Genomic DNA, 72089 nt, shown 5'->3' on the forward strand with positions numbered 1-72089 from the left:
AGGATCAAGTTGATTTTTGCTTCGTTTACTAACCGGAAATGCTTCTTGATCTTCTTCTTGTGGGAGGATGAAATCCCACATTCCTTGTAGTTCCACAACTTCTTCGTCATCGGTCTGCCCTTCAGTGGTATTCTCTTCTTCTTCAGATTCGACGTTTGAGATAGCGTTGGGCGGTTTCACCTCCATTGAAGGATTTCTTTTAAAAGCTCTATAGGGCTTTCTCGAAGAAGTTTCTGCTACTTGTTTTTTTATGTCAATCATCTCATTGGACATGGTTTTTAACACTTTTTGTAATCCCTCCAAATCGAAAGGATCTTTCGATTGTTTCTTCTTGGGGTCTTCCTTGTAGGAGACTTTCTTAGATTTGTGTTCCTCTATCGCAGATCTCTTTTCCAGGGCTACTACGCGTTTCTCTACTGCTATCGCCTCTATCAAATTTTCAACTAAGGTTGTATTATTTTCCCTATCCACGAAGATTGCCAAGTTCGATGGTAAGGCAGTAATATACCATTCACATCTCACTTCTTCGCTGGGCTGGGAAGCAGCAGGAATTTTGTTGAGGATTTTATTGAACCGTAAGTTAAAGTCTTTGATGGGTTCTCTAGCCTCGGCTTTGAGATTGGATAGGTCATTTATTAACGTTGCCGTTGATCTGTCATCACCAAATTTGGTAAGAAATTGACTTTGAAAAGTGTCCCAACTTGTGATAGACCCGGAAGGTAGTGAAAAGTACCATGACCCGGTTGTTCCTTGCATTGTGTAGGGAAAAAGCTGGACGACAGCATCCTCATTGGTAACTCCATTGAGATTAACAGAAAGCATGAAATTATTGATATGTTCTTCAGCTAGCATGCCTGCTTCTGGATTGAACTTGGGTAGCCATTTCTCAGGATGGGCCAGTATTGGGCTCAGAGGTGGAGGCATTAAAACTGCCCCAAGATTGTTCCATGGAGATTGGGCCATCGTTGAGCTCCTAGTGAATGTAAGTGCAGAGGATGATCCCTAATGCTGGGAAGATGAAGGTATTGTGATCTTTGATGATTGAAGAGGAGGGGTTGTGGAAGATGGATGAATGGTTTGAAATGAAGACGTGGGTGGCTGACTTCACGGTGAGGGAGTTGAGATGGACGACGTAGATGAAAGAGTCTCACTGTCAGACTCTGGTGGTGTTTTCATTGCTCTTTTCCTGGTGGGAAGAGGGAACTCAGTTGGCTGGATGCCAAATTTTTCGCTCTTTAATCTGGTTAGAGGATGAGCAGGATTGTACTGCGAAGTCACGCTGCTTTGAGATTTTTCAGACCTCTGATAAAAAATAGAAAATCACTGGAGTTTGCTAATCAGAGTTTGAACTTCAGGGGGTTCAATGATAGGTTGGTCTGAAATATTAGGGTGTGTAGCAGCGGTTGATACCCGAGCGACTTCTGACTCTGGATTTAATTGTACTAGAGAAGTCGGGGGAGTTGGTGAGGGCAATTTTACTTTCAGAATGGTATTTAGATTTTGATTTAGATGCCATTCATAGTTCGTGCCCTCCTTCTAGCGCCAAATATGTTGAAGCCCCGAAAATCGGGTCGACAACAAGGGGGATACCCACCCGGTCCGGACCTTGGTTGGCAGCTCCTTATCCGTTTGGTATAGCGGGTCCGACTGGGGATAATAGGACCAATTTCCCAATCTAAGGGGTGTGTGTGTGTGTAGAGTTGAATGATGCTGATCTAGGAGTGTTCTAAGCTAATTTAATTCAAACTTCTAAGCTAACTCTATGCTATTGTAATCTAATAAAGGAAAAACAACACATCTAATCTACACTAACCTGGGTGTATTTCTTCTATTATGTGATCTAAAAAGATTTCAAACAATAACTGGTAATAAAGATAATTCAACTATCATAAGAATATAAATCAATTAAGATAAACCATTCTGCATAAAAAGTTAGGCAAAACAGTTGTGAACAGCATATCGCATAATAATTTATTCATATATCAAGCACAAATAAATGACTCCACCGTATAGAAGTGCCAAATGGTAACCCACACATTCATGCATTAACGTATAAACAACTGAAACTGCATATCACTTTAAGAATATGAACAGAAACAGGTCAAGAGATAAAAGTACCATTTATGACTGGTTCCACTCATAAGCTTTAAGCAATAACGATTTATCTCTACTTGTTCTAACATCTACTAAGAGTACAAAAGTGCAACATCAGTAGCAGACATTAAATGCAAACATTGATAAATCTCGATCCATCCATTCACCAAAAACCCCCTCCGAGGGTGCAAAAGTGCATGTTCTGAGGACAAGTTTTTTGACAAATTTTCGGACCCTTCTCTAAATGCCCGAGAAGGGTTTAAATACTGCTAACTAATTAATCTTAATTACATAAATTTAGGACACAGTTTCAAATGACCGCCCTTCTACTAAAGCAAATTTATTTCTAAAAATTAAATCTAATTTCTAACCGTTTCTGTATTTTCTCCTTAGTGCTGTAAGAAATGCAACATTCGCCTGGGAAGAGTCGGCTGGTTGTCTTCTTCTTTCGTTTGAGTTACGAAAATAGAAACAACAAGAGCTGGCACCGCTTTTCTGACAAACTAGAAGATATTTTCCTCTGACTCGGTGTATTCGTTGCGTGTATTCTTGGTAATAACCCAAATTTCTCTCAAACTGATTGTGTTGTTGCTATTTCGCTTTCCGGCCTTGCGAATGACTGAATAAATCAGGGACTTTGCTCTCTAGACAATTTTCTGAATTGAAAACTGCTTCCGTTCTTTGTTCCAGGCTTTTCTGGAGCGCTTTCCCTCTTTAGCGTTTTTCTTTTTGCTTTACCCAGTCTAAGCTTCAGGATCTTTTGTGAACATGCTGCTTTTGTGCGCCTTTGACTCTGAGTCTTGGATAGTCTATTTCCATCAGTCTCTGTTGAGTGATACTCTGGAATCCGCGGTCCTGCTGCATGCAGCATCCGTTTGCGAAGGCATTTCTTCTCTGTTCTCCTTAGATGTTTCCTGCACATTGATTTATATTAGTTGCTGTCTTGCAGTTTACGCAAAGAAAAAGAGTAACGACGAAAAGATTGACATGAAAGCTTTAAGATCTAATGAATGCATAATCATGACACTCATAATGAACTGACTCTTTGAAAAACACAATACAATCCTTCTCGGATACTTTGGCGTACAATCATTAAATTCTTTTTAGGTGCGCGCTCAATTTGGTCTGCAGACAGCTTTCCTTGAACGCTGTGCCGAGGAAACTTTGCGATGAGTGATTTCTCCTGACTCGCATCGCAGTGTCGAGGATTGCGTCGTTTAAGATGTATCATCGCAGGAATTGGTGATCGCATTCATCGCAGATCGCAAATCGCAGATCGCAGTATCGTAGTATCGCAGATCGCAGTTTCATAATCATCGTGTGTTGTTTATGCGATGTTGCGATATGCGACGTCGCATGTCGGCCGTCGGCGATTCCTTAAGTTTTTCATTTAAGAGCGCTTCACAATATAAGCGATGCGATGAATTTCGTGTCGCTTCTTCGCAGCTTATTATGCGCATAGGAAAACGTCTCACTCTCTCTTCGCGATGCGATATAGCTTTTAGGGAGTTTAAAATACAAAATTTTTTGATAAAATGTTTTTTGGATTTTCGTTAAGGGTCCCCATTTGCTTGGTGTTATTGCTAATACCAATCAAAGAGGGGGGTTGTTGGTGACCACAACAATAACACATAGAAATACATCAGCGAAAACATCAGTTTAAAATTTTTGAAAAACATCATGGAATGTACCACATTTAATATTGTCTTATTCATTCTTTCATCTACTCCATTCCGTTGGGGATTATAAGGCATGGTTGTTTGATAATTGATTCCATGCTTGCGAATATAGTTTTCAAATTCATTTGACGTGTATTTTTTTCCATTATCATTGCGAATAGAGCCAATATGATATTGTGCATCATTTTTAATCCATGCATGAAATTTTTTGAATGTTTCAAAAACTTCAGATATGTTCTTCAATAAATAAACCGAACACATTCTGGTGGAGTCATCAATAAATATCATCATATATTTAATACCATTTGCAGAAGGAACAGGCATTGGGCCACATAAATCAGAATGAATGAGTTCAATTTTTCTATGTGCTCTGGAATAAGAATCATGAAAAGACTATTTTTTGTTCTTTCCTAAGATACAAGCATCACATTACTTCAGTTTCCTAGGAATAGTAGGCAAGCTAGTAACACCATCTTTCTTCAACAAACGAAGGTTTTCATAGCTCAAGTGTCCAAATCTAGCATGCCATAAAAGACTTGATGGAAATATTCCTTCATCATAGTGAGAACTGTGTGAAAATTTTTGTGCATGAGCAGAGGTTCCATGCAGCTTCAGAAGTCTTTCTTCTTCTATCACTGTCATGACAAGTGAGTGCTCTAATTCTTTTCTAACCTAAACTTTGCCATCAAATATATGAATGGAGTGTCGTTGCTAGTGGATGTGGACCAAATACAACGAGTTTCTCCTCAACTCCAGGAGGTATAGAGCATCATGAAGAATAAATTATGGAAGACCAGGTAGTTCGGGCCTGATGGTACCAAGCCTTGATGGTTGGAGTTTTGACTTATCTACAAAGTATACTGCTCCATCAATGTTTTCAGTGAATTCTTCAAATAAATCTCTCTTGAAAGTCATGTGGAAATTTTCTCCTAAATCAAGCAACCAATCATATTTCCATGAAGAAAGTGAAGCTTTGAATAAGTATTCAGTTACTCTAATGTTGCAATGTGCCACAATATAATGAGAAAATTTAGGTGCTTTACCTTTCCCTTTGTCAAGTGTTTTACCTTTTCCTTCATTTATTTCCTGCTCAATTCTGTCCCAAGGAGGCTTACATGTGGATGCATCATTTACATCTCTATTTCATCATATGCAATGAAGATCAAAATTTTCTCCTTCGAAATCTTTGCCCCCCTGCCTCTAAAATTCCTCCTTTCTCTTCCTCTTCGACCACCACTTCCTCTATAAGAATCTTGTGCTTGATTCTTCTCCTTTTGTGAAAGTCATACAACTTCTTCAGTAGACTGAGGAGCTATCTTCTTCCCAAAATCCTTCTCTCTCTCAGCAAACGTCTTCTCAAGGGAGTCAAAGGTAATCTCCTTAAGGTTGTTGCTTGCTTGCAATGACTCAAGATAATGTGAATAGATGGGATATAGTGCCTTGAAATAAGTTATGAGAGGAATATATATTTCAACACTGGTGGATTTTATATCATGCATAATGGATATTACTTTTGATGCTAAGGCAAGAGGGTCATCATTTTTCAACTCAAGACTGAACTTAATCATCAATTGAAGATATTCAAGTTCATAGTGTGAGTCATACAATTCCTTCAACTTATTTAGGGATTCAAAGGCATTTGAAAATTTATAAATATGTTGACTCACCTCTTCATTTGTTGATGCTGCAATCAAGGCATAGGCCTTGCTATTCTTGTTTTCCCAAATGGCAAGCTCCTTAGTTGAATTGGGATTTTTAGGTGCATTGTCTCTTTCTCCTTCACAAACCCCTTTCCACAACTCATTAAAAATGAGGGTGTGGTTTATCTTCTAGGACCACTCAAGATAGTTATCTTTGCCACAGAGAACCACTCCCATAATGGAAATTAGTGAATGAATCATAAAAAAATGATATGTGCCCAAAATAATTATAGTAATTGCAATTATTTGTAATAAAAATAATTGGTTGTATTAAAAAAAATCTTCAACTAAGAGTTTAGGCTCTCAATATTCCTCCATACATCATAAAATTTCATGGCTAAAAATAAAAATACCACATACCATATTCATATAAACAATATCCCATAAAATCAGTCACTTAGTGAGGTAGGTTCATATTCACACTCATAATTTGATATGGCTCTCAACAATAATAGAATCTTGTCCCTTCAGCCATAAAATCGACTCGGAACTAAGGTGATTCGTCCCACGATAAGTGTGTTTTTCGTTTGTTCTCAGAGAAACACGTCCAGAATGTAGGAAATAGTTGCGTTGATACAAGAGGGAGATCAAATTTCATTTAAGGAAGAACTAGTTCCATTAGAAACTAGAACTCAGCCTTGAAGGGAACGAAACCATGAAAAATATAGTATAATGGCCATGGAGTTTAACATATTTCAATGCACAGACCAACATCCAGCATACACAACAAACTGGCAAGGAGAGCATTCAATATTAAGTCAACTGAGCATTCAATAGGCAGGGAATATGGCAGGGATTTTAGGATTTATAAAAAGCATAAATCTAAATTTGGGAGCTGAATCTGATATCATGCCAGGCCAGGACGTAACTCCATGAATTTAATTGTTCTTTGCATTAAGATGGAACATGGATATATACATGGAGAGGGATACTATTCGATTTCATCTCCCAATGTTTGTTTGTCTTCCAATTCTCTTTATTTTTCTATTTACAATATTTACATGGATTTACCTAATCCCAAAGATTAGGTGTCAACAAAAATATTATTCTTATTTTATATTTTCTTGGAAAAGAATTATTGATATTTGGAAAGGGAAATAAGCCCTAAGTATCTAAGCAAAGAGAAAAATGCTCTATGTACTAGGTTCCTATGCATTCATCGTAGGATACCTATTGGCATGAGACCAACATTTTGTTTATTCAATTACACTTTTGATGCCAAGGCTAAAAGTAAATATGTTTGTTTCCTTTGAAGGCGATTTTTCTTTTGCTTGTTGCACAATTTATTATGAATACTATCATATGCCTTTCAGACTTCATGGGTAAGAAGACTAATCTGTGTGCAAATATGGTATCACTTGAGTAGAATTTATGTTTCCATATTTCAATATTCATCAACATTTGTATGGGTGCCAATATGTGGAGAAGAACTTGGTTCTCAGGATGCCTTAGCCCTGGGTTTAAAAAATTCCACTAGGTAATTCAAGCTCTTCTTCAAGCAAAAATAAAATTTTGTTCTTCATAAGAAGTGCATGTTCAGGTGAAATTTTGTATATGTGCAGTAAATTCATGTTCACAAAAGGTAATGAAGCACCACAACTACCAAATGAGGAGGAAATAAATGAGATTTGGCAAACAACACTGTTGGAGCATCTCTAATAATATATTTAGCTTTCACTTCTCATTTTTAAAATTTGATAGATATGTACTGGTAGAATTTAGTTGCAACAAACTGGATTATTAAGTTTGTATCGTCACCTAATGTTTGATATAGTATAATAAGCTAGAGCACTTTAGATTATTATCTTTCTATAATGCTTGATTTAAAAATCTCTAAGTTATCCTTTTGCATTTTTCCTTTTTTTTTTGTGAATTGTAGATAATATAGAAACCCTTCAATTAGGATATTTGAAGTTTTTTTAGTCCTTCTATGCTTTTAGTTTCATTTCTTTATTTTTCTTTTTCTAACAAATAAATGCATGTTCACGTGCAATTTTATATTTGTTTAAGTTTTCAATTTTATAGGCGCTTGAAGGGAATGGAAATTCCTTTTTTTAAAGCTATATGATATTTTAATGGATGGCTAGATCGTCCTAGTTAATTAATTCTAATATTCTTTGCAAGGAGATATATGGTTGAAAAATTGGCCCTAATTTTTTATTGATAAATAAAATACTTAATAAGGGGTTTTTTTGCACTCGAATAAGGATTTTTTTTATTGAACCCCATAATACCCTAGTTTTGATCACTATAATGTATTGGATCAAATTATGTATAACTTGCAAGTGGATATTAATGATGGGAGTCAAGCCATGCAAACTTCAATAAATGATCTTGTGTATAACTGATGTAAATATGTTTGTATGGATTCCTTGTGTGGAGCTCAAGGGAAAGGCTTGATTATCATTTAGAAAATCCCTTATAGGCTTATCTTCAAATTCTTCAATTTATATCTTCATTGCTTTTTCTTCCTCATTTGTTATGTGCTTTAACATCCCTCTTAGTTTATCTCATTTGTTTGTGTTATATCTTGAGGGCCTGCAACCCAACCTTGCAGTGCCCCTTTATTTTCTGCAGCTCCATGAAAAGTAGCCTAACATTGTGGCAATTTTTACAGGTCCACAGCTAAGTTGTATGGTTGTGAAATATTCCTTTCAATCACAATTTTCAGTAACCTGTAATCTTTTGAGGAAATAATTGTTCTAAACAACAACAACTCCAAGCCTGCAACCTATATGTTTTTTGTTACAAATGCATGAAATAATTCATCATAAATCAATATACATGTGTATGAAGATTGTGATATCTAGGAGTCAATGGGTGCTCACACAAGATCCCCCAACCTAAAGCAAGGCAAGCATGGATCTCCTTTTGGCCCCCAGTTGGAGAGGATCTAAATCTTACTAGAATATTTTTGGTTAGGCTTCTTACAAAGTGTAGTGTTCTATGAGTTTCTCTTGTTTAGGGAGAAATGGATGATTTGGATGACCAGTAGGAGTATGTAAGATGTGATCTATCAGAAAGATGAATTGCAAACTATCCTTCCAGAGTGAATTTTACCTGCAATATCATCCAACCCTTAACAACACTATGTTGTTCTTCAATCTCGGTGTCCTTACGAATAGCATCTGACACTCTTCTTCTTTCCAAGGATAACCTCATGAGAAGCCCAATGGATGATTCTCCACATTTGTGGATGGAATCCCTAATAAAACCATCGGTGCAAACTAGCACAACAATTGGACAAAACAACCAAGTCTTTATCGATACTAATAAGTAATTTCATAGCCATATCATTAGTCACTTATATGACATCTTTCTGGTTTGGTTAATAATCTATTTTTTGAACAAAGAGGGGACATAATTCCTTATATCAGTTTTATAACACAATGACCTCTACCTACAAATCTATGATAAGAGATATGTTTTTGGTTAAAGTGACCTAGACCTAAAAACCCTAGCCTCATCAATAGATATTGTGTTAGCTTGGGGACCAGCATTAATGGAAACATTTTAACTGCAATAAAATGTTATCATACCTAGGAAATGCCCAGCCAATGCATGGACAAAACTTGAAGTTACCACTAGACCACCTAAAGGACACCATTTCTATCTCTATTGTCTTTCTAAACAAAATCAAGTGCCACTAAGCATTTCAAATTAATCAACTCTCTTGAATTAATCATTAACACTTGCAAAACTTAGTTAAACTCTGCAAGTATGTTATACTTTGAACGAATGTTAATTCCAATGATGTTATAATGTCTGACGATGTTGTGGGTTGCATATTGTTCATTGATTTGACAATATCTATTACCATATATTTCCTCACTCTTAATTATATGCATTAATGTGTTTTAGCATAGGCTTATAAAGTGTGGTGTACCTAAGGAGAAATGAAAGTAGTTGCAGCCAAGATTGGTTACTTGTATCAAACATAATAGTTCAAAGATACAATTAGTTGTACTTTCCATTTTACCTAGCATTGATGAAGTAAACAGAGTAACATCTTCATCTAGAATTAAAAATCAATTTTGTGAAAGCATTAAATGGGTACAATTGTTAATGTTTGAGGATCCTCAAGTAGTTCTTGATGAACTCAAGAAGCAGTAATCTAGTCCTCAAGGTATTTGTAGTGTATTTTAGGGAAACAATGACATTGCATATAGGTGTCGGACATGTGAGCAATATCCTACATGTGTTACTTGTGTTCCTTGTTTTAGAGATGGAAACCATGTCAAACGCAACTACTCCATGATTCACACAAGTGGTGGTTGTTGTGATTGTGGAGATGAAAAAAACATAGAAATCTATTTCTTTTTGTCTCTAGACATAGAGGTCAAGGCTAGGAGCAGCCCCTACCACTAAAATATGCAAAATTTGTAATGATTGTGTTAGAGGTCCTTCTAAATGAATGGAAATAGTATCTACTACCTATAGAAAGAGTGGTCAAAGGCAAGCCAAATAAATGGGATGAAAAAAGAAATTAGAGGAAAAGGTTGCTTACAAGACAACTTCTGTAATTGTGGAAATGTTGCTTAGTTTTTGTGAATGTAAAGAGAGGCTAGCGAATCTTATTGCAACAATGAAGTGTTCTTCCTAGTATGGGTTTCTAGATATTTTTCTAAGGAATGAATATCTTTTTCCTAAGAAAGTAGTGTTAGAGCTCCATGAGTTACTTTTCAAGTTATTAGGAGATCCAAATTTTAGGTATGAATTTGCAAAGGCTTTTATTAGAAATTACTAAGTTCTTATGTCTGTAGTCATACGAGAGGGTGTTGATGAGAATAATTCCAATGAAAGGTCTGGTGATTATCCCATATTAAGCAACTTTTCTATGTAGATTTTGGCAGTGCCAACTCTAACAAAGTGAATTGTAATTGAAGTAAATCTTTTGGACATGTTACTTGGAAATATGAAACAACCTTTTGTCTCTTGTGCCTGAGAACATGGTTGGCTTTTGGTAATGTATTTTCTATTTATTTCATGTTATTTTCACTTGATCCATAGTAATCTGAAACCGAAGCCCGTTGGAAAATCAAAGTAGTAACTAGTTGTAGATCAAGTGTGATTTTCCTTAGCTTAATAATTAATTGTGAAGTTAGTTATCTTCTTATTTATTATTTTAGTACTTTTTCATCAAGAAATTAACAACGAAGTTAAAAAAAGAGAGATAAAGACACCAATGTAGGCTTCATGCAAGGGAAAAGCCCCACCTTTTGGGGAAACCCAAACAATCTCCTTCTTATAGAATTTATATCAAAAGAGAGAAAACTTCAAAACCCAATGACCAAACCTGCTAGCTACAAGTCAACTTCTTCAACATAAGTCCTCTTAGTCAACAAAGGAATGTCACCTTAAAACTTTTGCAATTCTGGATCACTATAATAATTATACTTTTTCAATCCTATTTTCAGACCTCTATTTCTGACTGTGGTTTTCATATTACTGAGATGTTCTGAAAACTCTAGAACACTATAATGAATGATATACCTTATAATAGTACTTTCTAACTAGATTTCAGATGACTGACTCTTGGATAACACCTGCAATTCTCTGATGATACCTACAACTCTTCATATAACACCTACAACTCTTGGATGACTAGTTGTCTACAACTTCAAATGGCACCTTCGTACTTTTGGATGGCACATCTGTAATTTTGGATGGCACCTATGCAATTTCGGATGGATTTTCTGCAACATGATTTCTAGTACAGGTCATCCTTTTGTAACATCGAAACTTGCCTATGAAATTTCGGATGGCACCTCTACAATTTCTAATGGCTCTTCTACAATACGATTGCTACTACAACTCACAACTTTAGTTTGCAATAATTGTCAATTTTGGATTTCAATGTTATTTCATGTTATTTTCTGGTAATGATATACCTCAGGAATAAAATATTGTGTGAAAAATACCTTGCTTCCATTTTAAAATGTGATCATTGTTGCAGGTTTGTAGCAATGACAAATATGAGAGTGTTAAAATTTCATATTGCTTTATGATGTATCAATTACTTTATCCCAATTCAATACTTTAATTGAAAATTTTTTCAATAACAATTAATCTTTCCAATCATCAATAGTAATTGAAGATAGAACAATAAATGAAATGATAAGGGAGACAATCAATGCATCAACAAGAGACATCAAGTTTGGTTAAAGACCGAGGAAAACCCCACAAGGGGGAAACCCTTTGAAATTATTCCTCTATTATATTGTCATAAAATGTTTAGTAGAGAGTACAATGACCCCAATACAATATCATGCAGAAAAATAACTCAATAACATTAATAAATATTTTTCAAGCATCAATATATATCAAAGACTACTTTTCATGTTTGTGGTCAACTGCGATCAACTTCAGTCAATGATCAAATATCATTCAAACTTTCCAGTCGCCTGGAGGAGGAGCTATGTGAAGGACTGAAGGATTCCAGTCACTCCCTTGATCCTACAAGATAGTGACTGTGGTCTAATTTGTCCTTTCACGAGCCAACAACTGTAACCTAAAACCCTAAAAACGGATGTGAGCTTCAGACCCTGTAATTTTATACCTTTGCGAACTTATTTTTTTCAACCCAACCTCAGACCTGTGCAAACCAATCAATAAAGAAGATATGAAGAATATTCCTTGTGATTCCAATGAGATTGAGGAAACTCGCATTTATAGGCTTCCAAGGGTGACCAAATTACCATTAGGGTTGACCTATCCAAATGTGCATATGTGGGCTTTTCTTCATAAGTACACTTTCCCTTGTCCAAATTTGATTATATTTAGGTCAATTTTGGTCCTCTTGAAAGGAGGAATTAAATGAAATGATACTCTCCATAAAATGAGTCATCCAAAGTGTAATTTTCTCCTAGTTTCCAATTTTATTAGTCCCTCTCAATTAGGGTGAATTCCACCAATATTATGTCATCATATCATGTACCATCTCTGATCAGCTCTATATGCTAAAACATTCTCGAATCTAAAGAAGAAGAATCATCAAGGAGCTAAAAATACCACCCTCTAAATCATCAGATAGCACATATCAATCCAAAAACAATATTAGGGAGCACATCTCAACCTGAAACCACATAGGGGAGCACCTCTCAACCTAAAATCTCACGGGGGAGCTAAATATATACAACCCATGTCGAGCAATAAGTGATATATGAGAGCACATCTCAACCCATCCTATTTCTCACTAATCTTCCCAACAATGACACTCAAGATTCATGTGGTAGGACACCTGCATCATAATCAACATGGGTTGTACATCCCATGTACACTCTCAACCCGTAGCCTATATGAGGAGCGATATTCCAAACAAGCCCAACTTGTGGGTATGATGCCAACTGGGGTATATTTTGCAAAGACCAATATAAGGGAGCAACATCTCCAACCCTATGAGTAACAAATATGGGAGAAACATCTATAACCATATTGTCCAGAGATCCCTCGAACCTAGGAGCCCTCCATCTCAATTCCTCACCTTGGGAACTCATAAATGGGGGAAGAGTTAGTTCAACATCCTCAACCAGTGATGCCCCTTATCTGGAGGGGTCACGTATGACAGTCCAAGCTTCTCTCTAAAGACTAATAAATTCCCTTTCGGCAGAGCGTTGGTGAGAATATATGCAATCTACTCATTTATCAATATGTGATGTCGTCTAATGGCTCCTCTCTACACAATCTCTCTAATGAATTTATATCGAATCTCTATGTGCTTGGACTTGTCATGAAATACAAGATTCTCTATCAAATGGATCCCACTCCTGTTATCGCAATATATCATTGTAGTCTCTAGGACTTACTCCAATAGCTCTCCAAAGAGATTCCTCAATAAAAATGCTTTGTAACTATCCATGCTAGCAGTAATGTATTCTTCCTCAGTGATACTCAATGCTACATACTTATATTTCCTTCTCATCCAAGATATCATGGTAGATCCAAGGCTAAAACAACATCCATATGTACTCTTCCTATCAACAACGTTTCTTGCCTAGTTAGCATCAAGGTATCCATGTAGTCGAACATCACTTGCAGAATATCTTAGACCAAGTGTGATTGTCCCATTTAAATATCTCAAAATTTGTTTGATAGCGATCATATGTGCATGGAGAGACTTAGTCATGAATTAAATCAACGTATTCAGTGCATAGCATATGTTTGAATAGGTGTTCACTAGGAACATCATAGCCCCAATCAACTGTCTATACTTGGATGGATTCACCAAATCGATATCTGCAGCCTCTCCACATAACCTATTGAAGTCCATTTCCATTGATATGGGTAGGGACTTACATGTTGTCATTCCAAATCTCCCCAACAACTTCACAACATATTTTCCTTGTGAACAAAAAATATCATTGGGCCTTTGCCAAACCTCAAGGCCTAGAAAGTAGTGCATGAGTCCAAGGTCCTTCATCTCGAATGCAGAGGCTACCTCCCTCTTACACTCAATCATTGTTACAGGGAAAAGTGTCTAAATAGAACTGCTCTATCCCACTAAGGTGTGACAGCTGCCTTAGAAACAAACAGAGAAAAGCTACTTATGTTTTTCCTTTATGGATTATAGATAGAGAGGAACAGAAAGACCAACCTCTATCTTGCGCTAATCCTTCGATTCGATCCCTCTCTTCTTTAATAGTCCCCAGCTACCTGCTCCCTTGCACGCCCTACTTCACAAAGTACCTGTAAGATCACAGAAGCATAGGATTATACAAAGACATGGATCTATAATCATAAACAATCTAGGATCAGATGTAAATTGACCATACAAATGTAACAAGCATCAATGATACAAAAGCATGGAGGAAAACTCAAATAGCTTTTATTGATAAACAAGAAAAGATCCAGGAGGAGTTACAACTAGTTGTTCCGACCCAGCATCAACCTCCCAGCAAAGAAGCCCCTCTTCACCTCAAACAAAGCTTAGATCACCCAACAATCTAATGTTTGTCTCTAGAAACCAATAGCAATTCCTTACAATATGCAAAATTCCAGCCTCTGGATCTCTGGGATGAGGGATCCATATATAGATATCTGTAAGGGGGATGAGTCAGCTTGTGATTTTATTAGTGTCTTCTCTCTGATAGTTCTTGCTTCCACTTGGAGACTGAGGGCCTCTTACTCATCCTTGGTCGAATTCAGTGAGGCAAGTGTCACAGGAGAAGATTCTGGAAGCTTCCATTGCCTCTCCACCTCGCGGAATGACACTGCCATTTGTCATTTCTTGCCCATCGCACCCCATAGAAGGGACTTTTGAAATGCAACGCACCCTCACAATGTATTTGGGTGAGATGCAACGCACCTAGCCAGTGGAGCAGCTGCAATGATCCTGTTTTGACCAATTCTGAGTAGTTTCTCATGGAGAACTTCTGGGAGAAGCTGTAATCTATTGAACTTGTTCCTTTAGGGGTTAGAACAACACTTTTAGGGACTTAGGAGCCCTTGGTTTATGGACATTTCATGCTTGGTTTTGTAGGGCACAAAAATGTCTATAACAATCATCAAGGGCTCACTACATGTCAAGAATAGATCGTCAACATATAAAACCAAAATCAATGGCACACCTTGGACTACCTTGAATTATAGGATATGATCGATATTTCTTCTCGTGAATCCCAACTTCACCAAATAACATTTTGTGTGGTGTACCATGCTCTGGGGGCTTGCTTCAAACCATACAATGCCTTCTTCAACTTGCAATCATGTGTCTTTCGATCCACTACTTCAAATCCCTATGGATTCTCAATGTAGACTTCTTCTTGTATCATGCCATAAAGGAATGATGCCTTAACGTCCATCTGATGAAGGGTCCATCCTTGACCTAAGTCAAGGGAAAATATCAAATGAGTAGTTGTATATCGAGCCACTGGTACAAATATCATCGTAATCTTCTCCCTCTTTCTGGGAGAAACCTTGGGCCACAAACCTTGCTTTATATTTCTCAATTATACCATCAACTCCATGCTTGATCTTGAATAGCCAATTTGAAGTCACCATGGATTTCCCCTTTGGTCTCGACACAACATCCCATATGTCATTCTTCATGATTGATTCATATTCTTTGACCATATCATCTTTCCAAACTTTTTCTTTTACAACTTATTTAAAGATGGGAGGCTCGACTTCAATCATAATTCTCATGGATGCAACATATTTTTGGTACCTACAAGGCTTCTAGTTTTCCCTCAGTGATCTTCAAATGGGAACACATCTATTGTCATCCTAAAAATTATCAAAAAGACAAAGTGGCCTCTCCTGGTGGGAGGATCACATGGAAGAGGATCTAAGGGGTCCATTAGATCCATGGGATCAATAACAATATATGTTTCAGATTCAGGCACAGAAGGACCATCTAAAATATCCATGTCATCATTATTCTCAGCAGGAGGAGGCAGAGGAAGGTCCTTTTCTTTTACAAGGGTCATCTTCATCGAATGTAACATCCTTTCTAATTTCAACCTTCCTTCGACCAAGAATATATATTCTAAATGCTTCAGAAATTTAACAATATCTAACAAACATATTTTTTCTTTTGGCCTCCAACTTGTTTCTTTTTTCCTCCAACACATGAAAGTATATGGGGTATCCAAATATACGGAGATGATGAACATCAGTCTTGACACCTGTGAATACTTATTCAGGGGTCTTGTTGTCTAATGCATGATGAGGCACCTTGTTTTGAACATATACAAAAGCATTTGTTGCTTCTCCCTAAAGTAACTTTGGAAACTTTTGATCATGGAGCATGGCATGTGTAGCTTCTATAATGGACATGTTCTTTCTTTCAGCCACTCCATTTTGTTCAGTAGTATAGGGCATAATTTTTTCTTTCTTGATACCTTCCTTCTTGCAAAAATTAATGAACTCCTTTGATGTGTACTCTCCACCATTGTCAGACCTACATATTTTAATTTTATTTCTTGTTTGATTTTCAATCAAAGCTTTGAACTCCTTGAATATTTCAAAGGCTTCATCATTGTGCTTCAAACAATATATCCATGTATTTCTTGAGAAGTCATCAATGAAGGTGATGTAGTAGAGATGGACACCAATATAATGCATGGGCATTGGACCACATATGTCAGAATGAATGAGATGGAGGATGCCATTTGTCTTGTTCTTGTTAAAGGGGAATGGTTCCCTTGTCTTCTTTCTACTGGCACAACCTAGACATAATTCATCAAGGTGGCCTTGAAACTTGGGAATCCCAGAGACCAATTTTTCCAACTTTGGAAGAGCATCATAACATAGACAAGCCAATCTTTGGTGCAATAGCTTGCTTAGATGAATATTATCATGGAGAAATTCTAGAATAGGTCTTCTAGTAACCTTGTAGAGTCCTTCATATCTTGATCCCAATGTGAATGCATCTCTCATAGGTGATCCAACAAGAGAAGTAGGAACCTTTCCCTTGATGAAGGAAACCCTCATACCTTTGTCTTCCAAAGCGGATATTGGTACTAAATTCTTCTTCAATCCTAGAATATATATCACATCATGGAGAAAAATAGATTCCCTAGAATTCAAATGAAATTTGACAGACCCAAAGCCTTTGATGGGATGAGTGGATTTATCTCCCAGAATAATTTTCGAATTTGATTCCCTCTCTACCAAATTAGAGAGAAATTCCTTATATCCATAGAAGTGATGAGTGACCCCATTATCATCAAACCAACTATCCCATGAATGCAAATGAGATGAGCTAGTAAGGGTGGAAATAAGAATATATTCAGATTGATTTGCAACATCACTTTCATACCCGGAGAATATTAACTTCTTTTGAGGACGACGATCTTCTTCATGTTCACTAGGAGCATTTCTCCTTCTTTTTCCATATCTTCCATTACGATCATTCCTTTGGTCATCTCTTCTTCTTCGATCGCCAAACATGGTGTTGTCTCTTCTAGTGTTTTGGTGTGGACCATTGTTCTTCTTGGAGCAATCTTGATCATAATGACCCTTCTTGTGATAATTGTAGCATTCAATGTGAGATGATGATCTATCATTCCTTCTCTTTTCATCTTGAGGTGTGTTAGCACCTAAATCTGCCTTAGGCTGAAGGAAGGCAAAAATTAGGGTAACCACAAACCACGCTCAGTCTGGTAGCTAGACCTACTAGAGCAGGAGAGGGCTCTCTCTGAGTCACACTCAGCGAATGGATAGGCATAATGGTCTGAGATGACTTACAATGCAATATTTACCTTAGGTTAGTAACTGAAAAGGTATTTTGGAAAATATTTTATGAAGTGACCGAGCTTCTGGGATGTATATGGGACTGGCGCTCAGCAAAGAACAAAGAATCGAATATGAAGGCACAGATTATTCCGTGAGGCAAGGTAGGCGACAAGCGCAGCAATTTCGGCTTAAGGTAATGCGGAATGGAAAGATTGCTAAAGAGAGTGAAAAGGGCATGGTCGCATGAATCCTTTTCATAGAAGAGTAACATTGCACATGAAATTTTTCCACAGGCAGAGCAATATAAATTGAATTCTACCTAATTTCACTTAGAAAATTTCACTAAAATGAAACATGAAATGTATTATGAAACATAACAAGATAAATATGGAACATAAGAACACATTTGCTACAGTCACAACCACAAGAATCTGTTGGGTCCCTATAATACTAGTGATTACCCCATTAATATTGTAGTTATACCCCTTATTTATATTGTTGTGCCCCCATTTCCCCCATATTGTTATTAATGTGCCCATAGAATCCCTCTATTGTTATTTTTGTGGCTTTATATTATTATTGTTAGGTTGGCTGGATTATATTGTGACTCCTTAGACTCCTATATATAGAAAGGAGGTTTTGTCATTTGAATCATCGAAGAATTGTTCATTTATGTAATGTAAAGGAGGTTGCCCCCTCGAAGAGGCTTAATTCTAAGGCGTTGATCTATCTTTTCTATCTTTTCTTGAGCTGGTTTCATAACATTTGGTATCAAAGCTTTGGATTCTAGGGTTTAGCTGCTCCAAATAGGTCATCGTGGAATTTTCGCTATAAATTTTTTTTTGTGACGTTTTAGAAGTCGCAAAAAAAACCCATTTGAGAAGAAATCGCGCTGAACCCTGGGTCCGAATTTCAGATATTTTTGCGTGATATTTTCGGAGATATGATCTGAGGAAGTTGGTCTTTTTGCAGACTCCTGAATTACATTCAAAACAGGTGACCTAGGGAAAATCATCATAACTTTCTCTCTGAGGATCGGATTGAAATTTCATAAGAAGGTACAGAAAGAGGAAGGACTTTAGTTTCTTTTATGCATTTTTCAGATCCATAGGTCGAAACAATTTCTTGTGGCACGTCGTACAAGTTTGATCTACTGAACTAGTCTATAAGCAAGTCACTGTGGGAGATTTCGTATAACTCTTCCTTGGAGAAACCAATTTGGGTCAAACTTGTGGCATTGGAAAGAGGACTCAGAAAGCTACTACAGGTCAAAATTTCAGAATTGGATAATCCAAAATTACAGAGATACATCAGATTCAATATCAGGCTTCTACAAAGTGAAAAAAGGTGTGTAGTTTTTTTTTTATTCTTGCATAAGCTTGGTTTGAAGGAATTCAAAGGGCATAGTAAAGCATTATTATCAGTAACTGATGCCCCAAGGAAAGAAAATGCAAACACCTAGTAAGGAACCTGAAAGCTCTAGCATGACTCATGAAGAAGAGGAAGAAATGCTACATGATATATCAAAATTACAAGAACAAGTGCAACAAATGTCACACTCACAAAAGCTAACAGAAGCTAAGATAAATGGCGTGGAATCTAAGATAAAGGGAATGGAAGCTAATATGGATGATTTGAAGACAGATTTGAGGACATATTTGAAGACAGACATGGCAGATTTGAAGATAGATTTGACAAATTTTCTACAAGAAATACTTACTAATGGTGAAAAGGTTGTAAAGGAAACTCATGATGTGAACAAAAGAAATGTTAATCATGATTCCATAGACTATAATGTTGGATCGAAGACCCACCATATTCCAAAAATCGATATGAGGAAGTTTGATGGCAAGGATCCCGCCACATGGATATTACAGATGGAGCAGTTCTTCGATCTCAATAATGTGCAAAACACACAAAAGGTATGTATGGCAAATTTATATTTGGAACCAAATCAGTTTGTATGGTATCAATGGCTTTTCTCTCGTAAACAATTTATCACTTGGGCAATTTTTACGGAAGAATTGATAGCACATTATGAGGATACAAAAAGCAACACTTTTTTTAGCCAATTGATAAGTCTCAAACAAAAGGGTTCAATAATGGAGCACATTGAGGAGTTCCAAAAATTGAACATAAGGGTAAAAGATATTCCAGAGGAGCATAGGATTGATGTGTTCATAGGGTCTTTAAAGGATAATATAACATGATGTTCGCCTTTGGGAACCTGATTCATTAGAGAAGGCATTCAGGTTAGCAAGAAAAATGGAAAGCAAAATTATGGCAACCAGGAAGCATACCACTCACAACTATAAAGACGGAAGTGCAGTTGCCCCTAGTCTTCCACAACCTATAAGGTTGACACCACAAAAATTGGAAGAAAAAAGAGCAAAAGGGCTTTGTTATAGTTGTGATAGCAAATACACTAAAGGTCATAAGTGTGCTGAGAAGAAATAGATTGTGAAGAGGAAGAAGAAAAGGAGCAAGAAAGGTCAAAAGAAGAGGATATGCTCCAGGAACAAAGCCTAGATGAAGAACAAATAAATCCGACCATATCTTGTAATGCATTGGCGGGAATTACCACTCCTCAAACCATCAAGATAGAAGGACAAATCAAGAAGAAAAAGGTAATAGTGTTGATTGATTCAGGAAGCACCCATAATTTTATTCATTGTAGGGTAGCAAAAGAATTGAATTGCTTCCTATATCCAGCACCAGAGTGTCAAGTGATGATTGCAAATGGAGGAACAATAAATTTCTCTGGAAAGTGCCATAATATCAAGCTATCCATGGGAGAATATGTATTGACTAGCCCAATGCTTTCCATTCCAATGGGAGGTGTTGATGTTGTACTAGGAGTCCAATGGCTACAATCCTTGGGTACAATAGCTTTTAATTTTCAAGAACTTTTCATCAAATTTTCTACGGAAGGAAAGGAAGTTGAATTAAGGGGTATTGCAGGGAAACCAGGAAAGATAATCAGCTCTAATGGTATGACAAAGCTTCTAAAAAAGGAGCAAAGGGGTGTAATTGCACAATTATGTTCGCTAGATGTTTCCACATTAGAATCATCTATTTCTCCAGATCTCCAAAAAGTCCTGGACAATCATTCCAAGGTATTTGAGACTCCCAAAGGTCTCCCACCTATGCGTGATCATGATCATGCTATTCATCTGATTCCAGGAAGTGTTCCTCCAAACATCAGGCCGTACAGATATCCCTATGTCCAAAAAAGTGAAATTGAACGTATGGTTGCAAAAATGCTAGAGGCTGGTATAATTCAACCGAGTCAAAGTTCTTTCTCTGCTCCAGTAGTATTGGTGCACAAGAAGGATGGATCATGGCACATGTGTCCGGATTATAGGGAGCTCAACAAGCTCACTATTAAAGATAAGTTCCCATTCCTGTCATTGATGAATTACTGGATGAATTGCATGGATCAATTTACTTCACCAAGTTGGATCTTCGTTCAGGATATCATCAAATCAGAATGAAGATTGAAGACATTCCGAAAATGACATTTAGAACTCATGAGGGTCATTATGAATTTTTGGTCATGCCTTTTGGCCTTACCAATGCACCTTCAACATTTCAAGGTTTGATGAATTCAATTTTCAAACCATTCCTTAGAAAATTTGTGTTAGTATTTTTTGATGATATACTTATCTACAGCAAGTCTTGGAAGGATCATGTTGAACATGTTGACAGGGTGCTACAACTATTGGAGGAGAAACAATTATATGCAAAAAGATCCAAATGTTTCTTTGGAGTCCAGGAGGTGGAATATTTGGGTCATATTGTATCTCATGAAGGAGTTAAGGTAGACCCTAGCAAAATTAAAGCCATTAAGGAATGGAAAATCCCCACATCCATAAAGCATCTGCGAGGATTTCTTGGGTTGACAGGGTATTATCGCAAGTTTGTTAAGAATTATGGGAGAATAGCAGCACCTCTAACAACATTATTGAAGAAAGATGCATTTTCATGGACTCCGGAAGCAACAAAGGCCTTTGAACATCTTAAAGAGGCAATGTGCCAAGCACCGGTCTTAGCTACACCGGACTTCACAAAAACCTTTATTGTGGAATGTGATGCTTCAGGAAATGGAATTGGTGTTGTTCTAATGCAAGATGAAAGACCCATTGCTTTTGAAAGTCGTCCAATCAAGGGAAAGTTTTTAAGCAAAGCTATTTATGAGAAGGAAATGTTGGCAATACTCCATGCACTTAAGAAATGGCGACCCTACCTAATGGGAAGACACTTCAAGGTAAAAACGGATCATGATAGCCTTAAATACTTTTTAGAACAAAGATTATCCTCTGAAGAGCAACAAAAGTGGGTCACAAAGATGTTGGGTTATGACTTTGAAATCATCTACAAAAAAGGGAAGCAAAATGTGGTGGCAGATGCACTCTCAAGAAAGGATGAGGATGTGGAAGCATTGTTGTGCGCTATTTCTATCATCCAACCAGATTGGATAAATGAAGCAAGGGAGGAATGGAAGAATGACGAAGAAGTGTGGGCACTTATTCGAAAGCTACAACAAGATTCTAGTACGTCTGATACATTTAGCTGGCAAAATGATTCGTTATGGTACAAAGATCGCTTATACCTCTGTAAGAATTCCCAGCTAAAACAAAATATTCTTATGGAATTGCACACTTCTCCCTTAGGAGGGCACTCAGGATTTTTAAAAACTTACCACAGGGTTAAGAAGGAATTTTTTTGGGATGGCCTTAAATCAGATATTCAAAAGTTTGTGGCAGAATGTTTGGTTTGCCAACAAAATAAAGTTGAAACAATTAAGACACCGGGTCTATTACAACCTTTATCCATTCCAAGCCAACATTGGGAGGAGGTATCAATGGATTTTATCACAGGTTTACCCAAGTCTGAGGGAAAGAGTGTCATCATGGTGGTAGTTGATAGACTTACCAAGTATGCACACTTTTGTGCATTATCACATCCATTTAAAGCCAGTACAGTTTCTACTGCATTTATGGAAACAATTCAAAAGCTACATGGAAACCCAAAGATTATTGTAAGTGACAGAGATCCCATTTTCACTGGAAATTTTTGGACAGAATTATTTTCTTGTCTTGGTACTCAGTTAGCTCATAGCTCATCTTATCATCCTCAATCTGATGGGAAAACTGAGATAGTAAACAAATGTTTGGAAGGATATCTTCGTTGCTTTGTATCTGATAAACAGACACAATGGGTCAAATGGTTGCCTCTGGCTGAATGGTGGTATAACAGTTCCTTTCATACAGCAACAAAAATGACCCCATTTATGGCACTTTATGGGTATCAACCACCATCCATCACATCATATTTAAGAGAAAATTCTAAGGTTCAGGCAGTGGAACATCACATCGAACATCAACAACAAGTCCTCCAACTCTTAAAGGATAACCTTGTGTTGGCACATAATAGAATGAAACAACAGGCAGATCAACATCGCAGTGAAAGAAGTTTTGATGTAGGTGATTGGGTATTCCTATGGCTACAACCATATAAGAAAATGTCCCTCAAGCAAGCTAAGAAGGATAATAAAATATCACCAAAGTATTATGGTCCATACAAAGTGTTGCAAAAGATTGGTACTATGGCATACAAATTGGAGCTTCCTGCAGCTTCTCGATTGCACCTAGTTTTCCATGTTTCATGCTTAAAGAAGGTTATAGGAGACAAGCTCCCAGTTCAAACAATATTGCCAGAACTTGACAAGGAAGGAAAAATTATATTGGAATCGGAAGCAGTTATAGAAACAAGAACTCGACAGCTACGAAATCGATCAATTTCAGAGTACCTTATCAAGTGGAAGAACATATCCGCTGAAGATTCCACATGGGAGGATGAGAATTTTATGCAAAAGTATCCAGAACTACTCAAGCGTTGAGGACAACAATTTTTGAAGGCGAGGGGCATGTTGGGTCCCTATAATACTAGTGATTACCCCATTACTATTGTAGTTATACCCCTTATTTATATTGTTGTGCCCCCATTTCCCCCATATTGTTATTAATGTGCCCATAGAATCCCTCTATTGTTATTTTTGTGGCTTTATATTATTAATGTTAGGTCGGCTGGATTATATTGTGACTCCTTAGACTCCTATATATAGAAAGGAGGTTTTGTCATTTGAATCATCGAAGAATTATTCATTTATGTAATGTAAAGGAGGTTGCCCCCTCGAAGAGGCTGAATTCTAAAGCGTTGATCTATCTTTTATATCTTTTCTTGAGCTGGTTTCATAATAGAATCTCATGAAACAAAGCCGCTGCCTTTCATTAATTCTCTGTCAAAAATACACAGTGCAGAAACAAAGTTTCTTTCCCACAGTCTCCCAGAAGTTACAAGCCAACCAACCCTTTTTAAAATAACTTGCATACAATATATAGAATGTGAGAGGAAGAGATAGAATGCCCACGGGTTGGTAAGTTACTCAAATCATTACGAAAAGGAGATGGAGATCTAACCATCAGCTACAGGTGCAGTGTTCTCAAGCATGACATTTGGTTGGGATGACCCTTTGCATTCTTTTGCCACTTGGATAGATGCCCATCTGGAGAGAAAACTCTTTAAATTCCACCTTTGGTGCCAAAAAACTGAAGTGTAGATGACCGGGCCCACTTGGAGAAGTCGCGACCTGAAATTTCGCGAAACGGGAGCAAATTGTCAATTTTTTCCCCTGTGCGCCGCACCAAATTCTCTGTGCATCATGCCACTTTAGAGCCTGTTTTGGAGCACTTACATGTGTCCAAAATGTCCCCAAGTGGGCTTTTTGGAAAGCCTGTCCCATCTACTTTCTAAACCCACTGGAAATTCTCCATTTGGTGCTCATTTGCCCCTCCAAATCTTCATTCTCCCAAGACTGGTTTCTGTGTGTCAAAAAAGTGGCAGAGAGGCCATTTTTGGGTGTTTTTTTACCTTTAGGAGACCCAGATCTTGTCAAAATTTCTTGCCCAGACACCAGTAGTAGTATTTTTCGATGCTGAATCCAAATATGCAAGCCATTCCTTGATTAGAGGCCTAGATTTTTAGCGTCGTGCCAGTGGCGCGGCGCACAGGGAGGAATTTCTTTTTTTGTGTCCAAAAAATTTGCATGTGACCAAAATTTGCCCAATTTTTTTGAAATTTGGGCTGGAGGTTCTCTATGAAGTGCTATGTTGTGCCAAGGAAGCTTCAGCCAAGATTCAAAGCCGATCTTGCTCCTTTGCCTCCTTTGCCTCTTTTGTCGCTTTGCTCAATTTTGCCTTTAGGCTCCTGATTCTTGCTTTGGAACTCATGTTTTGGGCCTGGTAGTGATGAGTCATGCACCTCAGCATGTATTTCTCCCTATTTGATTTATCCAACCACTGCTCCAAGTGAACGTTCACTTTCTCTAGCACATACTCCCGGTCTTCGTCTCTTTGCTCCATAGGTTTGCCTTGTGCTGCCAGGATGTGTTGCCGGCTTTCCTTGATCATTTGCAACTCCATCTCAACTAGCCAATCCTCAAGTTTCTTGTTCCTCTGCTCCAGATACTGCACATTCCACTTGGCCCTATCCATGTCCAGGGATAGGTTCTTAATCACAGACTGCTACTCCTGAATGATCTCTCCCAGCTCAGCATTTGTAGGTTCCGCATCTATCTCATCATCCTGGAGGAGAACAAACTCAGTCTCTTGCTCACTTGATGGCCCTTCCTCTTGCACTGGCTCCTTTCCCTTACCCTGCTCCTGTGATGCTAATGGCGGAAGCGAGGCCCCTTCCACCCCGAGTGGAGATAACACTCGCTTTGTTGTTGCAAACAACGGTCTACTGCCCTTCTGGTATGTGATGTATACTAGCATGGTGGCAGTCTCATGGTGCTCAAACTGATGTGAAGGACCTCCCACCTCATGTTCTCCCTCTGATATCATCGGTGGAGCGCTGAAGAAATCATGGGAGATGAAGTCCTCCCAAGCAATACCCTGCAATCCCAACTGATGGTCCACCAAAATCCGGATGAGAGAAAAATGATAGACATTGTTTAGCTACTGTCGTGGGGTCTTACGCTGCATGAAGTATTTCATCTTCTCAACGTTGTTGCAGATGAAAAATGGGAGGCTCATCATCCGCACCCTGGTGAATTGCATGAGCAAGCGGATGTGATAGGCATAAAGGCGAGAAAACCTCCCCTCGCAACTGAAATACTTCATGATCAATCTCATGAGTGGGGCATACTCATCCCTCAAAAATCTGAATGGAAAAACTCTGGTGAGCTGGCTCAAGCAGCTCTTCTTGATGTAAGGCTCATAGTGGTGCCTCTCCACCTTCTTCTTCTTATGCCACTATTCTCCAATGTTCAGTATTCCCGTTGCCACTGATATGGTTTCCGGTGTCAATGTGAAAGTGACCCCAACCAGGACAGATTGGCCTCCCTGTAGATGAAGTGCAAAAAGGCGGGCCAACTCATGATGGACTTTGACATTCGACACCCTTTGACAAAATTCATAACATGCCAAGTGCTGGAAACAAGACATAGCAAGTGGGCATGCCTGTAGCTCAGTGAGGGTGTTTGGCTCATCTCTAAGATGTCTGTCGCTCTGGTGATGTCTCCTATGGGCCCTCTCTCCTGAAGATGTGTCGTTGTGGGTCCCCTCCTCATACTTTGATGAATTTTTTGATGCCATTACTGCTGCTTGTACCCTGAGTTTTATGCTACCCTCTGAATCCAATGAAACTGATAGATGTTCTGAAAATCTATCACCTAGGGGACAATAAAACAAGGGAGAGTTAGGAGGGGAATGATGAAAAGGGGAATAGGGTTTTAAAGGATAAATTTATCAGGGATTTGGGAGTGTTTGGGGTAGGGTTTGGATATTTTGAGCTATAGGAATAAAGGGAACAAATGGATATGATTAGAGTGGAGCTAGGGTGATTATTAGGGGAAACTGCTACAGGGGGATTGGCTGATAGAGGTAGGGTAGGAGCATATTTTAGCAATAAAGTCACTGTAGCAAAACCCTAACTTTCTTGACCTTCTTTATATCATCTTTTTTTTACTTTTAAAAAAAAATTCATTTGATTTCATGGTTGTCATAATAACATTCCCCTTCAAGTTTTAATGCCAATGGTGAAGGTGTTTGGGCTACCTATCCAACCTTGAGGGTCATTCACAAAAATTTTGGGCAATTTAGTGCATTTCTGGGCTTGTAAGTCTGTGGGCCACGCGCTCTGCCCAGTGCGCCGCGCGCCGGGTATGTGCCGTGCCAGTGGCGAATTTGCACTGTGGCCGGGCTCCCAGTGCGTTGTGCGCCCTGAGTGTGCCGCGCCACCTCGTGTGTGCGCCGCGCACTGTAAATTCACCCTATATTTGCTTGAAAAACAGGGGAGAGGGTTTTAGGGCAATTTTAGGGTGGTTTCTTTAGGGAACATGATGGAATGGAGGCGGGAACGATGAGGAGTGAGGGGACAAGGGGAGGGGAGCAGAACCTTGGTGCTTATCATCACATTTTGCGACCCCATTTTTCGCTTTCCTTGGTGATTTTTCCATGGATGGCCATTGTGCTTTTGGGTACCATTTAAACATCTTACAAACCCCATATTAATGACAAAAGTGATGGAGAAGAGGTGTCAATCATGGCCTACCTCTTGATTCGCTGACTTCACCGAGATTTGGGATGATTTGCACTTGTTTTTATGCCCTGGTTGTGTGCGTCGCGCGCCAAGCCCAGTGCGCCGCACGCTGGGTGTGCATCGTGCCCTTGAGAAAATTGAATGGTGGGTAGGTTGCGTGTGCGTCGTGCCCTCTGTGTGCGCCACGCTCCCTGGTGTATGCGATGCGCCCTTCAACACCACCTCTCACTCCTTCAAACTCTTCACTATTTCGCTCTCTCACCTTTGGGATCTTTCTCCAAGTCTTCAATGGCACAATGGCTTTGCTTTGGGCCACAACAAGTATATATATAGGCTTGAGAGAAATTGGTTTGATTTTTTCTTCTTTGAAAACCCACTTTCTAATGTTTATGTTTTGCACTTTTTTCATTGACTTTAAAACACCCTGATTTTCATTTTTCTTTGAAATTTTGGCTCTCATGATGAAATTTTTGGCATTTCTTTGTGGGGACTATGTGACTGGGCATTTGGCCATGAAAACCATGACTGCATCTGAAAAATTCAACTGGCGATTTTTTGGAAAATTTTGTCATAGTTGACCTTGTTTGACTTTTCTTCAAAACAGAGTTTTGAAGAAGAGTCGATGTCTCTTTAGGTGATGATGAAGCTTTCGGAACCATAGCTGTATAAGGTCTCCCTCTGGCCTACATGGCTTGTTATGGACATGTTTTTGAACGACCACATTGATGATTTCCTAGACCCAAACATAAAAGATGACTTTGTCCTGTAATATGACCAGACCTTGACTATCATGAATTTCAGTGATTATGGACAAAGACCTGAGCCAGCAGGGGCCAGAGATGAGGGAAAATGACTAGCATGACTATCTCTGTTAGATCATGGCATGTCCCTAGCGAAATGGAGCTGAGTGGATGGAGCGGGACACCTAAAATTGAAATTCACAAAGAGCTTTGATCTCTGACGGAGGGCTGACCAGACCGACTCTAACATTGGCTCCAATGGGGGATGGTAGCTCCTTGGAGGTGCCAAGAACAGCAGATCTTTGGAGGAGCTAGACAATGCCTTTTGTCCATTGGCTATGGAGTCATCATTTTAATAAACAGCACAGGACTCTGACTTATTTACACATCTGGAATAACCAAGAAATTGACTCAAACTTGACCTTGAAATAACTCAAAAAACTGACTTTACAGATTGAAACCAAACTGAAATAAAAATGGTATTTACAATGACAGTGGAAGCAACGTTGATAGATCAACATTGATACCGCTTGAGTAGCCGACCATTGATCGACCCTCCAAGACAGTCTTCCCCATTCATTTCCTTCAGAAGAAAGGCATTCTGACCCCTATATGCTACGATCTTGAAAGGACCTTTCCACAGATTTTTGAACTTTCCGTGCTTGCCTTTCTCTTCATTCCTTGCATCCCACTTCAGCACCACATCATCCAACTGAAATTTATCCGCTTTTGCTTTTATGTCATAGATTTTCTTTATCTTCTCCTGCAACTTAGATGTGTTTTTGAAAACTTCTTCTCTTGTTTGCTGCAAGTGGATCATTTGATTCAGCCTTCTCTGCATGGGATCTTCCTCGCTGCCAACCTCCTGAAGAAGTCTGACCACCGGGGTAGCAAGAGAAGTGGGAAATACTGTGTCCACTCCATAAACAAGATCAAACGGTGACATGCCAATAGACTTTTTCTGACTGATCCGATCTGCCCAAAGAACATGGACCAACCTCTTATTCCAGCTCTTCTTATTTATTTCCAGCAGATTCTTGATGATGTTGATCAAAGATTTATTCGAAGATTCCGCCAATCCATTGCCTTGCGGATGATAGGCAGTTGAATGAACCAAAATTATATGATATTTATGACAAAATTCTACCATCTTTTCGATTTGAAAGTTGCTGCATTATCAGTGATTAATTTGTTTAGACAACCAAAGCGAGACAAGATGTTATTTTCGAGAAATGAAATGATTACTGTTTCCGTCGCTTGTCTGGTAGGGGCTGCCTCAATCCATTTTGTGAAGTAGTCCGTCGTTGTAAGGATCCACCTATGCTATCCAGAAGAGGCGGGATGAATTTCCCCAATGAAATCCAACCCCCCACTACTGGAATGGAGCTCTCACTTCGATAGGCTTAAGTGGCAAAGGCTATAATTTCTGTTTTCCTTCGAAAATTTGACACTTATGACAGTGCTTTACCATCTTATGCACATCAGCAAACAAAGTAGGCCAGTAGTACCCTGCTCTCAAAATTTTGTTCGTTGTTGATTTCCAAAAAAGATGTCCACCACACTCTCCTCCGTGGAAATCCTCCATGACTTTCTTTGCCTCCTCTTCCACCAGACAATTTAACAAAATGCCACCGGGATATTTCCAATACAGTGCAAAATTCAAGATACAAAACTTGGCAGCCTTCAATTTGAGTGTTCTCGCTTTGTTTCTAGCCATGCCGAGCGGTGGTGATAGATTTTTCAGCACATATATTATATCAGAATACCATGGGGACAAAGCAAACATTTCGGATACCTAAATTGATGTTCCTTTCTCATTCTCATCGGACATGGCAACGATCAGATTTATGTCCAATGCATGCAAATTTGATTCAGTCATTAGCTTCGCCAACCCCTATCCTTTGACCAGATTTGTAGGCTTTATCTCCACATCGTATTCTAGCAAGGCTGCAATCCATTTGCCTCTTCTCCCTTCCGGATCGTTCTGCACTAGAACATCTTTCACAACAGTATTAGGAACATAGGCCAGAATGTGAGAATGTAGGATATACACCTGGAAATCCTTCAATGCCTTCACCAATGCCAGGGCCTGCTTCTCAATGATGTTGTACTTCAAAGCTGCATCCATTATAGTCCTGCTGAAGAATGCAATGGCGGGTGATGTCCAGACCAAGCTTATCCATGATAGCCTTGGGCATGAGATTGTGAGAAGCTCCGGAATCGAACATGGCATTGTGTAGCACAAAGTCATGCAATCGTACACTGATATAGAAGGGTGGCACATCGCTCTCAGGAGACTCACCATTCGTTGCTGGCCCAAAAATCATTTCAGGCTGATCATCTTCCACATTTACCATGTCGGACATTGGGTCCAAATTCAACATTTTAGAAATCTGTCCTCTATAACCGCTGTTCTTCATGATTTCAGTCAAAGGGATGGATACCTTTAGCTTAGAAATCTCATTCTCTAGGCTGAAAGTGGGAGTTATTTCAACCTCTTTGACCAGGATCTCTTTCCTTTCCTTCTCTTTTGATGTGGCTGGTTGTTGTGATTGTTCTACTGATTTTGATTTGCTGCTTTCCGGAACAACCGCCTCTTTTCCCTTTCTTTGTGTAGCTAATGGATCATTCTTTGTTGTTTCACCCTCCTTCTTTTTCTGAATTGGTTTGGCCGGTACATCTATGTTTCTAAGGGAATATTGCTGCTGTTGTGTGGACAAAGCATTCATGTACCCCCTTTGATATTCTTTTGACTCTTCTTCCAACACGGTTTTGTTAGCTAGAATAAAATCAGTGTCTTGGTGTGTAGCTGAATTTACTGCGCATTCTTCTTCCTTGGTGATGTAAGTAGGAAGCTCATCTGGAGTAAAGAGATGGTTTTCCTCGCCTATTACATTCTCGTCCTCATCTGACTCCGATCCATGCACAAAATTCTGCTGCAAAGGTGTTTGTACCGGCTGTTGTGCTATTTGCTCTTGAGTTCACTGATCTCTTTGTCTTATCCTATATTGTGGCTAATGTTGGCCATGAAAGTTAGGATTCCTAACCTGTGGCTCTGGCTTGTCAAGTTTTACCCTCTCAAGCATTTGTTCTACCTTTTTGAGCAGTTGATCCATTGAAGAAGATTCTTCTTTCACCGTGGTTTTATTCTCTGCTTTCGCTCTTGCTCTTTTGGACAGCAGATTTGCCTCAACGCTGACCGTAATTTTCTACATGTCTTCCATTGTAGTTGGTTCTCTCTCTCTTAATTGGTACGCCATGTCAGCATCAAAACCATCCGAAAACTTCATCATTGCTAGTCCCACAGGTGGCTTTAGATGGTCTAGGATTTTGTTGTAGACTGCATTTAATCTAACATAATAATCTTGGATGGATTCACCGGCATTCCATTTGATTTGCTTGTATTCGGCCAGAATTTGAAGGGGATTCTTTTTCACTTCCCACCGGTTCAAAAATTGTCTTTGTAGCTCAGCCAAGGTAGTGATACTTTTAGCCGTCAAACCTCTGAACCATTTCCTCACATCACCTGCAAAAGTTTGTACAAAGAGCCTCATTGCCATGTTATCTGCATTGATCTCATGAAGTTCATAGAAGTCTGCCATTTTATCCACATGTTGCTGAGCAGTAATGCCGTTAGGAGTGCCATCAAAAAATGGGATTTTACTTTGATAATCATTTGGAATGTCATCTAGAACTTGGGGCAGAACAAGAGGAGCAAAATGGGCAGCCATCATTCTTGGTGGATTTGGCCTTGGAGGCGTTGGAGGAGTGTGCACAGTTTGCATGGGGCTTGCACTTGGAGTTTGGGGCTGTGTTGCAATGTAATTATCGATTAATCTATTAGCTCTTTCTGTTTCAAGGTCTACAAGAAATTGTGGATTGGGGATGGTGTAATCAACTGCCCTTTCAGATTTAGACTCAAACAAAGATATTTCAAATCGTTCGTCAAACTCAAGCTCTTCAAGATACTCAAAAATGTCGGGACATGAATGGGATTTGAACAAGGGAGTTATGGTGCTTTCTTTACGAAGGAGTCTTGGGATCAAATTGGGATTTTCGTAAATATGGGGAGGGTCCGGGTCTGGTTTCACTATGGTATATCGTCTCGAAGCCAATGTGCTATTGGGATAAATTACGGGACACAACCAACTTACTCAGCCTTTCCAATCCTAAGCTCATCATCTGGAAGCCTAGAATTCTTATGAAACAAGGGGATTTGATTTTCAACTTTTTCCCTAGTATGGTCGCCACTATGTTAGCACCTAAATCTGCCTTAGGCTGAAGGAAGGAAAAAATTAGGGTAACCACAAACCACGCTCAGTCTGGTAGCTAGCCCTACCAGAGCAGGAGAGGGCTCTCTCCGAGTCATGCTCAGCGAATGGATAGGCAAAATGGTCTGAGATGACTTACAATGCAATATTTACCTTAGGCTAGTAAGTGAAAAGGGATTTTGGAAAATATTTTATGAAGTGACCGATCTTCTGGGATGTATATGGGATTGGCGCTCAACAAAGAACAGAGAATCAAATATGAAGGCACAGATTATTCCGTGAGGCAAGGTAGGCAGCAAGCGCAGAAATTTCGGCTTAAGGTAACGTGGAAAGGAAAGATTGTTGAAGAGAGTGAAAAGGGCATGGTCGCATGAATCCTTTTCAACAGAAGAGTAACACTACACATGAAATTTTCCCACAGGCAGAGCAATATAAATTGAATTCTACCTAATCTCACTTAGAAAATTTCACTAAAATGAAACATGAAATGAATTATGAAACATAACAAGATACATATGGAACATAAGAACACATTTGCTACACTCACAACCACAAGAATCTCATGAAACAGAGCTGTTGCCTTTCATTAATTCTCTGTAAAAAATACACAGTGCAAAAACAAAGTTTCTTTCCCACAGTCTCCCAGAAGTTACAAGCCAGCCAACCCTTTTGCAAATAACTTGCATACAATATATAGAATGTGAGAGGAAGAGATAGAACGCCCAAGGGTTGGTAAGTTACTCAAATCATTACGAAAAGGAGATGGAGAGCCAACCATCAGCTACAGGTGCAGCGTTCTCAAGCATGACATTTGGCAAGGATGACCCTTTGCATTCTTTTTCCACTTGGATAGATGCCCATCTGGAGAGAAAACTCTGTAAATGTCGCCTTTGGTGCCAAAAAACCGAAGTGTAGATGACCGGGCCCACTTGTTATAGACATTTTTAGGCACTGCAACCCCAAGCATAAAATGTCCATAAACCAAGGGCTCCTAAGTCCCTAAAAGTGTTGTTCCAAACACTAAAGGAACAAGGTCAACTGATTACAACTTCTCCCAGAATTTCTCCATGAAAAACCACACAGAACTGGTCAAAACAGGATCATTTCACCTGCTCCATAGGCAAAGTGCATTGCATCTCACCTAAGTACACTCAGTGGGTGTGTTGCATTTCAAAAATCCCTTCTATGGGGTGCGATGGGCGAGAAGAGACAAATGGCAGTGTCAATACGTGAGGTGGAGAAGCATGGAATCTTCCAGAAACTTCTCCTGTGACACTTGCCTCTCTAAATTCAACCAAGGATGAGTAAGAGATCATCAATCTCCAAGTGGAAGCAAGAACTATCAAAGGGAAGACACTAATCAAATCACAAGCTGACTCATCTCCCTTACAGATATCTATATATGGATCCCTCATCCCAGAGATCCAGAGGCTGGAATTTTGCATCTTGTAAGGAATTGTTGTTGGGTTCTTGAGGCAACATCATAGTGTTGGGTGATCTAAGCTTTGCATGAGGTGAAGAAGGGCTTACTTGCTGAGAGGATGATGCTGGGTTAGAACAACTGGTTGTAACTCTCTTGGCTCTTTCTTGATTATCAATAAAGCTATTCAAGTTTTCCTCCATACTCTTGTGTCATTTATGTTTCATGCATTTGTATGGTCAATTTACATCTGATCCTAGATTGTTTATGATAATAGATCCATGTTCTTGTATAGTGTTATGCTACTTTGATTCTACAGGTACTCTGTGAAGCTGGGTGTACAAGGAAGCAAGTAGCAAAGGACTATCAGAAGAGAGAGGAGTCGAACAAGGAACCAAGTGCAAGACAGAGGTTGGTCTCCTCTTTTCTTCTCTCATCTATCTTTCATAAAGGAAAACAAAAGTAGTTTTACTTTGTTTGTTTCTAAGGTAGCTACCACACCTTAGTGGGATTAGCAGTTCTGCATAGACACTTTTCCCTGTAACAAAATGGCGACTCCACTGGGGAGCGACTAGGTTGTTTGTTTATCTATATTTGTTTACTTTATAAACTTACATACGGAGCCTGAAGTTGAGCCAGGTAGCTTTTGAACTGCATTTGCTATGCAAATGCAAAGTAGATAAATGTCGCTTCAGTCAATCTCCGGGTTTTGTTTATGAATTAAACAACTGATTTACAAACTCTCTAATTGCCCTTGTGGTGGCTCTATTAACCTCCTTAGATCTACCCCTGTTGTTGATTTACTGATTACCACTTGCTCGGCCAAAATCCCTAAACTGAACTGCAAACTATGACCCGAAACCCAAGAAAATTCTCGCCTCTGGCCCAGCGCACTCTCTGTTCTGTGAATCTGAAATTCAACGCACTTCCCGAGTGTAGTAGGTGCGCTGAATTTCAAATTCACTGTGTTACAGGTGCGCTAATCAGACTAGGCATTGTTCCTGAATTTTGGTTTCTGTTCACTCTTTTCAGATCTATTCAAGAATTTTGCTGCTTGTAGTCAGTACACCTCTGTTTCAAGCCCCTTTCCTTGCTGATATTCCGCCTCCATTGTGCAAAGAACTGTAAATGTTTTTGTGTATTTGTTGAGCCATTTTCAGTTCTCCTTTGCAAAAAAGTAACGTAATTGTACTGTCGTTTCTTGATTTGAAAGTGTCGCAAGTGTCATTTTCAGTCATAGAAGATAGTCTGATTACTCTTGATAGTCGATTACCCTGTTACTATTGTATTTGATCTGAATTAGTAGTTTTTCTAGTGTCGAAAGCAAGTCTTCATTTCCAAATCGCAAAGTGTTGTCATTGTCTTCATTTTGATTTTGAAAAGAAACTTGTTAGTAATTGTCGTTTGAAAAGTAATTCAGATTTGCGCATTAGCTTTCTTTTTATCATTCACATATTAAGAAGGCTCAAAACAAATACATGCATGTGCAGTTGCATTTAGACTGTTTGATTGGTTTGATTTAGGAAAGTGAATATAGTGTGTGCTCTTTGCTATTTGTTGAAAGAATTCTGTCTTTCTTTCCTTAGTAGCTAGGATTTTCATTGCACAAAGAAGATAAAAAGACTGTTTATCATCTTAGATTGCATTTTAGGAATTGTACATCTACATCACGCGATGAACCTGAAAGGAAAAATTCTTAAGCAAGATCAACTATAAAATAAATTTAATGAATCTAACAACGCTTTGGAACCTAACGCACAACATCTAGAAGTCTAGGCTAGAGACGTATTCCGGTGTCGTAAAGCTTGGTAACTATTGTTCTCACTGTTGGTTGGGTGATTCCTCCACTTTGAGACGATAAGTGCTAGTACAGACTTGTTCTCCCACGTACCGCCGAGTATATTTTGGGAGACCACAATAGGCTTAATCCTTTATCCATAGGAAGCTGTGTCTGTCGCCCTTTCGATCGCAATGCACTGAACGCAGCATTCGGGAAGATTGACTGTCGTACCGTAAAAAGTATTCTGCAGTTTTGCGATTGGTTTGGTAATCCCTCTGCCTAGATTTCCAGAGCAGTCCCTTTCGTTCCTTTTCAAACTCCTTAACGGAAAAGGTCCATCTGAGCACTTGTCACTTCAGGCTCATTAAAAATCGAAGGCGACTAGAGTCATCTTTTGTTTTTTCTCGACTCTTTAAAATTGAAAAAACAAGTTGTGTCAAAGCGTCTAAAATTTATTTTAAACGGAATAATCGTCACCTTTTCTACATTGGTCTTAGGTTGAGAAAATGGAGTCTACCAACCAAGGAGTTCCCCTTGGAGGAAATCCTAGTCCCTTCTCCTCTTGGGGAGATGTTGGTGCACCCGGCATGGCCACATTGTCACTTCCAGGATTGACGATTGGCTTTCCTGTATGGCTTTTCTCAACCTCCATCGTTTAGAACATCGTGATTCCTGAACACTCGAGTCAGCAACTAGACAATTCCAGAGTTACCCCCCAACCCTCTACTTCGTCCAATTCTTCCTCTCCTCCTTCCTCTTCGCTTGATGGGGTTGGTAAAGCCAAAGATCAAGTATCTGAGAAGAAGAAGGAAAAGAAGAAAAAAGAGAAGAAGAAAAAGGAGCCAAAGGCGAAAGGGGGCAACCAAGCGCCGTCTAGTGAAAATCCACACACTGCACTGACCAGGCCTAAATCGCCATGTGTCATTTGCAAAGGAGACCACTATCATAGAGATTGTCCTTGCATCCCTCGGATCTTAAGGGACTGGTCTCCTCATTTGCACAACCCGGTGTCGTCAACCTCTGATGATCATGTCGAAAACACACTGTTGACTAGTGAAAGTGAAGTCCCTGGAAAAAAAGGAAAGTGCAAATTTCCTTGTAAACTGTGTGAAGGTGATCACGCCGTCCACCGTTGTCCCTTCTTAGACGAAGCTAAAAGAGTTTTGGACGATCATCCGGTTTCATCGTTACGACTTCCTCCTGGATATAAGAAACTCTTGCCGAGTCCATCGCTAGTTGAAAACCCGGCTGACCCGCCCAGGTAGTCGGCCGAAGCATCTATCATTGAAGATAAACCATCTGAACCCATACCAGATGAAATTCAAAAGGTCGAGGCGGCAGTTGACCCGGTCTTGCCTTCAGAGGTTCCATCTTCAGATGATACAGTCCCCGAAGAGAACAAGGATGACACCATCCAAATTCTTTTCATAAGCACAGACTCCGATGAACATGGGGGCAATTTACCCATTCATTTACTGCAGGAAGGAAGTTCATCAGATTCGTACCTGGCCGCCTATTCGATCCCACCTCCAAGCAACCTAGTTGTTTCCTTCGACTAGAATCAGCTAGGTAGGCCCCGTTTACTGGCTAGTGTACCATTCCAAATCATTGCTCAAGTATATAGAATGGTTATGGCTGGTACCATCATATATGAAGCGGCTTCTGTGAGTATCCTTTCCTCGACTACTTGGAAAGCGCTTGGTTCACCATCGCTTTTGCTTGAGATGAGAAATATTACAAGCTTTGACAAAGGAACCAGTCGACCATTAGGGATCCTTCCCAATGTTCCCATAACATTGAGAGGGAAAACTGTTCACATGAACGTAATGGTGGTCCAAGGACCCCTGGATTATAATCTATTCCTTGGACGACACTATATTTATTGCATGGGAGCCATTTTCTCATCACTCTTTAGAGTAATGTGTTTTCCGCACGAAGGAAGAGTGGTCAAGCTCGTAGACCAGCTTTCATTTCCCAGTTCACACGTAGCAAATAGTCATATACCATCCCTAAATGGTCTTTTCACACAAGGAATGTCTCATCAATCCCCAGTCCGTCCTCTTGATGAGCGCGAGTGATTCGTAGGACATGACTGAAACCCAGGGGGCATGCACCCTGGTCTGCTTCGGCAGGAAAACTTTAGGTACAAAATAGGTTTCCGTGAGAGATATATGACTAGTCTGACACTCCCATCCGTGATTGGAAAAGGGGGTTAGACTGGAATAAGATTCCCTTGTCAAAGTTATGTGAGTGAAGACGCCTGCACCACTCGCCTTTGTCTATTTCGGTAGACATCGCCGAAGAAGTGTTTTGTTTGCAGTGTAGATAAAACAATCTTTGGTAACCTGAAAGAGGTAGACCTTTCCTGATAAAACGAATGTCTTGTTGGTAGAATAAAAGGTGACCTTGAAACCCTATTTTATACCTGGGGGCATGCAAACCTTTTGGTGTGCAAGCGAAGAGCGATCATTTATTTTTTAAATTTGTAGGTCCTCTAACCCTTTAAACTTGTAGGATTGGTCGTTTCCTAACTTGCATAAAGAAAGGATGTGGGGCAAAGATTTGAAAATTTGCCATTTTTATATATGAGACATCCTTATTATACAACTGGATTAATCGAGCAGTTTTAACGCGGACTTCATGCTCGTTAAAAAATAAACATAAGCAATGAGAAAATGTTTCCCCCAGCGTTTAAGCTCAATAAAAAATGAACCAATTCCCAGTAAATAATCATCGTGAATGTAGTACTTCAGCCTTTAAAGCCTTGGTCGTGTTCCCATCATCACCTCCACTCTGTATTGGTCGATCATTCACCTCCATTTGGTTGTTTACCCCTTTTGAGGAACAGCTGCGAAGAGTGATCCTATTAGCCATCCTTGTAACACTGTCGTGATTGGAAAATTCCAAACCTTACCTGGAATCAGTTGCTACCCAATTTTATCACTCGTTCCTCAAAGACGAGTCTCCTTTAAGCTCATTTCAACTGACTCATAAAATATGAAAAGATTGCCGAGCCATTGGCCTCTCCAGCTCGTTAAAGGGACCGGAAGTGCTATCCCTCCTTTAGATTTTAATCTTTTTGGAACTGAGGGATTATTACACAAAAAGATCGAGCGCTTGTTTTGTTCGGCTCGTTAAAAAGTATTGAAAATTTATCCCTTCTGTATTGTTTTATACTTTTTCGGACTTAAGGGATTAGATGACGAAAAAGTATTTTTGGAGTTTCCTTTACGTCCCTTTTCAGACTCTCTAAAATTGAAAAGGATCAAGTTATCTTTTTCGTTAAACTCGTTAAAACCTAATAGCGACAAACTTGTCCATAGTAGACAAGAACGAGTTTCACTATCGCTAGGCTCGTTAAAACATAGCGATGGGTTTGCCCGAAGGGAAAATTATAGAACAAGAATATGTTATCCTCCTCAAGCTTGACAAAAATAAAGAGGTACTGGTCAGCAATGACTGGGGAAAATTGGGAAGAAAATTTGAAGAAACTTTGTTGGTAGCAAGTCGCTCTTGAACATGACACTTTCACTCCGCATCCAAGTCAGGTTGGGTTGTTTCATTCACCGGTCACATCACCATGGTCCCATCACACCATCCACATTTGGGGTTAATGCTATCAATCCATCACGTCAGTGTCACCGATATGTTCAAGAGAAGTCACTCAAAGAATTCACCTGTGTCTCACCCGCTGCAATACATTTACGCTCCATTCTTTCATGACCGCCACCCTAAATCTTATATCACCAGACCGTTTTCACCTCCATTAAAATCATTTGCTCCGTTCCGTGTCATTGATGTGGGATTCATTAAGGCACTCCTATGACAGGATCGCTTCTTGTCGACATTAGCTCATTATCCAAGAAGCCGATCTAGGGACACCCTTTCTGTACTTTGAAGCTTGCATGCCTCAATGGCAAGTTTCTCACTTCCAGCAACAGGTTTACATCAATGGCCTTCAACCGAAAGATTTTGCGTGGTGTTCGACGCCAAGTCCTTTATTCACACCACGTGAATTGTACTGCAATACCTTGAGGGTCATTATCATTATCGGTGATTCCTCTCGCGCCTGTTAACAGCTTACATCATTGGCTGGTAATCAGGTGATGTCTTTCCATGTTCGACTCCAGAACATCTCTCACATGGATCGACTTGTACTTTGAGTAAAGATCGAACGATATTGAAGACCCCAGATCTAGTTTCATCCATCCGTGCTGCGATATATATTCAGGAAAATAAAGACATCAAATGTACATCGTTGCTGCACAGATAATCATCCAATAAAAGGGATGATGGCTCTACCAGAATCATCAGTCCACACTTAGACGATTGTCTGTCCTATGTACATGTAAATGAATTTATAAAGTTGAGCATGGGAATTCTCGCCTCAGCTAGATCATGAAAATATTATGAAGATAATGTATTGTATTGTATCTTATTATAGGTCTCCTCCCAGCTTGAAAGAACTTCAGATCCTCATGATAAAGCATTTCACCCGACATCAAAAAAGATTAACGACTTCATGCTTTAGGGGGCAATTGTTATAGACATTTTTGGGCACTGCAACCCCAAGCATAAAATTTCCATAAACCAAGGGCTCCTAAGTCCCTAAAAGTGTTGTTCCAACCCCTAAAGGAACAAGGTCAACTGATTACAGCTTCTCCCATAAGTTCTCCATGAAAAACCACTCAGAACTGGTCAAAACAGGATCATTTCACCTGCTCCATAGGCAAAGTGCATTGCATCTCACCTAAGTACACTCAGTGGGTGCGTTGCATTTCAAAAAGCCCTTCTATGGGGTGCGATGGGCGAGAAGAGACAAATGGCAGTGTCAATCCGCGAGGTGGTGAAGCATGGAATCTTCCAGAAACTTCTCCTGTGACACTTGCCTCTCTGAATTCGGCCAAGGATGAGTAAGAGATCATCAATCTCCAAGTGAAAGCAAGAACTATCAGAGGGAAGACACTAATCAAATCACAAGCTGACTCATCTCCCTTACAGATATCTATATATGGATCCCTCATCCCAGAGATCCAGAGGCTGGAATTTTGCATCTTGTAAGGAATTAATGTTGGTTTCTTGAGGCAAAATCATAGTGTTGGGTGATCTAAGCTTTGCATGAGGTGAAGAAGGGCTTACTTGCTGAGAGGATGATGATGGGTCAGAACAACTGGTTGTAACTCTCTTGGCTCTTTCTTGATTATCAATAAATCTATTCAAGTTTTCCTCCATACTCTTGTGTCACTTATGTTTCATGCATTTGTATGGTCAATTTACATCTGATCCTAGATTGTTTATGATAATAGATCCATGTTCTTGTATAATGTTATGCTGATTTGATTCTATAGGTACTCTGTGAAGCTGGGTGTACAAGGAAGAAAGTAGCAAAGGACTACCAGAAGAGAGAGGAGTCGAACAAGGAACCAAGTGCAAGACAGAGGTTGGTCTCCTCTTTTATTCTCTCATCTATCTTTCATAAAGGAAAACGAAAGTAGTTTTACTTTGTTTGTTTCTAAGGTAGCTACCACACCTTAGTGGGATTAGCAGTTCTGCATAGACACTTTTCCCTGTAACACCACTTGGAGAAGTCACGACCCGAAATTTCGTGAAAGGGGAGCAAATTGTCAGTTTTTTCCCCTGTGCGTCGCGCCAAATTCTCTCTAAATCGCACCACTTTGGAGCCTATTTTGGGGCACTTGCAGGTGTCCAAAATGTGCCCAAGTGGGCTTGTTGGAAAGCCTTTCCTATATATTTTCTAACCCCACTGGAATTTCTCCATTTGGTGCTCATTTTCCCCTCCAAATATTCATTCTCCCAAGACTGCTTTTTGTGTGTCAAAATAGTGGCAGAGAGGCCATTTTTGGGTGTTTTTTGACCTTTAGGAGACCCAGATCTTGTCAAATTTTCTTGCTCGGACACCAGTAGTAGTATTTTTTGATGCTGAATCCAAATATGCAAGACATTCCTCGATAAGAGGCCTAGATTTTTAGCGTCGCACCAGTGGCGCGGCGCACAGGGAGGAATTTCCTGTTTTGTGTCCAAAAAATTTGCCTATGACCAAAATTTGCCCAAATTTTTTGAAATTTGGGCTGGAGGTTCCCTATGAAGTGCTATACTATGCCAAGGAAGCCTCAGCCAAGATTCGAAGCCAATATTGCTCATTTTCCTCCTTTGCCTCTTTTGTCGCTTTGCTCAATTTTGCCTTTAGGCTCCTGATTCTTGCTTTGGAACTCATGTTTCGGGCCTGGTAGTGATGAGTCATGCACCTCAGCATGTCTTTCTCCCTGTTTGCTTTATCCAACCGCTGCTCCAAGTGAACGTTCACTTTCTCTAGCACATACTCCCGGTCTTCGTCTCTTTGCTCCATAGGTCTGCCTTGTGCTGCCAGGATGTGTCGCCGGTTTTCCTTGATCATTTGCAACTCTATCTCAGCTAGCTGATCCTCAAGTTGCTTGTTCCTCTGCTCCAGATATTGCATGTTCCACTTGGCCCTATCCAAGTCCAGGGATAGGTTCTCAATCACAGACTGCTGCTCCTGAATGATCTCTCCCAGCTCAGCATTTGTAGGTTTTGCATCTGTCTCATCATCCTGGAGGAGAACAAACTCGATCTCTTGCTCACTTGATGGCCCTTCCTCCTGCACTGGCTCCTTGCCCTTACCCTGCTCCTGTGATGCTGATGGCGGAAGCGAGGCCCCTTCCACCCCGAGTGGAGATAACACTTGCTTTGCTGCTGCAAACAATGGTCTACTGCCCTTCTGGTATGTGATGTATACTGGCATGGTGGCAGTCTCATGGTGGCAGTCTCACCAATTCCATGTCAGACACAAATTCCCCAACTCTTTGCAATTGATCTCTAAGGTGAAATATCATCGTAATGTAGGATTGCAGAGACTCCCCTTTGTTCATTTTTGTGTCTTTGAGTTGATCTTTCAAAGAGATGATTTCATTCAAATTGTTGACTTCATACATGCCAGCTATCTTATCATACATGTCCTTATACTTCCACAAATTTCCAACATATGCAAGTAAATTATCTTGTAAATCATCAACTATAATTCATTTTTCTTTTAACTCACTCTTTTTGTGCTTGTTCTTGATAGTAGTAGAAGCATTCTCTAGAGACACGGGTACTTTTCCTTGAATGTAATCCAAAATATCATTGTTGTCAACTATGATCTCCAACCTAACTTTCCATGCAGTAAAATTAGATGAGTCACCCAGCTTCTCATTTTCCTTGAAGAAGGAAGACACCTTGACCTGACTAGATTAGCTCCTACAAATTTTCTAAAGTTGATTACTTCAACGTTTGTATCCTTTTGGGCTTATTCTTCACCTTAGCTCTAATACCATATTAAATTTTTAGATATTCTATGTTGTATCAATTACTTTAGCCCAATTTAATACTTGAATTAGTAATATTTTCAATACAATTAATCTTTCCAATAATCAACAGTAATTGAAGATATAACAATAAGTGCAATGATAAATGAGACAATCAACACATCAACAAGAGACACTAGGTTTGGTCAAAGACTAGGGAAAAACCCCACAAGGGGGAAAACCCTTTGAAATTATTCTTCTATTAGATTGTCATAAAATGTTTAGAAGAGAATATTATGAGTCTAATATAACATCATCCAGAAAAATAACCCAATAACATTTAGATATATGTTTCTAGCATCAATATATATCAAAAACAAATTTTCTAATATTAGTCAAACTTTTTGGTCACATGGAGGATCATTTGTGCAAGTGAATGAAGGCTTCCAATCACTCCCTTAATCTTGTAAGCCAACAAATGTTGTTGAATTTTTCCTTTGACGAGCCAACAACTACAAACCAAAACCCTAAAAACATATGCGAGCTTCGAACCCTATAATTTCAGACGTTTACGAACTTATTTTTTTTGACCCAGCCTCAAACCTATGTGAACCAATCAATGAAGAAGAGAAGAAGAAGATGTTCTGTGATTTCAAAATGAGATTGAGGTCATTTGTATTTATAGGCTTCCAAGGGTGACCAATTTACCATTAGGGCCAACCTATTCAAATGTGCATATGTGGGCTTTTCATCATAAGTACACTTTCCTTTGTCCAAATTTGATGATATTTAGGTCGATTTTGGTCCTATCTAAAAGAGGAATTCAACGAAATAATAATCTCCATCAAATTAGTTGTCCAAAGATGAATTTGGCCCTTCTTTCCAATTTTAATACATAGAGTGGTGGTGAATGACAAGAAGGAAAGTTTCTTTGTCCAATTCTATTTAAATCCTTCACATAATGTGATGGTGGGACCGGTACCTGATTTGGTCAATGAAAAAAATCCACCCAGATATAGAAAATACAATTGGGGGGATTTCATCAAGAGAAGGAGGCACAACAATTTCAAGAATTTAGGCACAAAGGGTCTTCAAATCAATCACTTCTATATTTCCCAAAATTCTTTTCAATGAGATCGTTATCTTACTATGTTTAATATTTGTATGCTTTTATATTTAACCACCTACTTATTTAGTTATCAATTCTTATTGATGTATGTAGTGTTTGTAAGCTCTTATTATTTGCATCTTTAACCGTTTAAAATATTGTTGTACATGGAATCTATTTTTTTTTTTACTTCTTAAACTAATACATAATAATCCAATTTAATGATGACTTGGGCATTTTTTGGTAAAATATTTCTGACAACGTGTTGAAATTTATTTCTTGATGGACTCAATTTTAATCGAAGTAGAAATAGATCAAATTTTTAACTATTCCTTTGAAAAATAATTTATAGATAAGTGGTTCCAAACCTAGGGTCCAGGTGTTGACTTTAACATGTACCACAAGAAGGAACCAAACTTGAAAATTTTCATTCCTCTTATTGTCCATTTTCTTGAAAGCTTTTTTCATTAAAATATTGAAAGTTGAAAATTCTATTAATGCCTTCTCAAGAGAAAAATAGATTAGTGGAACTGGCATCTGCAACCAACAATAACATCCCAACAAAGAGGATATTGCAAAAGACAGCCCACTAAAAATGAGTGAAAATGAAAAGAAAATTAAGTACAAGAATAACTGGAAATGAATTGACATAACATTGACTACATGCTAGTAGTTTATATTCCAAGAAAGAAAACCCTTTAAAGTGAAGGAGAGCCTATCAAGAAACATAGCATGGATTGAGATGTAGCTGCCACATACGATAAGGGAGGGAGTTGGCCTTGATCATCATCTGAGTCAATGGTATAGATTTCGACACCGAATGCTTGACTAATAATGTCGTCTAGAGAGTGGCCTGTATTGATAAGGCCCTAAGGAGTAATCTTGGATGGAATTGATGACTCATGACGGTGAAAAAGAAGTCCCAATAGAAGAAAATAAACTAGTAATGCATCTTTCAATAGTTTTTCTTTCCGAAATTTTTCATTGTCAAATGTTCATCACTCATAAAAATATTGATTTGTAACATTTTCCTTTTCAGATCTAACATCATGTTAGGAAGACATCAAAGATACATTCACAATGAAAAATATTTTGTGTACCAAAATTTGATCTCTAGTTGAAAGAGTCCCATTTTCCATTTCTAATTGATTAAAATTTATATTCTATTATCTAGTCCCATTGACCTATCCCTTGGTTGTTTGTGGACATTCATAAAATTGTCTTATTATCTGATTGGAAGTAGGCAAAGATGGATGCCACTGGAAATTTGACTTGCATAGCCCATGAAAGATAGACAGACGTGTGTCCACTGAAAATATTAAGCCTCATAGTAATCAAAAAAGGGGAGAAATCAAAATTTAACCCTATGATTCATAGAACAATCAGTATGAGAAAGAAAATAGAATAAACATATCGATTCTTGTCAAAGAACATCTTAACATAGGATTAAAATCACTCATCAAAAGAAATAGGAATACATCTCTACAATATAGGGGAATAACTATGTACAATATAGACAAGTAAAACATCATTTGAACCAATACTTTATTTATATTTTAGTTGCTTGGATATATCATTTGAACCAATACTTTATTTGTATATTAGTTGATTTTCCCTCTGCCATGCTAGAACCTTTCTTGTTGGTTGGTAGTTGTAGCTAAAAGGGGAGAAATGCTAGTTGGTAGTTATTTTTCTGATCACTATGAGTGTCATTCAAGTAGGTGGCGCATGCTTTACTCCAAATATTGTTGTGGCACATGCTACATATGCAATGAATTCTTAGTACAATCTAACTATTTGCCACATCTATGATTGTGATTTTTCTCAAATAGGGGTTCTTACACAAGAGGATCCAAGTATGTATTCATATTTTCTCATACTTGTCACTTCAAATAACATGAATTTTTCTTACTCAAGCCTACACCTTAACTAGCATTAGAGAGCCAAGAATTTCCTTTTAAAATGGAACAAATGAATTGCTACAATTATAAGCTTCCTCATTTGAGTTTCTCTCAAGGTATTGGCTATCCATGTCTCACTCAGGAATGAGATTTCTAGGAGATACATAGATACTCTTCACGTTTGCATGACCACTTACTAGCACTTTCTTATCACAACCCAATATGTTTCTTACTTTAGGGCCCCGTAACAGATTTGTTTGTGATTATCTAGTTTATTGTCTAGTGTTGGGCCTTCCAGGATTTTATATTTACTGACTGTGTTTGCATTCCATGCCCTTACATAATATTTTTTCCATCACCCATCCCTCAAAACTATCAAAGGTAAACTTGAGCTGTCAAATCCAATATAAGGGTATATTTTACCTCCATTCCTTCATATTTTTGTTTGCAACATGTCTTATTTTGGGTCTCCCTCTTTTTACTTCTAAAACTAGATGCAAGTCCAGTTTTTTCTAATATTTCAAGAACATACCCTGGTGAATTTAAAACCTTTCAGGACCCCATACTCTTAAAACATTTCCTTTTTAGCCTAGTAAACTTATCACTTGGTAAGGGAACTTCTTAGTTGAAGCTTTATTCTTTGCCAATTAGCCAGGGGGCTTTCCCAATTGCAAGCTAAAAAATAACAAGCACTTCACTTACATTGAGATATTTCATTTTAATGTGGTAAGGGAACTTCTTAACATAAGTTTGATTCTATGAAAATTACTTGGGAACCTTCCAATTTGTAAGCTGAAAAACAAAAAACACTTTACTTTCATTGAGATTCTACATTGGGATCCTTCATTGTTAAGCCAAGCTTCATTGCATTTGTAAATAATTATATGTCATTTTCATTGGCAAGAACTTTAATATAATGAAATGATTAGCATTTTCTTGTGTTGCAGGTTATGGTATGTGTGTATACCAGAGAACATAATGTATAATTCACCTTCAATTTGTTTTTAAAAACTCATTAAAGAAACACATTAACATCATCATCAGCTAATATTTAGGATACCATTTATTTAATTTAGTTGTGTTATATAGTACTTTTAATTAGGAACATCTATAAAACAACGGAATTCAGATTATAGTGGACCATCATTAGGTTTTTTCTGTCAGCAATTTCCTAATTTATTTATACACCATATGCCTTTACATTTTCTAGCGATGTGGGTGTTATTGATGAATATTAAAGATATTCTTGATGGATGTAATGTCGTATTGTGAATAAAAAAATCGTGTTTTATAATATTTTCCAACTATAGCGTACTTTTAATGGTATCTATCAGCAGGTATACAACGTTTATGCACATTTTAGAAGATTCAAATATTCACAGTCAAAAAATATGTATGCAACATGTAAGCTCGCTTTAGAAGAGTCAAATATTCACAATAAAAAATACTAGTTTAATTTTGTTTTAGAAAATGTTGAGGAGAAGTACCGAAAACACAAATACTTTTGGTATGATGATGGGTGAGGTCAAATTTCAAAAACATCTCGTGATTGAGATCCATGTTCAACTCTAATATAGTTAGAGTTGAGACCCATTTTCAAATCCCAAGCTTATAAAAAAACTTTTGGTAGCATGTTTATTATAATTAACTCGAAAGAAATAGTTGTCCCACCTTAGGAAGAACAAATTATGTTTATTTTTTCCAAACATGTAAGTTAGTATATTACAATTTAATGAATATGTTTTTCTATTATCATATATGGTTTTATATTTTATCAAAAAATTCGCAAAGATTTCACAATGTTTTATAACTTAGTAAAAGATTCACCAAGACTTTAAAGGAAAATATTGTTCAGTGAAATATTCTCCAAGATCTTACAATATTTTAAATTCAATGAAACATTCACCATGAGTTTACAACATAATATAATCTAGTGAGAGATTCACCAAAAAAATTATATATACATATTATATTATTGATAAAATCACCTTCCATTTCCTATGTATCATGGGGATTTGCCCAATTATTATACATATAAATTTAGGGGGGTTCTTAAAATTTTCCCTGCACATCCCTCCAACACCCAACTTGACACTTAGGTAAATAAAATTATTGAAGATAATTTATAAATTATTACTTGTACAAACTATTATGCTTATTGTTTGTGGCCATAAATAATGTGCTTGATTGTGAAAAGCAGGCAAGAAATGTAGATACAACACATGAGCCTAGTGACAGTTGAGTGCTTCTTGAAACTAATGTTCAGATCAGTATTGAAGGTATTTCATGTGTTATAAAAAAATTGTAGTTTGGAATAAAATTAAAAATATTTAAATGCAAATGGTGTATTAATTTAAATATTTCTTATTCCTTCTCTAGAGCATGTACATGATGAGGCTAGAAAAGAGGAACATATGGCCACTTACGAAATTACTTTGTGTCCCTCCTCAACCGAAGTAGGTAAATAATGATCTACTAATATTGATATTAATAGAACACTTATAATAATGATAACTATAAATATGAATTTAACATTTCTGTATTATCGTTGTTGATGCTCCTCTGCCCTAGAGCAACGTTGATGTATGCCTAGGTCTTGAGAAAGGCATACATAGCCCATAATAGTTGAAGGAAAAGATGAAGTCCTTGTGAAGTACATAAAAATTATAAAGAGATCGAAAAATGAATAACTATAATTGTTTATTTAGAGGCTTATGTTTTGAGTACCACATTTTTTACTAATAGGTTTAATGCCTCATGGCATGTGCACATGTAAATTCTTACTACCTTAATAAAATGTTGTGATTTTCAGTTGGAAAAAATTAGAATAACCGTGTTTCATATTATGTAAACATAATTTTTGGGATCAAATTTATTGAGATGAAATATTTTGTGGATGTACGAATGAATGAATGAATGGTTTCTATTTGTTTCTTTATATATCTTAATGTCTTGCTTTCAGCTATTTCATATTCTACTTTCACTAATCAAAGCTTCCTCAAGAAAGTGATTCCTTTGACCTTTCATTTATCTTCTCACACTGCTACCAAAGATGAGAACATCTTGATATTTTAGTTACCTATCATTGAGCTTCCCTCAGTATTTTCCATATAGTTAAATTTGCTTCAACTCATCATGAATTCCTAAAACATTCTTCTAGGTAGAAAAATAATATGTTAACCAGATAATAATAAAAAAATATTAACATTAGACTTACCTCATCATGAAAACTTTCTCATCAACATTCTCGTGATCCATATCCACTCAAATCTTCATTCTTACATAAGAGTGCCCAAGGATCGAACTTGATTTCCAAGTTACCATTTTCTTTTGATGTTGATTGAGAAAGTTTTAGAATTTTGTCCATTCTAGAGTAAGCCAAATTAATCAGGAATCAAATGAAATATTCATCATGTACAATCAAGACCAACCATTTCTTACAAGATTCTCTATATATGAATCATATCCAAAAGTTATTTAAACATGCATTCAATCCTTCATAAAATAATCTAGGTATATGTCCTTGACCAGTTATCCTATGTCAAATGAGCCTGCAACTTAACTAACTACATTCCTTCATCCTTCAAGAGTATTATTTCCATACTATATGGAATGTATACTAATATTATCATAATTCTTCTTCCAAGAGTCTTCCAAAATGTTGACCCTTATAGGATCATTATGATCCACTTTAGGCACAAAATGACCACTTCCAACATAATGTTAGACAGTGTATGGATGAACACTTATGCAAGATAGTCCTCAAGGATTCTTATTCTTGAAAGACTAGATCTTATGACTATATCATGCTTTGTTTGACCTTTCTTCCTCCTTATCTTGCTTTCTTTATGTACCTGCAACTTTAAGTCCAACCAAGCAGGATATACAAAGACAAAGACATGACGCTGATCCACGGATTTTATGAATTTCTTGGAGTGTACTCATAGGGTTCTTAGACACAAACCCTAAATTCCTTGACTTTCCTTTGAGACATAAACCATAAGGTTTTTGTGTCATACCCTAAACTTGATCTAATTCCACCCTTGCAAGATTTTACCGTAAGCCCGTAGATCTTCCTTGCAAACCCTAAAATTTAGTAGCTAGGGTTTTTATGAGGGACCAACTAGATTAGGGTGAGGGCTATTTATCAAGGTTTTCTAATTCAAGTATCCTCTAGGATTTTCAATCCATATATGCCAAAACCTTTCAAACACTAGATTCTAGTCTTATAAAAACCTAATTACTAAAAAACCCTTTATAACTTGAAAAGCACATAAAGAAAATTTGCACAAGTGCCCAAATGGATTTTTACAATGAAAAGTGTTCTTTGACTCATGAAAAACCTAGGATACCTAATGAAAAATAACTTGAGTACGAAACCCATGCTCCAAAAATAATTTCTGTTTATTCTTTATATTATTTTCCTTTCTCATTTTTACATAATAAGTAAATCATGACATCAGTCAAATGACAATTATGAAGACTAGAGCTAGTTACAAAATCCAACAAGGGATAATGTAGTTGTGATCTTGTGGTGTTTCCCATTGCTTACATGTTCAATTTCCATTTAGTTTCTTCACATTCCATGAGGGACTATTGTTCTTCCTTAAGGCTATTCATTTCATGTACCTATGAATTATGAAAAACAACAATAAATCCAAAGGATTATGTATCTAACATTCCCCACTTAATTTGAATGGGTGTTTTTGAGTCTAACCATCATTTTTAAATTTTCAAAATTTTCTCTTCCAAGTGATTTGGTGAAGATTTCAACAATTTTCTCATTTGTGGAACAATGTCTCAAATGAATAGTCTTTCCCTCTACATGATATTGAATCATATGGTACATTATCTTGATATGCTTGGTTTTTTCATGCAAAATGGGATTCTTGGCCACCTTGATTGCAAAAGTATTATCAACCATAAGAAGAGTAGAATTCACTTGTTTCTCCTTCACTTCACTTCATCATAAGGCAAGGTAGGCACATTTCATGGGAGTGGTTCATCCTTTAGGAGTATAAAAATTCTATAAAGTGAGGTCTAATGGCCATTGTTTAGTAGAATTTGTTTGATATTAATCAACAACGCTTCATCTTTATCTCTTCTTTAAATATTTCCCCTGTTATCTATACTATATGCAATATAGGTTATTGCAATCTACTTATTTCACTACTTCAAAGAATGTTTATGAAAGGAAAATATTTGTTTTTATTTATTTCACTACTTCTAGGAATGTTTACGACAGGAAAATAAAATGTTTTCTTTCCCTCAAGATATATTTCAAAAATATTGGTAAGGTTTGAAAAGAAGGTAGGAGATTATTTGTTTAAATAATTCAAATAACTTAATGTGAGATTGATTATTTTTTAGATAATTAAAAAAATATTTCTTTTGTTGAAATATGTAGTTTCGGGGACATGCGAAAATGATTTTGATTGGTTTAATAATGATGACTTGTTCATTTCTCCTAAACTTGTTAGGTCCCTATAATAGTAGTGTATTCCCTTATTATTATTGTCATTGTAGCCCCTTATTGTTATTGTTGTGCCCATGTTTTCCACATATTGTTATTATTGTGCCCCATAGAAGCCCAATATTGTTATTATTGTGCCCTTACATTATTATTGTTATGTTGGCTCTGATTATATTGTGCCCCCTTGGACTCCTATATATATAAAGGAGGCCTTTTCATTTGTATCATCCAAGAATTGTTCATTTGTGTAAGGTAAAGGAGGTTTCCCCCTCGAAGATACTACTTCTGAAGTCGTTGATCTAATTTTTCTATTTTGTGAGCTGGTTGCATAACAATTGGTATCAGAGCTTTGAGTCTAGGGTTTCTTTGCTTCAAACGAGTCATCGTGGAATTTTCACTATAACTTCTTTTCTACGAAGCTTTGGAAGCTTAAATTAAAACCCATTTGATCATAAATCATGATAAGCCTTGGAATTGAATTTTAGATCTTGTCTCGCTATATCTTCAAAGACACAAACTAAGGAATTTAGGATTTTGTAGGCTTCCAAATTCGACCTCAAACAGGTCACCTTGGTAAAATTGTTATGCCTTTTTCTCCGAGAATCGGATTTAAATTTCGTAAATAGTTACAGAAACATGATGGAATTTAGTTTTCTGTGTATCATTTTTAGGTCTGAGGGTTGAAAAAGCGACACATGGCACTTCACACAAGTTCGCTTTACTGAACCAGTCTATAATGAGGTCATCATGGGAGATTTGACATAACTATTTCTTGGAGAATCCAATATGGATCAAACTTGTGGGGTTGGAAAGAGTACGAATAGGGTTATCACATGAAGAAATTTTAAACCTTGGAGATTCGAAATTGTAGATATATAGCAAATTCAATATTAAACTCCTACAAAGAGAAAAAAGTGTGTAGCCTTTTTTTTTTAAATTGCATAAATTTGGTTTGAAAAATTTGTTTGAAGTGATTCAAAGAGCACAGTGAAGCATATTTATCATTAATTGATGCCCCAAAGAAAGAAAATGGAAACACCTAGTAAGAAACTTGAAAGCTCTGGCATGACTCATGAAGAAGACGAAGAAATGAAACATGATTAAGCAAAATTATGAGACCAAGTGCAGCAAATTTCACTCTCACAAAATGTAACAGAATCTGAGATGGATGGTTTAAATAAAAGCGTGGAAGCTAAGACTTATGGCATGGAAAGTAAGATGGATGGTTTAGAAGTAAACATTGAATATTTGAAGAAAGACATGGAAGGTTTGAAAGGAGGTTTGGCAAAGTTGCTACTAGAAATGCTTCCTAATGGCGAAAAGGTAGTAGAGGAAACTAATGATGAGAACAAAAGAAATGTTAGTGATGATTTCATGGACTCTAATGTTGGATTGAAGACCCACCATGTTCCAAATATCGATATGAGGAAGTTTGATGGCAAGGATCCTGTAACATGGATATTACATATGGAGCAATAGTTTGATCTCCATAATGTGCAAAACACACAAAAGGCATGCATTGCGACTTTATATTTGGAACCCAAGCAGTTTGTATAGTATCGATGGCTTTGCTCTCGTAAACAAATTGTCACTTGGGAATTTTTTACAGAATAAATGATAGCACATTATGAGGATACAAAAAACAACACCTTTCTTAGCCAATTAATAAATATCAAACAAAAGGGTTCAATGGTGGAGCACATTGAGGACTTCCAAAAATTGAATATAAGGGTAAAATATATTCTAGAGGAGCATAGGATTGATATTTTCATAGGGATCTTAGAGGATAACATCCAACATCGGGTTCACCTTTGGGAACCTGGTTCATTGGAGAACACATTCAGGTTAGCAAGAAAATTTGAAAGAAAAATTATGGCAACAAGGAAGCCTACTAATCACAACTATAAATATGTAATTGTTGTTCCCCCTAGCCTTCCACAACCTACAAGGTTGACAACACAAAAATTGTAAGAAAAAAGAGCCAAATGGCTTTGTTACAGTTGTGATAAAAAATACGCTAAAGGTCATAAGTGTGTTAAGAAGAAATTATTTTACAAATATTGTGAAGAGGAAGAAGAAAAGGAACAAGAAACAACAAAAGAAGAGGATACAGACCAGGAACAAACCCTAGAGAAAGAAGAAAAGAATCTAACCATATCTTGCAATGGATTGGTTGAAATTACCACTCTTCAAACTATCAATATAGAAGGATATATCAAGAATAAAAAGGTAAGTGTTGATTGATTCGGGCAGTACGCATAATTTTATTCATTGTAAGATAGAGAAGGAATTGAATTGCTTCCTATATCTAGCACTAGAGCGTCAAGTGATGGTTTCAAATGGAGTAACCATAAATTGCTCTAGAAAGTGCCATAATATCAAGCTATCCATGGGATAATATGTGTTGAGTATTCCAATGCTTTCCATTCTAATGGGTGGTGTTGATGTTGTACTAGGAGTCCAATGGCTACAATATTTGGGTACGCTAGCTTTTAATTTTCAAGAACGTTTCTTCAAAAAAAAATTAGAAGGAAAGGAAGTTGAATTAAGGGGTATTGCAGAGAAACCAAGAAATATAATCATCTCTAACAACATGAAAAAACTTCTAAAGAAAGAACAATGTGACATAATTGCACAATTATGTTCGCTAGAGGTTCCCACATACAAATCATCTATTTCTCCAGATCTTCAAAAAGTCTTGGATAATCATTCCAAGGTATTTGAGACTCCCAAAGGCCTCCCACCTATTCATGATCATTATCATGTTAGTCATTTGATTCCAAGAAGTGTTCCTCCAAACATTAGGCCTTACAGATATCCCTATGCCCAAAAGAGTGAAATTGAGCATATGGTTGAAAAAATGCTAGAGGCTGGTATAATTCAACCTAGTCAAAATTCTTTCTCTGCTCTAGTAGTATTGGTGCACAAGAAGGATGGATCATGATGCATGTGTCTAAATTATAGGGAGCTCAATAAGCTCAGTATTAAAGATAAAATTCCCATTCCTGTCATTGATGAATTGCAAGGAGAAATTTACTTCACCAAGTTGGAACTTCATTCAAGATATCATTAAATCAAAATGAAGATTGAAGATATTCTGAAAAAATCATTTAGAACTCATGAGGGTCATTATGAGTTTTTGGTCATGCCTTTTGGCCTTACCAATGCACCTTCTACATTTCAAGGTTTGATGAATTCCATTTTCATACCCTTTCTTAGAAAATTTGTGTTAGTATTTTTTGATGATATACTAATCTACAAAAATTCTTGGAAGGATCATGTTCAACATGTTGATAGAGTGCTCAAACTATTGGAGGAGAAACAATTAGATGCAAAAACCTCCAAATGTTTCTTTGTAGTACAAGAGGTGGAATATTTGGGTCATATTATATATCATGAAGGTGTTAAGGTAGACCCTAGCAAAATTAAAGCCATTAAAGAATGGAAAATCCCCATATCCATAAAGCATCTGTGTGGATTTATCGGGTTGACAGGGTGTTATCGCAAGTTTGTTAAGAATTATGGGAGAATAGAAGCACCTCTAACAACATTACTAAAGAAAGATGCATTTTCTTGGACTCCAGAAGCAACGAAAGCCAAGCACTAACCTTAGCTACACTAGAATTCACAAAAACCATTATTTTGGAATGTGATGCCTCAAGAAATGGAATTGGTGTTGTTTTAATGCAAGAAGAAAGACCCATTGCTTTTGAAAGTCATGCAATCAAAGGAAAGTATTTAAGCAAAGCTATTTATGAGAAGGAAATGTTGGAAATACTACATGCACTCAAGAAATGGAAACCTTACCTAATGGGAAGACACCTCAAGGTAAAAACGGATCATTATAGTCTTAAATACTTTTTAGAAAAAAGATTATCTTCAGAAGAGCAGAAAAATGGGTCACAAAGATGTTGGCTTATGACTTTGAAATCATCTACAAGAAAGGGAAGCAAAATGTTGTTGCAAACGCACTCTTAAGAAAGGATGAGGATGTGGAAGCATTTCTTTGTGCCATTTATATTATCCAACCAAATTGTATAAATGAAGCAAGGGATGAATGGAATAATGACGAAGAAGTGTGGGAACTCATTCAAAAGTTGAATCAAGATCCCAGTACATATGATAAATTTAGCTGGAAAAATGATTCGTTATGGTACAAGGATCGCTTATACCTATGTAAAAACTCCTAAATCAAAAAAATGATTCTTCTAGAATTGCATACAAGTCCCTTAGGAGGGCATTTAGGATTTTTAAAAACTTACCACAGGGTTAAGAAGGATTTTTTTGGGATGGCCTTAAATTTGATATTCAAAATTTTGTGGCGAAATTTTTGGTTTGCCAACAAAATAAAGTTGAGATAATTAAGACCCCAAGTCTGTTACAACCTTTATCCATTCCAAGTCAATCTTGGGAGGAGGTTTCGATGGATTTTATCACAGGTTTACCCAAGTCCAAAGGAAAGAGTGTCAACATGGTGGTAGTTGATAGACTTACCAAGTATGCACACTTTTTTGCATCATCTCATCCATTAAAAGCTAGTACAATTTCTACTGCATTTATGGAAACAATTCAAAAGCTACATGGAAACCCAAAGATTATTGTAAGCGAAAAAGATCCTATTTTCACTGTAAATTTTTGGACAGAATTATTTTCTTGTCTGGGTACTCAGTTAACTCATAGCTCATATTTTCATCCTCAATATGATGGGAAAATTGAGACAGTGAACAAATGTTTGGAAGGATATCTTCATTATTTTTTATCTAATAAATAGACACAATGGGTAAAATGGTTGCCTCTGGCTGAATGGTGGTATAACACTTCCTTCCATACTGCAGCAAAAATGACCCCATTTATGGCACTTTATGGATATCATCCACCATCCATCACAACATATTTAAGAGAAAATTATAAGGTTCTAGTAGTGGAAGATGACATCGAGCATCAACAAAAAGTTCTCCAACTCTTAAAGGATAACCTGACTTTGGCATTGTTAGTGCCTATATTTACCTCAGGCTAAAAAGGTAGGATCCAGGGCCAACATCAAACCATGCTCAGCCTGGTAGCTAGCCCTACCAAGTCAGGAGAGGGCTCTCTCCGGGTCAATCTCAGCAAATTATGATCAATGAGGGCTTGAGATGACTGAAATATATTCTAATCTTAGGCTAGGTATATTTGCAATAGAGTTTGATTGAACAAAATGATGTTTTTGTTGGCTCTAATGGAAAGGCATATTTTGGGTGCGGGGATTGAGGCTCAATCCTATAGAGATCTTAATGGGGCAATGTAGGCAATTGTTTTTGGCACTTAAAATTGAATGAGATGGAAGGAATAGATAGGTGAGGTGTTGAAGAGGGCTATAGAAATCATGGATCCTCCCCAAACAGCTGAAAACATCAAGAAACTAAAGCAAACTTCAAGCAGAGAACTGCAATTTCAATGGATTCTACTTACACTCTTGTTTGTTTAGTTCAGAAGAAACAAGATAGAGAATGGCATACATGACATATAAGAAAATTCACAATTACAAAGAAAAGCACTGTACCAAGACAAATTTCCACATGAATCCTAAAGAGTGTTGCAAATCCTGGTCTCAATTCCTTAGCCAAAATGCTGATATGAGTGTACAATGAAGCTCAAGGCTTTCTCAAGAGTCCAACCATGCTAATGACTGAAAAACAACATAATATAGACAAACATAGCTCATCCTTGCCTCTAGGGGTTGAGCTCACATGTTTAGGAGTTGTTTCAATTAATTCCAAACTGAGAACTAGAAATTAGGCAACATAACAGCATGCCTCTAAAAACAAGGGAACTGATTCATTCAGTTTCAAACAACCTTTAAACTGATGAATCTACCTCTACAAGTAAAAATCTAACATATTTACATGATTATCCATAAATTTACATCAAATTACATCACAAATTTTCCATTAGGAAAGTAAAATATTTAAACTAGCCAAAGCTGGGCGAAAAACAGAGCAAAACTTGGTCAAACTGGCAATTTTTCCTCTATGCGTCGCGCCTGATTCTCTATGCATAGCACCTATTTGGACTCACTTTTGGAGGCCTTCCTGGTGTCCAAATGAGCTCTAGGTGTTCTTTCTGGAAAGGTATACCTATCTACTTTCCAACCCAAGTGGAATTTTCCAATTTGGCCTCCATTTTCCCCTCTAAAATTCATTTCTCCCAACACTGCTTCCTGTGTGTCAAAATAAGGGCAACAAGGTCATTTTTTGAGTGTTTTTGACCTTTTTAAGGGCTCAAAACCTGTCCAAACTTCTTGGCCATTGGTAAGAAAACATATTTTTTCATGCCAAGTCCAAAAATGCTGAGTTTTTTTACTTTGGAGGCTCCTAGCAAAAGCGAGTGCCACCTGGCGCAGTACATAAGGTAGAAAATCCAGTTTTTTGTGCCAAAAATTTCAAAAATGCAAAAGTGCTCCAAATTTTTTGAACTTTGGGCTGAGTCTTCTCCATCAAACATTGTGTTGGGCCAAGGAAGCCTCAGCCAATATGTGAAGTCCTTCATGCTCTTTTTGCCTCCTTGATGCTCTCTTCAACTTTGCCTTTAAACTCTTGATTCTCACTTGGCACACCAAGTTCCTTGACAAGTAATGATATGACAGGTTTCTAAGCATATTCTTCTCATTGATGGCATTTTCTAGCTTCCTCTCTAAGTGGACATTGGCTCTTTCAAGCCACGACTCCCTATCGGCATTAACCTCCTGCTCAAGTGAAGTGAACTCCACCCTCCTCCTTTGGGTAGCTTGGCGATTCTCCCGAATGTTTTGCAACTCCATAATCACCTGCTGGTCCTCAAGCTACTTATTCCTTTGCTCCAGGTACTGTATTGTCCATTGGGCTCTATCCAAGTTGATGGACAAGGCATCAATGTCTGCCTACTGCTCCTAAATGATTTCTCTAAGATTTTTGTTTTGCGGGCCCATATCAGTATCATCACCCTCAATGAGAATGAAATCAGTCTCCTGCTCACCTGATGGTCCTTCCTCCTACAGTGGCCTCTTGCCTCAGTCCTGAACCTATTGTGTTGATGATGGAAGCGAGGCCCCTTCCACCCCGAGTGGAGATAACACTCGCTTTGCTGTTGCAAACAACCGTCTAGTGCCCTTCTGATAGGTGATGAACACTGGCATGCTAGCGGTCTGTGTCTCATGGCCCTCATGCTGATAAGAAGGTCCACCTGTCTCATGCAAAGCCTTTGAATGTCCCTGTGGAGCTCTGAAAAACTCACGAGAGATGAAATCCTCCCAAGTGATGCCCTGTAAGCCAAGCTGATGAATGACCACAATTTTAATGAGAGCAAAATGGTAAATACTGTTGAACTGTTGTTGAGGAGTCTTGTGTTGCACAAGGGTGGTCATATTTTCTATGTTTCGGCACATGAAGTAAGGGATTTTCAACATCCTTACCCTAGTAAAATTCATCAGCAGCCTAATATGATAGGCATACAAATGTGAAAACCGTCCCTCATAGCTGAAATACCTCATGATCAATTTCATCAAAGGAGCATAAGCATCTTTGAGGTACCGGAAAGGAAATACTCTACTGAGTTGCCTCACATAGCCAGGTTTGATGTAGGGTTCATAATGTTGACGACCAATTTTTTGCCTCTTGTTCCATTGCTCTCCAATGTTGGGAATACCGGTTGCTAGTGAAATGGATTCTGGTGTTAATGTGAAAGTGAAACCAGCTAGAGTGGCTTGACCATCATGTAAATGCAGCACAAACAAACGAGCCAACTCATGATGAAACTGAATGCTAGCAACCTTCTCATAAAATTCATAACATGACCGATGTTGGAAACAAGAGATGGCAAGAGGGCAGGCCTATAATTCAACAAGAGTGGTTGGTTCTTCTCTAATATGTTTGCCACCTCTTTGAGGCCTCCTGGGTGCATGTCCCTATGTAGGTGAGTCACTATGGGTCTCCTCTTCATAATCATATAATGGATCAGATGCCATGTCTGCTGGTGGATAAACTGTCTTGGAGTTGCCTTGATGAGAAATAGGTGAGTTGTGATGTGTTGAACTGTCTTGATGGTGTGTTTTGACTTTTGCCACCAAGGGAAGAGTGATACAAGGGACTGTAAGGGGAGGGAAAAATAGTGAGGGATTTAGGGACTGTTGGGATAGGTTTTAGTTAAGGGAACAGGGAATTAGGGAGTAGTTTGGGAGTTTTTAGTATAGGACTAGGGTTTGGAAATTTGCATGTGGGATTTTGGGAAATAGGATTTGGGATATGGGATTAATGAAGTTAAGGGTGTGTGAATTTAGGGGATAGGGAAATTAGGGAAATAATGGAGTAAGGGAGTGGTAAGGTGAGAGGATAACTTGGTAGCAAAACAACAATTTGAAACCCTAGGCAGCAATTTTCTTTGAAAATTTTGAAGAGATAGGGTTTGTTTTCCTTTAAACAATCACCATACATTAAACACCATAAAACAACCACCAAATTTGGATGCAAAGTAGTGACAGAGGGTCAACCTACTTGAACAAGCGATAATCCACAAGTTTCGGGCGATTGGAGCAAGTTTTGGCAGTTTTCGGGCTTTTTGGTTGTGTGCGTCGCGCATCCAACCCAGTGCGCCACACTCAGTGTATGCGCCACGCCCATGTCTTTTTGCACTGAGAAATGCGGCCCAATGCACCGTGCCAGTTATGTGCACCGCACCTCCTGCCCAATGCGCCGCGCCTCTGGTTTTTGACCGATTTTCTCCAACTTTGCTTTGCTCACCCCAAAATGTCTTTGCCTTGTTTCCACTTTACAAATGAACTCTTGAAATGAAGAAATAGCTTATAAACAAGGAGCTTTTATATTTTTGGCTCATAAAACCCATTTTACAATGGTTTTTGAAATGACTTTATTTTCAAACTCTGTTTTTTGGACTTTTTCACTTCATTTGAACTTTGTGATGAACTAAATGACCTGAGCTTTGCTTGTTTTGCAGGTGTTGGAATCTACTGGAGCTAGGGAAAGTGACCAGGGTTACAGATGAAGGGATTTACAATGAAGAAAACAAAATCTCATGATTTTTGTACAATAAAAGCAAAAATACTATGTTTTTCCTCAAAACTGAGTTTTCAGGAAAAACACATTTTCGAACACTTGATGATGAAATTTATTGATGTTGGAACCTCCTCATGGCCTGCTGGTTGTTATTGGGCACTTTGAAACATTTTTTGACGAAACCCTAATGAAACCATAGACCTAATTGACAATGAAACCCTAAAGCAAAACCTTTGCAATCTTTAAGAGAAAAGATGATTGTATATGCTTTTTAATGAACAAACATGAGCCAACAGGTAAATGACATGAGGGAAACTGTAGGAAAGCCACTACCGTCAAATGATCCATTAGCCTAATGGAATGAAAATGACAAGGCGGGACACCTAATATGAAATGCAACAAGAGGATTTGATCTCTGACAGAGGGATGAAGATACCAACACTAACAGGCGCAGAATAGAATGAAACAATAGGCATATCAACATCGCAACAAAAGAAGTTTCGATGTAGGTGTTTGGGTATTTCTATGACTACAACCATACAAACAATTTTCCCTCAAGTAAGCTAAGAAGGATAATAAATTATCACCAAAGTATTATGGTCTGTACAAGGTGTTGCAAAAAATTGGTACTCTGGCATACAAATTGGAACTTTCTGCAATCCTGAGTGCACCTAGTTTTCCATGTTTCATGCTTAAAGAAGGTTATAGGTGACAAGATCTCAGTTAAAACAATATTTATAGAACTTGACGAGGAAGGAAAAATCCTATTGGAACTTGAAGCATCCACTAAAACAAGAACTCGGCAGCTACAAAATCAATCAATTTCATAGTATCTCATCAAGTGGAAGAACTTACCTGTTGAAGATTCCACATGGGAGGATGAGAATTTTATACAGAAGCATCCAGAACTACTCAAGTGTTGAGGACAACACTTTTTTGAAGGAGAGGGACATGTTAGGTCCCTATAATACTAGCATATTCCCTTATTATTATTGTCATTGTTGCCCCTTATTGTTATTATTGTGCCCCATAGAAGCCCACTGTTGTTATTGTTGTGCCCTTACATTATTATTGTTATGTCAACTTTGATTATATTGTGACCCCTTAGACTCCTATATATATAAAGGAGGTATTTTCATTTGTATCATCCAAGAATTATTCATTTGTGTAATGTAAAGGAAGTTTCCCCCTCGAAGAGGCTACTTTTGAAGTTGTTGATTAATCTCATTCTTCTATTTTGTCAACTAGTTGCATAACAGAGCCAACTTTAACAACCAATAAGCTTGTGGTTAGAATGAACAAAGAACTTGTTCATTTGACTCACATTAGAAATAAAAGTCTTCAAATTAAAGATAGAATCAACATGTTCAACCAACATCTTCAAAGATATCAGTATTTTAAAGTGATTTTTTATGCCATAAGTTCAATTATGAATGTTTGTTTTTTAAATTTTACATCATCTAACGAAAAAACATTTTCTTTCTTATATAGTATTTTTTGACACCATGAGCCAACTTTCAATGGAAGAGAATACAATACATGATGATCTTGTACCAGAAAAGGTGCACAAGGAATCCATTCCAACATTGTAGACTAGTGCACTAGGTAAAGAAAACTCTAATGCTCTTTTTATTAATGAAATACTTGTAATAATAATAACAAAAAATATCAATTTAACATTTCTTTCTTGTTACAGTTGATGATCCAACCCTCTTGCGGTAGCCTCAACGACGTGGTGAGTACGTGAATAGGTCGTCAAAAATAAAGAAAAAGAAATTATTGTACTATTTATATTATTAGAAACATCACATACCATATAATGAAAACATATTTTTTATGATAAAATTTATTGAGATGAAGTATTGTAACCACCCCTCCCATATCAACCTACTTTCACCGGCCCCCTAGGATAAACATGAGTTGTGGGCTGCTATGACATGACTCAACCTCCTAAGTATAGTTATAGAAGTGGAATTGACAAACCAAAACTTTACTGACCTTCCTCAGGAACTATAGGACCCACAGGAGCTAACCAACCACTCCAAGTGCCCAGACCTTGAGCTAGACTACTTTTTCACTGATCTAGGCTACAATATGCATGCATGAGATTGCATCCATGTCACTTCAACCCTTAATTCACATGCATGATCATGTAAGCTAGTGACTATAGTCCCAAATTCCCAATTCTGTGCCTACAACTGCGAAATTTGTGCCACCTTTTCAGGGCTAGACTCCAGATCACTACCCAGAAATTGATGAAAATTTCCAAAACTATAAATCACACAAATACAAATCCTATAACACAAAACGTGATCAAGGACTTGACCTAACCAAGCTTAACCATGATAGACATTTCATCAAACATATGACAAACATATAATCTATAGGTCATGAATGCATATCTAAACATAGGGGTCTGAAACTTATATGAGATTCACCAAGAAGGTCTAATGCCCTCTTAAAATAGTTGAAATAACATCTATTAGGCAATGCATTCAATAATCATTCATTTAGAATAAAAAATGTTAAGAGCCATAAATAGTATATGCTCTGAAAACATGCTTATAACTAGCATATAACCATAATAATAACAGTGATATAAAATCCATTAAAGCCACATGATAACAAGTATAAATACTCATGAAATATAAGAGGAAAAGAGATCTTATTAACATATGCAAAATCCAACCAAATAGGGGACTTCCATGTACCACCAAACCATATATTGGGCTGAACCAAATCTTTCTTTCATCTAATCACCCTCATGCCATATTCCAAGCATGAATGTGGGTCTCACAACAAAAAAAAATAGGTTTCCTCAGGCTTTACCACATATCCCGCCATTACTTGTCAAGGGATTTCTAGGCCTGAAGAAAGCTCCTACCTAACCAGGCTTTACTGCAATCCCACCATTACCAATCAAGAGATTCCTAGGCCCAAAAAAAGAAACATACACTACCAGGCTCTACCAAAAACCAGTGAAGGGATCACTAGGCCCTAAACAAGTATGGATGCCTCCAGATTTCTTCACCAATACCTTGAGGAATTTTCTCGTCTCCACCCTCATGCTTTACAATGCATCCCGCCATTACCGGTCAAGGGATTTCTAGGCCCTTGGGAATTTTCTTGAGACCACCTCACCTAGTTCCAAAACCATTCGATAATCCAAGCTCAACCAAAGAGATAATTCCATCACATTATGGCTATCATGAAATGGAAAGAAAAATATGAAACCACTATCACATATGGAAAAACCATGCCAATGACAGTAAGAGAACCAAATACACACATGCATGCCAATACTAGCAAGGAAATAATACATGTGACTCGATATCTACAAAGTAATCCAATTTTAGTCGCTTCATCCAACTATTTCTTGCTTGATCTTGACTTCCCTTTGCTTTCTTTTCATTTCTATACCTTCCTTTCTTTAATGCTCGAGTGCTCCAACAATTATCTAAGTGTGGAAGAGTATGAGAGAATAGAGAGAGAGCTCCAAGCTAAAACTAACAAAAGTCTAACACTAACAAAAGCTCCCACTGAAAAAAGCCATGAACTAATCCTCACAATCCTTCTTATCATTGAGGCCTCTATTTTCTTCAATTTCCTCTATTTTCGTTCAATTTCCTCCTCACATGAAACCTGTGACCTTTCACCTTGCTTTTCTCATATTTTCCATTATTTTCATAAATGAAATGCCAATAAATTCCTCTTTACCTTTTCAATTCCTTTATCAATGCCCTTTCCAATTTCCTTAGCCATAATAAACCAAAAGGAACACCCACTAGGATGTTTTGCCCAACATTCATCTTAAAATACGTGTCTCATGACCTTGGTCTTATTTTTGCATTTATTAACTTTATTACATGAACTTTTAAACTGGGGTTGTTACAAACCCCTCCACCTTTAGGGAACATTGTCCTCAGTGTTCTATGATATCTATGAACATCAAACCGTTGAAATAAAACATATTTCCCATGGAGCTTTATAACTTAGCTCGTTTTAGTATTTAAAATGACATCCTACTAAAAACATGGCAATCATAATGTGTACTGGAGCTTTATAACATAACTCATTATGGTATTTACAATAACAACCATACATAAATATGTACATATACCAAAAATCCTTTGCCTCAACCGATAAACAATGAAGGATACATAGCCCACATCAGCAACAAGTGAATCCAGAGGCTCACACCTGTTTTCGAGAAAATTCATTTTTCTAAGAAATGCTAACCCTCTAGGTTTGGTAGCTAACCTAGAAACAATAGTTAAAACAATTCACTATTTTTCCTATGAATGACAGATAAGGGAAAGATTATAAGGAGCCAACCTGTAACTTCTGCTTGATTCCTTGCTTGATCTTCCTCTCCTTTGGCTGATCTCATTGCTCCTCCCCGTACTTAACATGCTTGGAGAGTACCTGCATAATTACAGAAACAAAGACCCGTCAAAGCATAATGATCCATAATTCATAAACATCATAGAATCGAAAGTATGATAAACATATGAATGCATCGACAGATTACACAATTGTAGGGGAAAATTTTTGAAAAGATTTATTAATAGAAAGAAGGATTACAACCCATAAGTTCGATCCACCACCATCCTCCCAGCTTCAAACCTTCTTCACCTCATGAACAACAAGAAATTCCAACATTACCACAATACTTTACCTCAATACTAAAACTATCAACACTTCCTTACAACTCGGAATTATTCAGCCTTTAGATCCTTTGGATGAGTGATCCATTTATAGATGAGTGATGGAGGTTGGGTCATCAATGATGATGATGAATGCCTTTATATTTTTAGGAATTGGTTCCATGAAAGAGGGAGATAGGAGGTTGATGTTTCCTAATTCCTTTAGTCATCCTTGGGCAAACTCAGAGGGGCAGGTGGCACTAGAGAAGCTTCTAGAGGTTTCCATGAATAACTGATTCTTCAAACTCTCCTGGAACTTTTCCTAAGCTCACTCATCGCACCCTAAAGAGGGCCTAAGTGCGATGCATAGCACTTAGTTAGTGTAGTACCTGCCATTCATTGTAGCCTAATGAAGGGCTTCTTGCAATGATCTCTTTAGAGACACTTTTTGGATGAATTTTGTGATGGAACTTCTTTGAGAGTGAGGCATTCATATGACTAAGTTCTTTAGGGGATGAAACAACTATATTAGGGGTTGATGAACCCTAATAACATCAAAATTTAAGTTAGGGTTTGATGTGCCCAAATAAATTTGTAACAGTTTCCCCCTAAAGCATGAGGTCGTAAATATCTATGTCGGGTGAAATGCTTTATCATGAGGATCGGATGTTTAAAAATGGAAGGCGACCTGCATCAATTACGATACAATACATCATGATAATCTGATTTTTCTCATGAACTAGCTAAGGGAGGCATTCCCATGCTTAGCTTATAAAATTTTGTTACATGTACACAGATCAGATAGTCTTCTACAGATATAGACTTGTGATCCATGATTAGGATGACCATTTGTGTAAATCCTTGGTACATTTGATTTGGTGCTCTATATATATCACAACCCAGATGGATGAAACTAGATACAGGGTCTTCAATCCCGTTCAATCTTCACTCAATGTACAAGTCTACCCATGTGAATAGATGTTTTGAGGTCGAACATGGAGAGACATTTCCTGATTACCAGCGAATGATGTAAGTTGTTTATAGGCACGAGAGGGATCACCAATAACAATGATGATTCTCAAGGTACTACAGTACATTTCACATGATGTGAATGAATGATTCGATGTCAAACACCATGCAAAATATTTTGGTCAAAGGCCATTGATGTCAACCTATCGCCAGAAGCAAGAAACTTGCCATTGATGAATGCAAAATTCAAAGCACTGAAAGGGTGTTTCTAAGTCAACTTCTTGGATGATGAGTTGATGTCGAAAAGAAGTGAATCATCGTAGGAGAGACTTGATATATCCCACATCTATGACATGAAATGAAGTAAATGATTTTTTGAGATGAAAAACCGACTAACGACACAAGGTTCAAGAATGGCAGTCATGTAAATGAAGGTTTACATTATTGCAATGGATGAAGTTTTAACTGGATGACTTCTCTTGAACATATCGGCGACACCAAGATGAATTGGTAGCGTTGACCGAAAACAAAAGTGATGGATGGTATGATAGACCAACGGTATGATAACCATCAAACATAATGACCCAACCCAACTTAGTCATGGAGATGAAGTGAAAGTGTCATGTTCAAGAGTGACTCGCTACCATAAGTTTTCAAGATTTTTCCCATTTTCCCCAGTCATTGCTGACCAGTACCTCTTTATTTTTTATCAAGCTTGAGGAGTATAACATATGATTGTTCTATAATTCACCCTTCAGGCAAACCCATCGCTATTTGATGTTTTAACGAGTCTAGCAATAGTGAAACTCAGTCTTGTCTAGATGGACAAGTTTGTTGCTATTATGATATTTTAACAAGTTTAACGATAAATATAACTTGGTCCTTTTCATGTTTAGAGGGTTTGAAAAGGGACGAAAAGGATACTCTATAAGTTCCTTTTCGTGAAATAATCTCTCAAGTCTGAAAAAGCGTAAAATAATACAAGAGAGATGTCATTTCCTATCCGTTAACGAGCTGCGAAGGACAAGCACTCGACAATCTTTTCATTTTTATAGAGTCTGAAAAGAGCTTAAAGAGGACTCCATTTTGAGGAAAGAGTGGTGTCTAGGGTAGCAACTGGTTTCAGTGATGTTGGAACTTCTCAAAACATGTTGATTGATGTGAAGAGGCTGGCTAATAAGACCACTCATTGCAACTATTCCTAGAAAAGGATAAATAACCAAGTGAAAGCGTATGATCGGCCAAAGGGATGGTGGCAATGTTATGAAAACAACCAAGGCTCATATGATGAAAGAGTCTGATAGAATGGTAATCACAAGTGTTAAAAATGGAAATGGGTTCATTTTTACACAAGCTTGAACCATAGGGAACTGTGCTTGGATTCAGTTTCATGTTTATACAAGCTTGAAACGAAAAAACTATGCTTGGATTTAGTTTCATTTTTACACAAGCTTAAAACAAAAAAACTATTTTTGAGATTGGTTTACATGCCCCCAGCATGATGAAAGGGAGAGTCTCCTGTAACCAGATGGAAGTTGTTACGGTGAATCAGGATGGTTATCCAACACCTTTTGGGCTTCGTCCAGATAGACAAAGGTGAATGGGGTGATTCCCTTCACATAACCTACAGGGAACCTTAACGTTACCATTAGGTGCATGCCCCCCAAGCTTCATTGCATTCACCTAATTAGACTACTCATGGCTATCAAGTGGATGGAATGAAGGTTCTTTTACGAGATCAAGTGAAAGACTCGATTGGGATTTTATGAGATCTTAATCAAAGACTCGACTTGGAAGTTTGGGTCCTTGTTTCATTATTTAATGAGCTTGTCACAAGACAAGGAACTCTACTCAAATTCCTTGTTTCATTTTTTAACGAGGTTGACACAAGACCACGAACTATCCTCGGATTCCTTGTTTCATTTTTTAACAAGGTTGACACAAGACTAGGAACTTTCCTCGAATTCCTTGTTTCAATCACAACTCATAAGAGGTCATGAAGGAGAGATCTGGTTCCAATGCCCCCAATACATAATGTACAACATCACTGAATTGATCGTCAGTCGATGTAGGTGTGGAACAGGTTTCCACATAATTAACCCGTGGTGGGGATAATACCATTGGTATAAGTGGACCATTTAGGGATGATGGTTGACTAGGATCTATATTTGGATCGGGAAATGAAAGCCTTCATGAAAATTTTGCCTTCATGCGGGAAACAAATCACTCGAAAGAGTGTTGAAACAATAGCTCCCATGCCATAAACATAGTCGCGCCCTAGAATTAAATTGTAATCTAAAGGGCCTGGGACTACCATCATGTTCGGAAAGTAGTTTTGATTGGTTGTCGTGTCAAATTGGAGATTGTCGTAAAGTCATCGTTTTCATCGAAAAGTTAAGTGTCGTAAAGTCTTCCTTCATGGATAATTGATCAATCTATTTTTGTGCATTTTATTTGGTTTCTTATTCAAAGTGTCAAAAAGTTTTCATTTCTTCAAATTTGAAAGTGTCGTATAAGTCTTCCTCTCTCTTTAAAAGAAATTGTTGCAATCATCATTTTTGTATGAAAAGAGTTCTGAATCATTTGTGCATTAGTTTTTCTTATTGCATCATTCACATTAAGAGAAACTAAAAACAAATACATGCATTTGCAGTTTAGAGATTGAAGGTTTGTGTGCTAAAAGGGAATGGTATGGAATTGCATTAGTTTGTTCTCCTTGTTTTTTTCTTAAAGTACTTCTATGTTCTATCCCTTATAGTTTGGATTTTCGTTTTTGAAAATAAAATAAAAAAATAGTGCTTATCATTTTAGTTTCATTTTAGGAATTGCGAACATACATCACGTGGTGAACCTTCAAAGGCAAATTCTAAAGAAGATCAACTTAAAATTTATCTGAATTAATATAACAACGCTTTGGAACATAACGAAAACATCTAATAAACAAATACACAAAAAAAAATTCAACAATCCAGTCAATGTGAGGCCAAACTGAGGAAATGGGAGGCTGATTTTAGAAATGAGACATCATTTATATCCACCAAGCAATCCAAAAAATAATGAAAATTGACAAAAACTTCAGCTCCTAGATGGGAAACTAATCTTCAAGAGATAATTGAACCCTAAAGAGGGACCAAGTGTGATGCATAGAACTTTGTCCATGCAGGAACTGCAATGCATAGCACGCCACAGTTAAGGACAGTGCGATGATTACAAGGAGCGATTCTGAAGTTGTTTTTGGCTCAAATTTGATTCAATTTTCAGTGGATTAAGCTTGACTTCAATGAACAACAACAAGTAAAGTGTAGTGGAATCTTCTAAGAGGCTACTAAGCTACAAAAAAGGGAATTTTTCCCTAGTGGAGTCTCCAATTTGTTTTCAGGAAAATTAGTATTTCTAAAAAATGCTAACCCTCTAGGTTTGGTAGCTAACCTAGAAACAATAGTTAAAACAATTCACTATTTTTCCTATAAATGATAGATAAGGGAAAGATTATAAGGAGCCAACCTGTAACTTCTGCTTGATTCCTTGCTTGATCTTCCTCTCCTTTGGCTGATCTCGTTGCTCCTCCTTGTACTTAACATGCATGGAGAGTACCTGCACAATTACAGAAACAAAGACCCGTCAAAGCATAATGATCCATAATTCATAAACATCATAGAATTTAAAGTATGATAAACATATGAATTCATCGACAGATTACAAAATCGTAGGGGAAAATTTTTGAAAATATTTATTCATAGAAAGAAGGATTACAACCCATAAGTTCGATCCAGCACCATCCTCCCAGCTTCAAACCTTCTTCACCTCATGAACAGTAAGAAATTCCAACATTACCACAATACTTTGCCTCAATACTAAAACTATCAACACTTCCTTACAACTCAAAATTATTCAACCTTTAGATCCTTTGGATGAGTGATCCATTTATAGATGAGTGAAGGAGTTTGGGTCATCAATGATGATGATGAACGCCTTTCTATTTTTAGGAATTGGTTCCATGAAATAGGTAGATAGGAGGTTGATGTTTCCTAATTCCTTTATTCATCCTTAGGCAAACTCAAAGGGGCAGGTGGCATTGGAGAAGCTTCTAGAGGTTTCCATGAATAACTGATTCTTCAAACTCTCCCAGAAATTTGCCTAAGCTTGCTCATCGCACCCTAAAGAGGGCCTAAGTGCGATGCATAACACTTAGTCAGTGTAGTACCTTCCATTCATTGCAGCCTAATGAAGGGCTTCCTACAATGATCTCTTTAGAGACACTTTTTGGATGAATTTTGTGATGGAACTTCTTTGAGAGTGAGGCACTCATATGACTAGGTTATTTAGGGGATGAAACAACTATATTAGGGGTTGATGAACCCTAATAACATCGAAATTTAAGTTAGGGTTTGATGTGCCCAAATAAACCTGTAACAACACCTCCACCCTCAAAGTAATACCAAGGTTCACCTATTTCCTAGGAAGTCCAGAATCCACTGGCAAAGTCAAAGTTTGCATCTAATATCCAGTGCTGCAATCATTGTGCTACTTGTTCTCTCAATGAACAGTTACCAACTCATTGTTCCAAGGCACACTCCCAATGTGCATCTGATCTCATCTGGAAATGCTAATGACCAAAACAAGTTCACTCCTCGGCCTTCCCTTATCTACTACATAAGTCCCTCGAGCAATTTGTTCATTCCCTTCCATGCAGTCACTCACCTTCCAAGTTCCCTGACATCCCTTTTCTCAAGAGATCCATCCCTCGACAAGGTTTCCTCGCATCGAACAATCCAAAAATCAAGTCATATCTCTACCTCAAAACCATCATACCAGTCATATCATGCTCATGGAAATCAATGGACACTATTGGGTACCAATGTCCCACAATAGCCCTGCTCCTGAATGCTTTACCAACATGTTGTTGCATGTTCCAATTCCTTTTCTTATTGTTGTTGCTAATTCTCTGGTAGTCAATCCAACCACCCAAACTAATAATTTCCATGCTTTCATGTACCAATCACATAATTTCTATTAGAATCAAAACGAATTGAAATAATTTCAAATCATACCTCATTGGTAGCCCGTCAATAAGGTACACTTGCAATTATGTTTACTTCTTGTCACAACAAGTCAAACCAAATCTTTGACAAAATCATCATGTATAAAAATATCACATCCGGTTAGCTCAAAGTGTAACCATCATAAATCAAAATCATAGATCACATTCATAGTTAAAACTAAAATAAAATACTTATACTTATCCTTTAATCGGTTTGTTGCTTCTTCCTTTGTTCTTTATCCTTTTTGTACACACAATGAATTGGTTGCCACACCTGGCAAGCACCCAATGGCTTCGCTTCTCTTCAATCACGTACACTACACACAATTTTCACCACAACACATACACCCACACACAACATACAACACCATGCGATACATGCACCTACAACTGGTGTACAACACAACACATACACCTACCCCCAGTGTACAACACAACACATATACATACACAAAGTACATCATAACAAATACACGTGTCATGATGCAATGACTATACAATACTCGTAACACAATAGCACATATACACAACACCACATGTATGACATGTACACAATACCACATGTGCAACAACACCACATGTACAACAATGTACATGACACCACCTGCATAACGTGTATATAACACCACTTGTGCAACATGTACACAAAACCACATGTACACAACACCATTTGCATGATGTGTACATAGCACCATATGCACAATGTGTACACATCACCACATGTACATAGCACCACCGGCATGATGTGTACACAGCACCACATGTACACAACACCACTCGCACAATGTGTACACACCACCACATGCACACAACATCACATGTACCACATAAATGTAGCACCACATGCACACAACACCACATTTACAACATGCACACCACAACATATGTACACAACACTGTATATATAGCATGCACACAACACCATATGTACACAATACTACACCCAAAACACTATATGTACACAACATTGCACATACAACACGCACACATCACTATATGTACACAGTACAACACATACAACATGCACACAACACTATATGTACATAGTACCGCATATGCAACCCGCACACAACACTATATATGCAACATGCACACAACACCATATGTACACAATATTGCATATCCAACATGTACAC

The sequence above is a fragment of the Pinus tabuliformis genome, chromosome X (assembly GCF_031772625.1).
Source record: "Pinus tabuliformis cultivar Carrire ecotype Pingquan chromosome X, CPIR1, whole genome shotgun sequence".
In the NCBI taxonomy this organism is placed as follows: Eukaryota; Viridiplantae; Streptophyta; class Pinopsida; order Pinales; family Pinaceae; genus Pinus; species Pinus tabuliformis.